Source organism: Apium graveolens, chromosome 4 (genome assembly GCF_009905375.1).
Source record: "Apium graveolens cultivar Ventura chromosome 4, ASM990537v1, whole genome shotgun sequence".
NCBI classification, from domain to species: Eukaryota; Viridiplantae; Streptophyta; class Magnoliopsida; order Apiales; family Apiaceae; genus Apium; species Apium graveolens.
This window is the reverse complement of record NC_133650.1, coordinates 15,270,120-15,342,208: the sequence shown is the minus strand read 5'-3', so window position 1 is coordinate 15,342,208 and position 72,089 is coordinate 15,270,120. Positions and strand designations below refer to the sequence as shown.

Sequence of the window (72,089 nt, the reverse complement as noted above, 5' to 3'; positions counted from 1 at the left end):
GCCAGTTCAAAAGATTGTCCTACCGATAGTCATGTTGGTTCAAACGATTGTCTTGCTAGCTCAAAAGGATAGTCTCACCGATTGTCATACAAGCTTAAAGGATTGTCATTCCAATTCAATTAATTCGGCTGTTGATAAATAGAAGCAGAAGTCATTCAACTCAAAAAATCTCAATCATACAGAACACATTCAAGAACAAAGAAAAGAAAGCAGCCGCCTTGAAACATTTTATTTTCTTCTCTGCTTACATCAAGATCAAAATTCTAGTTTGTTAATGTTAAATCCAAACCACTAGAATTATTTATCTTGTTCTTGTGTAACAATTTAGCGGATCAAAATCCCTAGAACTTAATCTCAAATTGCGTTTAGCATTTGATTCTAATTATTGCAAAAATAGAAAAAGTTCATGTCGAATTTATTCTAGATTTGTGATAATTGATTTGAGATTAATACCTTGTAATCGATACAGTTGTTGTAACACCTTTCAAGTTTAATAATATTTTTATTTAACTTGAATTTTGTTTCACATTTTTTATTCCGCATTTATTCGATTATTTGGTACTGTTTGTATTCAACCCCCCTTCTACAAACACATTGGGACCTAACACAAACACTATTGCTGCCAATTCCAAATCGTGCGTTGGATACTTTTGCTCGTGCGGTTTGAGTTGCCTTGACGCGTATGCTATCACCTTCCCGTGTTGCATTAACACGCATCCAAGTCCTTTATAGGAAGCATCACTGAATATCACAAATTCACCTTTATCATCTGGTAATACCAACACAGGGGCGGTTACCAATCTCTTCTTTAACTCTTGAAAACTTTCCTCACACTTTTCTGTCCAAACGAACTTCTCATTCTTTCTCGTCAATTTTTTCAATGGAACGGCAATCTTTGAAAAATCTTGCACAAATCTTCTATAGTATCCGGCTAATCCCAGAAAACTTCTGACTTCCGTCGGAGTCTTGGGTCTTTCCCAATTCATTACAGCTTCTATCTTAGCTGGGTCCACTTTAATTCCTTCTTTATTAACTACATGACCAAGAAATTGCACTTCTTTTAGCCAAAATTCACACTTTGAAAACTTTGCATACAGCTTCTCTTTTCGCAGAATTTCCAAGGAAATCCTCAATTGCTCCTTATGATCTTCCTCCGTTTTGGAATAAATAAGTATATCGTCAATAAACACAATCACGAACTTGTCCAAATACTGCTTGAACACTCTGTTCATAAGATCCATAAATGCAGCTGGCGCATTCGTCAAGCCAAATGCCATCACCAAAAATTCATAGTGTCCGTATCTTGTTCGGAACGCTGTCTTGGGTATATCTTCCGCTTTGATCTTTAGTTGATGATACCCAGATCTTAAATCAATCTTTGAGAAACACGAAGCTCCTTTCAATTGGTCAAACAAGTCATCGATCCGCGGTAGAGGGTACTTATTCTTGATCGTCAACTTATTCAGTTCACGGTAATCGATACATAATCGCATACTTCCATCCTTCTTCTTTACAAACAACACCGGTGCGCCCCACGGGGATACACTCGGTCGGATTACTCCTTTGTCCAACAATTCTTGCAACTGGGCTGCCAATTCCTTCATTTCAACCGGCGCCATGCGATAGGGAGCTTTCGACACTGGTTGCATACCAGGAGCCAATTCAATCGTAAACTCGATCTCTCTGTCTGGAGGTAGTCCAGGCAATTCATCAGGAAACACGTCCAGAAAATCTCTTACTACCGGAATATCGTCGATCCTTACAGATTCTTTCTCCACGTCCATGACATGAGCCAAATAAACTTCGCATCATTGACGCATTAATCTTCTCGCCTCAATAACCGTTAGAAGTTTCTTCTCTTGCCTCTTTCCTTTAAATATCACTTCCTCACCATCCTTGGTTTTTAACTTCACTTTCTTACTTTTACACTCTATTTGCGCCTCATGATTTGACAACCAATCCATTCCTAGAATAACCTCAAATTCTCCTAATTTAAAAGGAATTAAGTCAGCAGAAAAATGCCGACCTTCTATAGACACATCACAATCGGGACAAATCTTATTAACAACAACTTTCTCTTGATTTTCTACCTCTATAATCAAATTAGGCTCTAGAGGGTACGCAACACAATTTAACTTATCGAGAATGCTTTCAGAAATAAAAGATCTGGTTGCTCCAGAATCCATCAAAACTTTTACTTCTACTGAGTTTAAGACAAGCATACCTGCTACCACATCCACATCTTTCACTGCATCTTTCATTGACATGTTAAAGGTCCTAGCTCTGGGTTGAGCTGATGGTGCTGGGAGAGACGGCGGTCCGGCAATTCTGAGAACATTAGCCTTCTGCACAGGCTCCTTGCAATTCCTAGCCATATGGCCTACCTTACCACACTTGAAACAAGCCAAATCAGGCTTCCTTATTTCATTTAAACATTCCGAAGAATAATGCCCCTTCTGGTTGCACTTAAAACATGTTATATCCAGCTTATTACACCTCCCCGGGTGTTTCTTTCCACAGTTCCTGCATTCTTGCATCTGGGGCCTGCTATCCTTTCCCGGTTGTCCAGCTTTCTGGAAACGGTTCTTCTGAGCTCCATTCCCGGGTCTAAACTTCTGAAACTTTTTGTTCTGACCTCCACCATTCTTTCCAAACTTTCCTCTGAACTTGAAACTTCCTTGCTCTTGCTCAGAGCTTTCAAACTTCCTCTTTCTTCCTTCATTTTCTCTTCGAGCAGCTTCCCGCTCACCTTCCACTATCATTGCCTTTTGAACCAAGGCAGCATAGTTCTTGATCTCCAACATTGCTATTTGACTCCTAATCCACGGCTTAAGTCCCTGCTGGAACCTCTTAGCCTTCTTTGCTTCAGTATTCACGTACTCTGGCACGAACCTTGCCAACTCCGAAAACTTCACCTCATATTCTGCTACCGACATTTCCTCCTGTCTAAGATCCAAAAATTTCATCTCCAACTGATCTTGCATATAACTTGGCAAATATTTTTCCAAAAACATCTCAGTAAACTTCTCCCAAGATAAGTCTTTGCCTTTCAACAACACCTTAGAAGACTCCCACCAGAAACTTGCTTCATCCCTCAAATAATAACTTGCGTACTGAGCTTTCTTATCGTCCTTAACTTCGACTAGCTCAAAGGCTTTTTCCATCTCTCTCAACCACGACTGTGCTTTAATCGGATCTGGCAAACCTAAGAACTCTGGAGGGTGAACAGATTGAAAGTGCTTGAAATTTCCAACTTTTGGGGCCACAGGTTGTTGCAAAAGCTGAGCAAGTCTGCTCATCAAAGTGGTTTCTGGGTTTATTTCTGGGTCTTGGGTGGGAATTTCTTCTTCTTGGTGATCTGGTGAGTTGGCCATTTCTTACAAACCTGATTGAGCAATTATTTAGCAATACGATAGCATGGCATATATAACAACAATTTTTATGAAATCTCTTTTGTGGGTTTTAAGTTTTACCCAATTTGCACATGCAATCTTATTACTACATAATTCTCATATCGGTGTTGTTTTATCATGGCACGGAATAGGGTTTTACGATCTTTAGACATGGTTGTATTTAAAACATGGCATTGAGAACAGTTTATAAGATAAACAAGGTGCACAAAGGAAAGCAAGATAATAGATTTATTTAAATCAAGGGTTACATAGGAAATATTCTGGATTTTAAGGTTCTGAAACAAGGTACAATAAATAGCAGGGTTAAACAGAGGAAAAACTGGAAAACATCCCCCTATCTACCCCTAACTTCCAACTACTACTACTACTACACTGGTCTGAGATACAACAAGGTAAATGAAAAAGGGATCCCGACATCTGACCAAGTATCCCAAAGCCTACCGGCGCTGAAAACAACAACAACAATCTACGAGTTCAACCAAGAGTCCCGTCTAATCATCTAGGATCTCTCTCAACATAACCAACATCCAGCGAATGATCTTATGCAGCCTCCGGGCCTCAACATCAGCATCACTAGTGGATGGTCCCTCATCCAATCTCCTCCTGGCAACCTGCTCCACCATCTTCACTCGAACTCGCCACTCATCATCCATAACAGAAGCACTCTGCCTAGACTCCCTGGCTAGTCTATCCACCAAAGCTCCTAACTCAGGAATGCGGGAGTACACAAAGTCTCGGTCATGGGCTAACTTGCCACCAACACTGACAGGAACAGTCTTAGGCATCTCCGACTCTGGCTCAGGGGCAGGGGTCTCTGAATCAAGCCTCAAGGGTGAAATCTGCATGGGGATCTCACTACTCTCAGAAGGGTCCTCCTCTGGGTCTGAACTAACATATACAGGCTCCTCTGGAGAGGGTGGAATAGGGTCCACAGGGGTACCAGTCAAGCTAATCTCTGAGTCTGAATCACTACCACTACTAGGATCCTGAGAGAAAACATAAAACAGCAACCAAGAAACAATGTTAGGGTCAAATAAAGCTTCCAGCTAACTCACACCCTAACTCTAGTTTCTGCTTTACCAATCAAACACTTTCCTTAGACTATACCTAATAGTCTAACTCAACTCTACATGAGTCGAACTCTCTCGCGATAAAGATATATTCCCAAAATACCCCTTTTTAAAACCTAACTTGTCTCAGGGACTAGATCATGTAGCTCTGATACCAACTTGTGACGAGCTCAATCTCGGGGTTAGGAAATGAGGACTCACACACCTCTAATCTACTAATTAAATATGCATAAACCCCGATTAACTACTAACAGGATCAACAGGATAAAGTATGAGACAAGATTACAACTACCAATCACAGAATATAACTTACAAACCCAAAATATTATTAAATAATCAATATCGATTCCGGCTGGGAACCGATAGATAACCCATTGTATCTTTAAACACCTCTTTACTAGGCGCGAGCTCACTCATAACCTGTACTACCTGCTCTGACAACTGGAAGCCCTCAACACGGTAGGGACCACCGGGTACGCTCTTACGAGCAGTGCGCCTAAGCCTGACCATCTTCTTGCTTAACTGCCATGGTTAGATTAAGACAAAACAATGAGTATAAAACTCAGCAAGTAACTAAATAACAGTTCTACAATAACAATTCTCAATATGCTTTGAACAAACTAGGGCATTCTATTTTAGCTAAACTAGGTGGCAGATTTCCGTATATTCATTTTTTTTTTGCTTTCTTTGAGATAAGGAAAGGTATCCGAAGAATAGTTGGGCTTTCAAGAAATAAGGCTCGAAACAGGATGAATGCCGACATTCAACACAAATCATTATAGGATCAAAATAGATCTTTCGGTAGAGGAAAGCAACAGTATTTCAAGATATAGAATCATTCATATGATCAACAATTTCAGGAATCAGGGTTCTGAGCTCTAAGCTCCACAATAACATAATCAACTCTTTTCAAAACGGTATAAACCATTTTTATTTCCAAAAATCAATTTACTGAATAAAAGTTTCAGTTCCTTTTCTTAAATAATCATTTAGAACCCTTGATTGAATCACTTATCTTTCTATTTCATTATATACGGGTGATCAGCCCGTATCGACCTCCATTCCGGTCTTTAAGGTACCATTCGGCATAATTTCAGCCTTAAATTGGACTAGTCCCACTAGCCTCTTACCATGACTGGACTAGTCCCACTAGCCTCTTACGTCTCAATCTAATCCATCAGGAATTCATTTGGAAAACCTTGAGTTGGAAAAACAAATAGGTTTTCTAAAATTCATTTTATCATTACCAAGCCTTTGAAATCATTCGGACTCTTTCAAGTCAAAACTCATTCTTAATTCAGATTTTTAAAGAAACAAAGTTCAGGGAGTGAATCAAAGATACGCAAGGAACAATTCTCAAGAATTCTGTATCAAGGTTAATAAGGTACTAAATTTGAAGGATCAGAAATAACTTAGGGATCTTTAGGGTGATCAAGAGAAACAGGGTATCATTAAACAGAGTTAACCAAGATAATTAAAGGTTCAATATGATCATGGCATTATAGGAAACTTGAACAGAAAGGCAGATTATCAACGGGTGAAATCAATAGGATTATCAATAACAGGTTATCAAGAACAAAGGGTACTTCAAATCAATATCAGGGTTTCATAAAGCAAGGGTTTCATACTTTAACAGTTCAATACTCTACATGGTATGAACAACATTTCCTTTATAATCATTTACACAAGTAATCAGAGTTACTTGCCTGAAATTGCTTTCCTGAGGGTTGAACTACTGCCACCTAGTATACTTTTCTCTTTCCTAGCCCGAATGCCCTCACGCTCCAAATCTACAATAAAAACCAAAATCTTAATGAGATTCCCAACTCTCGTTCTCGGAACGATCACTCTATAGGATAACTCGATTATATTCTCGAACATACGAATATAGCTTATACAAATAAGCACACAGCACGTAGCACATAGCACAATTCTATCTCATAGCTTTCATATCCTTATATACCTAGCAATCAAAGCATACTCGCTTGACCTAGGATATTTCTCAAATCAAACTAACACGACTCTTTTACGAGTACTAGACCCATTTACAACCAAACATTTACGTGCATACTATCACTTATATCAATTGACTTCATTCCCTTTTTTTTTTAAATTCGAACCACATAATACAATCAACTAAACAATCCATAAATATTCACATATACGCATCCAATCATTTCATATTTGATTATCAAAAACCAAGTTTTGACCTTAAGTTCATATGGCCTATTCGGCCTAATTGCAAATACCACCATAAAATCAATCAAATACTCACTTTAATTCACATAAACACGTATCTCAATTAACAACCTTTAATGAACCACTCTCCTTTCTTTTAATCATAGAAATCCGAACCATAATTATACATATACAATCAAATTTCTCAAAAATCACACCATACAACTTTAGTTCTAGCATGATCCAACATTTAAACTAGCACCATTTTCTTTATTAACAAATTTCGAACATAAACACCACTCAATCATGGTCATGCAAGCAAGTTCTCATTAGTCACTAAGATTTTTAGCAAAAATCAACTCAATTCTCTTTTTAAGCCTAAGACCCATTCGGGTTTATCAAGAAAACACACATGCAAAGATCAATCTTGACATGCAAAGTCTTATATCACATTTTCGACTTGATTTAAACCTTAACTTAGTCATTTAACTCATTCTCATCAAGATTTCCGAAGCACAAAGCCAAACATCACCTAATGACTCAACTTTAATCAAATTATTCAATTATCATGCATGCATTCACTTAATCACAAATCAATCTCTTTTAAACCCATTTTCTATTCGGCAAAAATTCAAAATTCACAATCCAAGAACCAAACAAGGACATGCACATCTTGATCCTTTTTAAAACTAACATGCAATCACGTTTAAGCCACATAAACTTAGTATTCAACAAGATTAACCCGCAAAAACCGATTCCCTCTTCTTTATTAACAAAAGCCGAAGCAAAAGTCCACAAAACCCGAAGCAAAGATTCACATGCAACCTCAATTTTTGATTTTTCTAAGCACAATCATATGCACACATTCATTTACAATCAAAGGAATCATTTAATCAAACACCCACTCGATTTTTATCAAAGAAGCCAAAAACCCTTTTCCAAATTTTCAAGAAATCTTAACATGCATGCATCATTTCAAGTTTATAAATTTCAACCTTTTTATTAACAACTATCCACTATTGATTTCATGGTCAAAAATCAACTTGATCACTTTAAGAACATAAACCCATTCGGTTATATAGAAAAGCACCACATGCATCTACTAAAATTAAAGTGTATTTTGTGTGGAGTTCAGTTTTCACATCACAACTCACCACCGGTTCACCGGAGTTCATCACCGGTGGCGGTGGCTTCACGGTGGTGCCCTCATTCGAGGGTGTCCAACCATGAGCCCCCGATTTCTTAATCAAAACCAATGCAACACCACATGCAATCTAATTTCAGCACGTTAATCACAGAACATGAACTAATCAAGCAAGCCCTCAGTTCTTGGCTTGAAACCGAACCCAAAACACACACACTTCGGCATGCAAGCACCAATACACACATGCACATACTTCTACCTACACATATGTGTTTATCATGAAGAATTAAGGATAATTGATGAGTTTGATCAAGGAAAATGGAAGGATACCGAGAGAAATTGATGAGAGAGCCGAGAGAGAGTTGTTCGAGTGAGAGAGAGAGAGAGAGTGAAAGATAAAAAAGAGGAGAGAAAAGAGTGAGTGCACGGCAAGAAGAAGAAAATGGGGGAAGAAAGGAGTGTTTTATACTCCACCAAATAAGGGTAAAATAGTAATCTACTAACCCCCTTTCTAATTTGCATTTTTGTTTCTCTTTTTACTCAAATGTAACAAAATTCAAAATAAAAATATTTCTCTCTCGGAAAGTCGAGAATTATTGAAAATGACATTTTTAACGCGTAGGTCTCGAAATTAGCTTTTCATCCATTACTCATAATAAGAATTTGAGCGAGCGGTTGATTTTATATGAATTTCGCAAACTCGCTTTAATAAATACCTTTTCCACATAAAAATCAATTTAAAAATGCAAACACCCACAATTAAATTCACTTATCATTTTTAAAAAGTCTCTAAGACCTCTACGAAGATAACAGAACAAATCCCATGTTTTTATCTATCTCAGATGATTTTATAAAAATGCACGAAGGTTAAATAAACCCTTATGTAAATCACATAATTCCTTTAAAATTCACAGAAATTATCACAGAACATATAATCATGCACACAGTCTAGCAATCACACGCATATAGTCACAAAACGACTCAGGTCTGATCATAGAATCTATTCCTCTTTAATCTTTATTCCCTTTTTACGCGTACCGGGTCACGTTCAGCCTAACGGCCCGACGCTCAGCGTTTCGAATACGCTTCTCATTACCTTTGTCAATCAACACGTCTCTTAAGACGAAATACTTCATTCATTTACTTCACATATAATTCACATTTTATATTATTTAATTTCCATTTTAGGACGGGTTCCGTTCTACCTGACGGCCCGAAACCACAGCTTGACTTCTAAGCTGACTCTTTAAATTGGAACGTTTTTATCCACGCTCCTTAACTCTAGTATACATATAAAACAAATAATCACCACTTAATCACATAATCTCATCACATAACACATACTTTACTTTCTTAATTACGACGCAAAATTCTCGGTCGTTACACTTAACATATCAATCAACCACAATAATCCATCATAATCGAGTATACATAATCACTTTTTAACACTTAACTCTTAAAACAAATCATGCATCTCAACTTTACACGATTAACAACCAATAACTTAGCATAACAAATCAAAGCTACAATACAAGAATCAAATCCTTAGTTCTTTTAAAACTGAATACAAATCCTTGTGATCAGCTTAATGATAAACACACATCACTTTGCATGTAAATCGAAATCAACATATTCATCTTATATAACACAAAATCTCTTAGAACACTTAACATGCAATTTGGCTTCTTAAAATTATACAAACTACCATGCATATTTTATTAACGATCCAAAACATGTGTTAACCTTATCATTTTTAAAACCATTCTTATGCAATTTTCTTATAAAAATTCGAACAAAAAAGGTTCCCTAATTCGACCAAACTCACAATATTAACATACAAAAAGTTTCTAGCTTCTACACAATCTTTAATCACTCGCTACAAGACTTCTCAAGCATTAATCACCCTTGGTAATCATCTACTTACATTTTTTTATCAAAAATTCGAACCAAAAATATGATAAAACCGAATGAAACTTTAGAAAATCCAACATATATCCATTTGTAGTAACATGCATCAAGATTTAATGATATGCATTGACATTTATTCAATTAATCACATAATTAACTTCCAATAATCATTATATCCAAATTTTTAGGCATAAAACTTGATTTGGAAACCAAGAACTCAAGCAAACACCAAACAAGTAACATGCACTCTACATCACATCTTATTTACAATAAATGAATTCAAAAATCCCTTTTTACAAACCCACCGGCTCCCATTTGGTCATGGACGGTGGTGGTCGAACTCGAGGGTGCCTATGCACGGGTCTCCCTTCGAATTTTGGAAATCTAAACCATATAATCTATCTCAACTAATATACTATACACCCTTATGAACATACACCAAGAAATTGTACTTTTTTTGGATATAATCAAAGAGAGGATTTTGTAAAACTAAATCAAGAACTTACATGTAAGTGATGTAAAGATAGAGGATTGAAAAAGATTAAGATTGATGGTGAAATGTTTGAAAACCGAGTAGAACTTGAGGTTGCATGTAAGAGAGAGAGAGAGAGAGAGAGAGAGAGAGAGTGTGAGAGATGAGAAAAGAGAGAGAGTGAGCCGGGGGGAAGAAGGAGGAGGAGGAAGGAAGGAGGGAGTATATATAGTGGAGTAGAGGGGCAAAAGAGTAATTTCCAATTGTTTTCTCTTTTCTATTATAACAAATTACTATAACATGATTTAATAATATAAAAAAACAACTTTATAAAATCTGAAGTGCCACAAATATATTTTTAATATAAAGAATATGAAATCAGCTCTCTCCCCGTATTTTCAGAATAATTTTCAAGTGAACGGATTAATTTTTATGGATTTAACAAATAAATCACTAATAATAGAAATAAACTCTGGAAAATCATTTAAAAATATCAGGATATCAAAATAAATTCAACTACCACTTTTATAAAGTCCCTAGGACTATTCCAAAGGTAATAAAACAAATTTCGCACTTTGATCATTCTCTGATAATTTTATAAAAATATATATAAGGATCAAATAATCCTTAATAATACCAATTAAACTCTTTTAAAAATCTTTAAAATTCTTGAATCACAATCGCAAATATCCAGAACATATATTCACATAATATTCAAGATTTCCCTATCTAAATATAATCCACATATTATCTCATCTTTAATACTTTTCATTAAATCCATCTTGTGTATAACGGGTCCCATTCTACCTGACAGCCCGACAAAACCATAGCTTATGTCTTTTGCTGACTCATCAAACTGGAATGAGACATTTTACGTTCCCTTTTACTATTTCACATAAATTACAGATAAGCCACAAAATTATATAACTTTATATTTATACTCATAAATCCACATAATTCATATTTAGATCACATAATTATATTTTATTCATATAAATATATCATGAAAATCTCAATCGTTACAGTTGGGATGACACCGATGAAGATGATGAGAATATAGAATTTGGAAATTATGCACTTATAGATCTTGAGCAAGGGGAATCATTCTCATCAAAATCAGAGGTACCAACTCTAACTACCATTAATTTAAATACAAGCCAATATAAAGAAATTGTTGAAAAGATGAGTGTAGAGATGTTTCATATCCACACAAGCATGGTGGCAGCTACTGAGGATGTAAATCATAATGTAATGTAACATGTAATCGAGAAATTATAACTCAACATGAAACAGATAAAGAATATTAAATTGTGAAGCACATGAATCCTAAAGATGAAGACATGATATATACAAAGAATTAAAATATGCAAATAACTCTCTAAGTCCACAATCAAGTCATGGGAAGAAGTTCATTTACATGTTCAAGAATCCATGAAGAATGAGACAATAAAGGACTTCCAGTATCAATTACATGGTTTAATTTTGAAGTATTGAAAATCAGGGGTTCAATGGTTGAAGCTAGAAATAACCATCCAAGATGTATCAGCTTTGCAGTGCAAAAGGAATTGAGTTAAATCAACCCATGTTAGTTGTTTGTGAACTAGAACGGTGCACTAAACATCAATATTCCATAAAAGATTTAATTCAGTAACACAGAAGAAATGGTTCATTGAATACAGCTATTGGAGACAGAGAAAATTACTAAGGCAAAACTATATGGTCGCTGGTTAGTCATATGGTCGCAGGTTGGAGTTGTGAAGAAAATTGCTAATGCAAATCCAACTTTGCAGTCGTAGGTTAACTTTGTAGTCGCAGGTTAAGTCTTAGTCGCAGGTTAAGACTTAGTCGCAGGTTAGCAAACCAAAGTCTTAGTCACAGGTTAGCAAACCAAAGTCTTAGTCGCAGGTTAAGAGATGGTTGCAGGTTGTGATTATAGTTGTTGGTTGAGTTTCTCAGTCGCCAGTTAGCACTTGGAAGTTTATTCAGATTGATTTGAAGCAATTGATTTGGTTTTGTGTGGACAAAATTAAGCCACCTGTCCAATACATATTGAAGTCTACAAAAGCAGCAAATGAATGAAAATTCGGTTGGTTATCTTCTTCAGTTCAACAGAAAGTGTTTACGGGAGCTCTATTACAAAACCTCATTTATTAAGCTTGTAAACATAAAGTTGTGTTGCTGAATTTATTGTAGCTAATAAATTCATTGATTAGATTGTAGGAACCTCAAGGATTATATTAATAAAACATTATATTCTTCGAATTATTTTGTGTCTATTTTGATTCCGTACTTATAACGAAGAACTTGTAAACGAATCGAAAAGATTGTAGGTATCGTATTCAATCCCCCCTTCTAGATACTTTGGGACTAACAATTGGTATTAGAGGTTGTTGATTGACATACAAATCAAGATCCAGAGAAAGAAACAAGTTCTTGAAAAATTTCTTGAAATTTTTTAATTTTCAAAAATTCTCATTTCTTGAAATTTTTGAACTTCAAATAATTTTAAGTTCGCCAAGATGATGAATAACCAAAGAATTGGAAGTATCAAGATTCCCCCATCCGACAGAGATAATTACAATCTATGGAAGAAAAAGATGATGCTGTTTATGAAAGCTTCGAATCCACTTTACGTTGGGATATTACTGAACGACCCTTATGTCCAGGTGGAAGTAGTTGTTGATTCCACTACTGCAACTGGTGTAAGAATTCTTTCCTCATCTACTCCCAGACATCCATCTAAATATACGGAGACTAACAAGGAGTTCATAAATCTGGACACAAGCCTTCAACTCATAATTGTGGAATCGGCCGATAATGATATGAGTCATCAACTTCTAGGAAATAATAGTGCAAATGATATGTGGGATACCATTGAGCTTTTGATGGAAGGTACAGAAGAAGTCAAATAGAACGGGATGGATATTCTGACTAATCAGTATGAGGCATTCAGACTTCAACCCGAAGAAACACTGTCTTCACTCTTTGAGATATATACAAGACTGTTAAGTGAATTAAAGCTACAAGGGAAAGTTTATCCTATACGAGAGTCTAACAGAAATTTCATGCTGACTCTCCGAGTTCACCTGCAATAAAAGAACACATCAATCAGGGAAAGAGATGATTTTATTACCATGTCTCCGGATGTGATTTATTGAAAGCTAGGAACCCATGAACTGGAGCAAGAGCGGAGAGCTATTATATATGGACCTGGTTCTATTAATAGTAAGAGTACGACACTTGCAAAAACCACTGCACTTGTAGTTCGTGAACCTGAAACCCAAGAAGTCAAGGTTGCACCCTCCTCAACAATCAAGGAAATTGTTGTAGCTGAAATTGCTCATGGTGAGCCAGAGGATGAAAGTGAGTTTTACACTCAGGAAGAACTTGAACAGTTGGAGGACAAATCTTTGGTATATATGGCTGCAAAATTTAATCATGTTAGATTCAGAAGGAAACCCAACTACAAACCAAGGGGTTCATCAGGGAGATTTCAGAAAGAAAGCTACTCATCAGGGTCAAGCTCCATAGGAGGTTACAAGTCAAGTTGGCTAAACAAGAGCAAAACAAGAATTTATAACTACAATGAGTTGGGGCACTTTGAATCTGATTGCAGAAAGCCCAAGGCAGCAAAAGGACAAGATTCCTATGAAAAGAAGGAAACTTATGAAGATCCGAAGAGGTAGAATGAGAAGCTGAATGGTTATGTGGTTAAGGAAAAGGGAAGAGCATATATTGCTGAGGGAAAATGCTGGGATAATACTGATTCGGATGAAGAGCAAGAGTATGTGAATCTAGCTCTTATGGCAGACTCTGCAGAGGAATCACCACAATCATCTCAGGTTCCTGAACTTACCACTATTGATATGTCTGTGTTTGAATACAAATCTACTATGCATGAACTAACTTTAGAATTGTATAATGTTTATACAAGGAGGCTTACATATAAACTTGAAAATGATAAGTTAGTTCTTAAAACAGAGAGTTTAACCTCTAGAAATGAAGAACTAGAATTGCTTGTAGTTGGATTAGAAGACCTTAAATAAAAGAATGAACATCTAGAGAATAAGGTTAAGTGCAACGCAAACATACAAGTCATTCTTAGAACCCAAATTGCTGATTTAGAAAAAAAGTTATAGGCTTTTAAGAATGCAGCTTTAACTCAGAAGAAGATAATAAATAGTTAAAAATTTAAATCTAAGACTTCAATAGGACTTGACTATTCTAAGCTGAACAGTAAGAAGCATAATGGTGTATCTGAGATAAACATGTTTGTCCCAGGAAAGGTACCATATGTTATTTAGGATGCTATATCTCCTTTGTTCACTGAGTCTGTTTCAGAACCTTTGGATGAAGTAAGTTTGCTAATCAATGAGGAATTGATTACTAAAGACAAAGAGAAAGAGAAGGTAGATGAATCCCCCAAGACTCCTAATGCTCCAGCTAGTAAAGTTAAATCCAAAGCTGACCTAGGTAACAAGGTAAATAGGAACGAACCTGACACACTTAAGAAATCAGACCCAATAGATAACTCTAAGAATGGTGAGAGTGCTAAGGTTAAGGCTAAGAAGAATAGAATTGGCAAGGTAGGTGTAAATAAGAAAACTGATTTTGCATCTTCTTCATCTGCCTCTAGAAAGTTATGTAATAATTGCAATTCTGCTGCACACCTTACACATGTATGCATAAAAGTTAAAGTAGAGTATGTTGCAACTTCTAGTGTGCCTGCCATGCCTAACATGCCTAGCTTTCATGAGCCCTGTGGCGTAGTTGGTTGTATGCCATGTGCATTTGTTACCTTGTCAGAATATTTCAAAGCTTTTCATGCAACTGCGTGCACTTGCACTAACACTAAGACAAGCATGAGTAATGAGCACTCACAGGCTAAAACTGTAGTACCTCCTATCTCTAAGTCTGACAACTCTATTGAAACTAGCACTGAGAAGGAGTCAGTAAAAGTGAAAGCTAAGCCTGTTAAGGTTTCATTTATTGATTCTGTTCATACTCCTAAACCTTCAGGACCCAAGAAAACTTGGGTACCAAAGTCTTCTTAATCAATCTGTGTTTGCAGGGTAAGGTACGAAAGAAAAAGATCATGTAGATTCTGGACAGTGGCTGTTCTAGGTACATGACAGGAGAAAAGTACCTGCTCATAGGTGTGGTTGAGAAAGCTGGCCCTATAGTTACCTTTGGAGATGACAACAAAAGATTTACTAAGGGATACGGCAATTTGGAAATTGCGAATGTCATCATTGAAAACATATCTCTTGTGGAAGGATTGAAGCATAATCTTCTGAGCATTAGTCAGTTTTGTGACAAAGAATACAATATTGATTTTAGACCGGAAAGATGTTTGATCACTCACAGGAAAGATGAGAAGCTTGCTTTACAAGGAGTAAGGAAAGGTAATCTGTTCATAGCTGACTTGAAGTCTACCTGTGATGGAGTAATGAGATGTTTCTATAGCAAAGCTTCATCAGAACAAAATTGGTTATGGCACAAGAAGCTCTCGCACTTGAACTTCGAGACAATGAACTCTCTGGTCAAGAGAGAATTGGTGAGAGGACTACCACAGATGGAATTCTGTCAAGAAGGACTCTGTGAAGCATGTGAAAAAGGGAATTCAAAGAAAGCATCACACAGAAGCAAGGAAATGACAAGCATAACTGAAACTCTTCAGTTAATCCGCATGGATTTATTTGGTCCAATGAATGTGATGTCACTATCAAGGAAAATATATGCTTTAGTGATAGTCGATGATTACTCCAAGTACACATGGGTGTTGTTCTTGCAATCTAAGGATGAAGCACCATAACTGATAGTGGATCATATAAAGAAGATTGAGATGGAAGTGAAATTAGCTGTCAGAAAGATCAGACCAGACAATGGGATAGAATTCAAGAATGCATTTCTAAATGAATTCTGTATAGATAAAGGTAGTTCGAGACAGTACTTAGCCCCAAGAACTCCACAACAAAATGGAATCGAACCTTGGTTGAACCAGCAAGGACTATGCTAAGTGAATCAAGACTTACTACCTACTTCTGGGCTGAAGCTGTCAACACATCGTGTTACTCTCAAAATCGTACCCTGATTAATAAAGATCACGATAAGACTCCTTATGAGATTATGGCTGACTAGAAACCAACATTGAAATACTTTCATGTGTTTGGAGCTAAATATTATGTGTTGAAGGAAGGAAATGAGCATCTAGGTAACTTTAATGCTAAGGCGAAAGAAGGCATATTTCTTGGCTATTCTATGGAATCTAAAGCTTACAGGGTTTATATGATTATTGATCAGAAGGTGATTGAAAGCCTTAATGTAACATTCAACGACACCAAATTGGAAAGCCTGTAAAGAGAAAAGGATTCTGAATCTCTGGAATTTGAAAATCTGTCAGATGATCCTTTGGATGTAGAAGAACCTAAGATTGTAATTGTTATACCTATAGTACATGGCAATGCTGATTCTGGATCAAGTGGTGGTAATGGTGGAAACAATGATTATGATAATCATACAGGAACACCTTCAAGAACTACTACTCAAAGATCAGAATCATCAAGTCATGGTGGCAGTAACTCAGGGGGAGCAGGAAGTGAAGGGTTTTTAGCATATAAACACAGCGAAAACGTAAATTCAATCTAAAAAAAACCGAAACCATGCAAAGGATCCATGCAAAAAAATAATATTTAATTCGTAGTTCAGTATGTTTACCTTAAGAAACTTTACGTTAATGGAAAGATGGAGTTCTTTAATAGCGATCCAAGAACGATGAACGGAGATCCTTAGCAGCTGCTTCTCAAGTGTGAAGCACTCCACCGGTATCCACCAAGAAAATGATGTAATGAAGGAGGAGGAGATGGAGAGAATTAGGGTTTTATAAATCTTTTTGGTTGAGGCAAAAATAGGGTTTATAATAGTATATTTATAGGCAAAATTTTCAGCAGAAAATTTTCCCATAAAATATTATTATTATTATTAACCCTTTATTATTCTCATTAATAATTAAAACACCTTTTAATTATTAATCCTTTTTCTAAACTCTTTAGAAATAATTCTCTCACTTGATTTAATTTCCAAAAATTAAATTCTTAATTAATAATATTAAGAACCTTTTCTTAATTAATTTATAATCAATTAAATCTCATTTAATCAATTATTAAATTTGCCAATTAATTATTTATTTCATAAATAAATAATTATCAGCCATTATTAATTAATTCCTCCACCATTAAATCATTCTCTTTTATGGTGTGACCCTGTAGGTCAATATTAAGCCGGTAGTAGAAATAAATAATAATAAAATTATTTTATCATTATTTATATAAATTCTTTAATTCATTAAATATGATTAATTAATTAATCATATTTATTCTACATCGTGAGGGATACTTCTCAGCATATCGCGACTATCCGGATAATACGAATTCACTGCTTAGAATACCAAGAACCTATTCAGTGAGTAGTTACCATATAATTAATTCTTTATACCCTGCAATGTCATGATTAAATACAAGGCATGTAACTTGTGTCAAGCCTATCTTATTTAATCACTTGTTTTCCCATTTACTATGCTTATTTCTATTTAATGTAAATTAGAAACTCCTTTCTAATTTCATTCACTCTGGCCAGAGATTTCTGAACTAACATAAGTGGATCAGCATTGAACATTCTCTTCCTACACTGGAAGGGGTAGATCCTTTATTGATCATACACTATCTTCGTGTACAAATTCCTATACCCAGTAGAGCCCTTATAATTGTCCCTTGAGACTAAGAACTAAACCAAAGTATAGTTCAGTGTACACAAGATGACTATGATGACCTCAAGTCTAAGGATACTTGTACAACTATCACTATGTGAACAACTGCTGACACGTGAGTGAACTCCGTCAGTTGTTCAGCTGTGTGAGTTATGTTCAGTGAACTTATTCTATAATAAGCACCTACATACTCGCTATAGTTTCACCACATAAATGTCTATGAGAACAGACATCCTTCATAATGAAGCAAGCATAGTATGTACCGATCTTTGCGGATTATTAATTACCAGTTAGTAATCCTACGAGCAGGAACTATTTAAGTTTAGAGTTATCATCTTTTAGGTCTCATTATTATGATCTCATCACAATCCATAAAAAGTTTTACTCTAAGCTGTGGTATATCTTATTTAAACATTTAAATAGATAAAGCCCACAATAAAAACAAAACAAGCCTTTTATTAATATCAATGAAATCAAAACATATTACATAAAAGTTATTCCTAAATTCTCATACATGATTGGACTTAGGACATATCTCTTTCAATCTCCCACTTGTACTAAAGCCAATCACTCTGGTATCTAATACCCATCTTGTCTTTATGACGATCAAAGTGACTCTGAGAAAGTGGCTTTGTGAGTGGGCCTGCTACGTTGTTATGTGTGTCAACTCTCTCGACGTTGTCATCTCATCTTTCAACAATCTGAATTGCACCACCATTCAGAGTAAACACGTACCCTGACATGGATTTGCTATCACTTTCTGATTGAAAACTAGAGTCAGTATAACCCTCTATTTTCAACTCAGATTCACCACCAAAAACAAGAAAAATGTCCTGAGTCCTTCACAAGTACTTAAGGATGTTTTTCACTGCTTTCTAGTGGTCTTCACCTGGATTGGACTGATATCTGCTCGTCACACTAATTGAATAAGAAACATCAGGCCTTGTACACAACATCGCGTACATGATAGATCCTATTGTTGAAGCATAAGGAATCTTACTCATACGCTCTCTTTCCTCAGGTGTCTTAGGAGACATTTTTTCGAAAAGGGACACTCCATGGCTCATCGGTATGAGACCTCTTTTGGAGTTTTCCATGCTAAACCTTTTAAGCACTTTCTGGATATATGTACCCTGGGAAAGACCTATCATTCTTCTAGATCTATCTCTATAGATCTTCATACCGAGAATGTAGGATGCTTCTCCCAAGTCCTTCATGGTGAAGTTCTTTGATAGCCATACTTTGACTGATTGTAGCATCGGTATATCATTTCCTATAAGAAGTATATCATCCACATACAATACAAGAAATGTTACCGCGCTCCCACTAACCTTCTTGTAGATACATGGTTCATCTATGTTTTTGATAAAACCAAACTCTTTGATTGTCTCATCAAAACGGATGTTCCATCTACGAGAAGCTTGCCTTAAACCATATATGGTTCGCAGCAGCTTACACACTAGGTGTTCATTTCCCTTGGAAAGAAAACTCTCTGGCTGTGTCATATACATTTCCTCTTCAAGTTCCCCATTGAGGAAGGTCGTTTTCACGTCCATTTGCCAGATCTCATAGTCGTAGTAAGCAGCAATCGCATGCAAAATCCGAATTGATTTTAACAGGGATACAGGCGAAAAAGTTTCATCAAAGTCAATCCCTTGCCTTTGTTTGAATCCTTTTTCCACGAGCCTGGCCTTATAGGTCTCCACCTGGCCATCTGCTCCAATCTTTCTTTTGTATACCCACTTGCACCCAATAGGCTTAACACCTTCAGGCGCCTCAACCAGAGTCCATACTTGGTTAGTATACATAGATTCCATTTCGGATTTCATGGCACTATGTCATTTCTCTGAGTCAACACTACTCATAGCCTCATTATAGGTCACAGGGTCGTCATCATCAAATAACTCATTGTCATTCTCAATGACAAGGCCATAATACCTCTCAGGTTGGCGAGACACTCTCCCTGTCCTACGAATGGGCTGTTCCACAGAAGGTTGTTTAGTCTGAACAGGTGTTTCCACTTGATCCATAGTAGTTTGTGCTTCTTGAATTTCATCAAGTTCAATTTTACTCCCACTGTTTCCTTCAAGGATAAACTCCTTTTCCAAGAAGGTAGCATGTCTGGAGACAAACACCTGATGATCGGTGTAAAAGTAATACCCCAAAGTCTCTTTAGGATATCCTACAAAATTATATTTTACGGATCGAGATTCCATCTTATCTGGGTCAACTTTCTTGACATAAGCTGGACATCCCCAAATCTTAACGTGTTTAAGACTCAATTTCCTTTCTTTTCATATCTCATATGGTGTTTGAGGAACAGATTTGGAAGGCACCTTATTCAGTAAATATGCTGAGGTTTCCAATGCATAACCCCATAGGAATACTGGAAGATTCGCATAGCTCATCATGGATCGAACCATGTCTAACAAAGTTCGATTTCTCCTTTCAGATACCCCATTTAACTGTGAAGTATATGGAGGAGTTCACTGGGAGACTATACCATTTTCTTTGAGATAATCTAGAAACTCTCCATTCAAGTATTCACCACCTCGATCTGATCGAAGAGTTATAATATTGTGTTTGGTTTGTTTCTCCACTTCATGTTTAAATTCTTTGAACTTTTCAAAGGCTTCGGACTTGGGTTTCATCAAATACACATATCTGAATCTAGATCTATCATCTATGAAAGTAATGAAGTACGAAAATCCACCCATGGCTTGCGTAGACATTGGTCCACATACATCTGTGTGTACCAATCCTAGCAAATCTGCAGCCCTCTCTCCATGTCCACTAAATGGAGATTTGGTCATTTTACCCAATAGACAAGACTCACATGTAGGATATGATTTAAAATCAAAGGGGCCAAGTAACCCTTCCTTATGCAATATCCGCAGTCTATTTTCACTAATATGACCTAACCTACAGTGCCATAAATAGGTCAGATTTTTATCATCTCGTTTTCTTTTATTAGTTTGTTCAATCTGAAGTAAATCATGCTCTACGTCACATACATACAGACCATTATTTAAAATGCCACGTCCAAAAAGAACATTATCTCTAAGGATAGAACATTCATTATTCTTAATAATAAATGAAAAATCATCCCATCCAACATAGGAATAGAAACAATATTCCTCACAATAGAGGGAACGTATTAACAATTATTCAAAATAATAGTCTTGCCCGTAGGCATATGTAAACTAAATGATCCTACAGATATGGCCGCAACCCTTGCTCCATTGCCCATACGTAGAATCACCTCATATTTTTCAAGAGTCCTACTCCCCTTTAGTCCTTGCAACGAATTGCAAATATGAGAACCACAGGCGGTATCTAATACCCAAGTAGAAATTTGACCTAGTGACATATTAACTTCGATCATGAACATGCCTGAATCAGAAGCAGTAGTCTTACTACCCTTCTTCTTCTTCAATTCTGCAAGGTAAACCTTGCGGTTCCTCTTCCAGTGCCCCAACTTGTTACAGTGAAAACAAACAGCTAAATTAGGACCAATCAACTTGTGAGCATCTAGTATGCTTCAGAGTGATAGTGCAGAAGACATGGCAAATATAGTAAATCTGTAAATGATAAACACATAACAACACTTAGCAAATATTCAATTTCATTTCAAAACACTATATGAATCGGGTCTTTATTCATAAGTGTCTCCCACTAGTTTATCTAATTTTTTTCAACCCTCTAAGTGAAAATTAAGCATTCATAATGCTAGTGAGAATAGGGATCCTACATTCCATCACACAACCTCGGCTGTGGCACGAAATGTCATGTGATGTTCAATAGGCAGACAACTCTTGTCAATTACATCTTATGTTATTCCCTAATATAAGTTTAGCCTCTTGAATAATTGAGTCACGGCTGTGGCACGACAAACTCAATATTCTAAGTCAAGTCTAACCCAACATTTCGTACAATTGAATCAGTCTCCAACGGCCCACAGCTGTAGCACGTACCGACCTTTAGATTTTAATTCAATGTACACATCCCTATGGAAAGATGGAGGTCTTTAATAGCGATCCAAGAACGATGAACGGAGATCCTTAGCAGTTGCTCCTCAAGTGTGAAGCACTCCACCGGTATCCACCAAGAAAACGATGTAATGAAGAAGGAGGAGATGGAGAGAATTAGGGTTTTGTAAATCTTTTTGGTTGAGGCAAAAATAGGTTTATAATAGTTTATTTATAGGCAAAATTTTCAGCTGAAAATTTTCCCATAAAATATTATTATTATTAACCCTTTATTATTCTCACTAATAATTAAAACACCTTTTAATTATTAATCCTTTTTCGAAACTCTTTAGAAATAATTCTATCACTTGATTTAATTTTCAAAAATTAAATTCTTAATTAATAATATTAAGAATCTTTTTTTAATTAATTTATAATCAATTAAATCTCATTTAATCAATTATTAAATTTGCCAATTAATTATTTATTTCATAAATAAATAATTATCAGCCATTATTAATTAATTCCTCCACCATTAAATCATTCTCTTTTATTGTGTGACCCTGTAGGTTCAATATTAAGCCGGTAGTAGAAATAAATAATAATAAAACTATTTTATCATTATTTATATAAATTCTCTAATTCATTAAATATGATTAATTAATTAATAATATTTATTCTACATCGTGAGGGATACTTCTCAGCATATCGCGACTATCCGGATAATACGAATTCAGTGCTTAGAATATCAAGAACCTATTCTGTGAGTAGTTACCGTACAATTAATTCCTTCTATCCTGCAATATCACGATTAAATACAAGGCATGGAATTTGTGTCAAGCCTATCTTATTTAATCACTTGCTTTCCCATTCACTATGCTTAGTTCTATTTAATGTAAATTAGAAACTCCTTTCTAATTTCATTCACTCTGGCCAGAGATTTCCGAACTAACATAAGTGGATAGTGGATCAGCATTGAACAGTCTCTTCCTACACTGGAAGGGGTAGATCCTTTATTGATCATACACTATCTTCGTGTACAAATTCCTATACCCAGTAGAGCCCTCATAATTGTCCCTTGAGACTAAGAACTAAACCAAAGCATAGTTCAGTGTACACAAGATGACTATGACGACCTTAAGTCTAAGGATACTTGTACAACTATCACTATGTGAACAACTGCTGACACGTGAGTGAACTCCATCAGTTGTTCAGCTGTGTGAGTCATGTTCAGTGAACTTATTCTATAATAAGCACCTACATACTAGCTATAGTGTCACCATACAAATGTCTATGAGAACAGACATCCTTCATAATGAAGCAAGCATAATATGTACCGATCTTTGCGGATTATTAGTTACCAGTTAGTAATCCTACGACCAGGAACTATTTAAGTTTAGAGTTATCATCTTTTAGGTCTCATTATTATGATCTCATCACAATCCATAAAAAAGTTTTACTCTAAACTGTGGTATATCTTATTTAAACATTTAAATAGATAGAGCCCGCAATAAAAACAAAACAAGCCTTTTATTAATATCAATAAAAATCAAAACAGATTACATAAAAGTTATTCCTAAATTCTCATACATGATTGGACTTAGGACATATCTCTTTCAGGAAGTGGATCTACAGTTCAAACTCAATAGCATGCTAAACAAAGGGAAACATCAAGATCTTATCTGCCTCGTCAAAGAGTTTGGAACAGAGACCATCCCTTTAAATTGATCATTGGTGATCCTGACACAAGAGTGAGAACTAGACATGCCACTCAGAATGAATGTCACTTTTCAGGGTTTCTCTCAGAAATGGAACCTAAGAAAGTGGATGAGGTACTTGAAGATCCAGATTGGGTTGTTGCTATGCAAGAGGAACTCAGTCAGTTTGAGAAGCAAAAGATATGGAAGCTGGTACCCCGTCTAGGGATGGCAACGGGTCGGATCAGGTCGGGTTTCTGAAGATCCAGACCGATCCATTATATTCGGGTTCGGGTCCGAATATCTAAAATGAAGATCCAGATCCGATCCGTCGGGTTTTTTGGGTTTCGGTTCGGGTTCGGATCTAATTCGGATACTTAAAAAATAAAAAATTAAATAAAAACAAAAAATTATCTCCCTATCAAAAACATGAATATTGATTTTTTTTAAAATTTAGGAATGGAAAATGGCTTCACATTACACTACATAATTTTTTGAATGTAAACTATAATTCTTATTAGATAAGTCATATCCTCTCCTTTTATCAAATTTTATTTTTTATTACCTTTAACTTTTAAGTGAACCAAATGTTAGTTTATACAATTATATAGTTGTAATGTAAATTTTATAGTTAGACAAACATGCACGCAAGCATACACACTCATATATAAATCAATTATGTTGTAATTGTTATGATATATATATATATATTATAAAATTAAATAATTTTTACACTTTTTTTATTTGTTTTTAAAAAATCATAATTTCATTTAATTCAGTTTGACTTGTGTGCTTATCGGGTCAAAAGTATTCGGTTTAATCCAGAAATACTTAGAATGAGTAATCAGATCAAAAAAATCAAATATATTGAAAAGTTAATTTTAAAAAGTAATTCATTAGGCCATCTCCAAGTGCCATTTTAATGGTCGTGAAATCACGATTTTGACTTTTTATGTTGAAAAAATATAAAAATGTCATACTTACACAATTTTTATTATAAATAATTAGAATTGGTGCATCCAGTAGGAATCGAACCCCCATACCTCCTACTTAAAAATTTCATGTCAGTATCATTATGCTACATAACGTTTTTAGTGCAAATAAAATTCTTACTAGATAAGCAACATCCTCTCCTTTTATAAATTCTATTTTTATTATTTTAACTTTTGAGTGAATAAAATATTGGTTTATATTATTTATGTGAGTAAGCTTTTTAAGTTTTTGTCGTTTTATTCTAACATTTCATAAATGTCATCACTTTGTTATTTAAGGGAAAAATATATTGAAATTGTGTTGGTATTGAGAATCGAACTTGTGACTGAATTTTATCTTGGAACCATGGTGCTATAATAAATTTTGATTTTATTTTAAAAGTATTGTTTAAAAAAATTAAATTTTGTTCCTTTTTTAATTTTAACTTTTGAGTAAATAAAATGATAGTTTATACAATTAAAAAATTATAATTTAAATTTTGTAGCTAGACACACACACATATATATATCAATTATGTTTAAAAGTATATTTTATAAAATTAACCATTTTTATACTTTTTTTGGAATTGTTTTCAAAAAATCATAATTCTGTTTTATTCAGTTTGACTTGTGTGCTTGTAGATTTAAAAGTATTCGGTTTAATCCAAAAGTACTTGGAATGAGTCCTCAAATCAAAAAAAATAAATATATTAAAATTTTGAACTTTAAAATTAATTCATTAGGTCATCTCCGAACATTCCTTTATTTTAAAATAACTTTATCTTCGAATTTCACCTTTTTTTACTTATATTACTATTTCATCTCCAATCATTACCTCAAATTTTACTCTAAATCTACTTAATCACTGTGTGCAGTAATTAAATAATTTTAAAATGCACAGAGAGTTGGACCTACATGATATAGAAATATGTGAGAGGGTTTATTATAAAATTAATATCTTCATATCCACAGTGTAACTCCAAATTTGGAGTTGCACGGTGTTTTCCTTTGTTCATAAAGATATGACAATTCATCGTTGGAACCCCGTAACTTCATATATATAGCAAGAAATGAAGTAATATAGTATATAAAGATGTGATTGGAGATACCTTGATATGAATATGTATCATATAAAAAATTATATATTGTTTTTAAAGATGAAACCAGTCGAAACAATATGCATTACTCTTATTCTTATCATTATTATATACATACTCCTAGATAACAGAAAAATATTAATTATAATTCATTACGGAGGTAAAAATGTTAATTTTGTACAAAATTGGGCATATATAAATTACACAACGAGATGAGTAAGTAAATTTTATAAGACTCTTAAATAATTAGGTAATTGTATTGGTTCAATATTTTTTACCTTCTATTTATTTTAGACTTCTTAATATTTAATCCGAGTGGATACAAGTTTGACCCGAGCTAGGCTCAAAATCGGGTTTTATTCGACTAAAGAAAAATCAGCTCGTGAATAAGTTCAATTATGTGTACTCGGTCGATATCTTGGCTAAAACGTTCGAGTTTTAGAACATTGAATTGGATTAGTCGAGCAGTGACACAGAAAAGTAAAATATTGATATTTGATTTAATATAAATAATAGATTAAATGTAGTGCATTTTATTACTTGTTATTAGGTACATTTTTAAAATAAGAAAATTAGTGTTGAAAGTTTAATTAAATTAGACAATATTCATTTTTACACCCTCATTTTGGAAAATTAATTTTTTATTATGACATTTTTCTTAGTGTACTTTATTCGTTATTATCTTCTAAGAGAGAATGTTAGTTTTTTATTAGTTCTAAAATATTTTACACTCTTATTAATTTACCCGGTCAACCCATGTGTTAATAATTGAGAACTAATACGAATTAGTAACGACTATGCTCTCTTTTTTTCGCTCTTCATTTTTTTAATCTCAACGAAATAAATAGGGATGTGAATTAACGTCATCCGGCCTGACCCTGATCGATCCCAGCCTGCTCGGGTCAGGGATTTCGAGAAGTTCACGAGGGCGGACCTATCAACGAGGAAGGTTTTATAAAATTTCGGGGTTCAAGCGGAGTCTAGGATTAGTGTCTCCCCGCCCCATTTTCCCGACCCCGATTATATGTATATATTTTATACATAATAACATATTTATATATTACATTAAATTAATTATTGATAAAATATTATTTTATTCTTAAAATAATCTAAAATTTTGTTGATCTTGTTTTAACATTATAATTTAAAATATTTGTCTGATTTTTAATTGATCATTTTTTATATTGTAAATCAATTTTAATATGAATTGATTTTAAAAATATGAGATATTACTGATGTTTTTGTATAATACGAATTAGTAGATTATTTTTTTAAAACAAAATAAAATACATGATTATTATTTTTAGTTATATCCAGAATTCCTGCAGAATTCCCCATTCGGGTGAGGATTGGAAAGGAATAGAATCTTCGTTCGGGGTGCATGGTAGGTTCGGGGATCAGATAGCACTTACTGATCTCGAAGTGACTCGATGCATATCCCTACAAACAAACTACAATTATTTTTGTTATAATTGTATAGTTTTAATTTTTTTAGTAATTAGAGGTTTATCTACCTTAAACTAAGTATCTAATATCAAAATTATCGGGGGTGAGCGAGAATCGAACTTTATGATAAAAATAAGTTTTCACCACTTAAGTTGTGTATATGTTCGAAAAGGAAAAAAAATAAGAAAATACAGTGATGACCTTTATGTAATCTCATTTTTATTGCATATTTATTTAAATTTTTATGAAATGTAATCAAATTTATAAAAATATATTATTCATTATTACGTAATTGATGTATAAATATAAACTTTAATAATCATTTAACGAATTCAAAAATTAATTTCTTATAGATGCAAGTTCGTTCAAGATAACATTTTAATATAAATACAGGTTCGTGCCTTGCACGGGTTTTTACGCTAGTTAAACTCTCTATTCTCCGACATATGAGCTCACAAAATATTCAAACACCTCCCAAAAGCCGTTTCAAACTTCGTACATTTCACAATTTAAGAAATTAAACTGTTAAAAGTATACTAGCTTAAAACGAAAGAATGCCCAAAATACACCACTTTCCACCTTCAACTGCCAAAAATGCCCAGATACGCGCGAACCGCCCAAAATACCCACGAATTACGCATTTCAGGGATGCGTATTCAACCTTTTAAATTATAACAAATAATACGCATGTTGAACATGCGTATTCACTTTTGATTTTACAAAGAATACGCATGTTCAACATGCGTATTCACAAAAAAACAAAAAATGAATACGTATGTTGAACATGCGTAGTCTTTGTTAAAATTTTAAAAACTGAATCCGCATCCCCCACATGCGTATTCAGTGGGTAAAAAAGGCGGAACATCCCGCCAATAGGTATTTTGGGCAAATTTTCCCAAATGGTGGGCATTTTGTTTTTTCACCCGCTTAAAACCGCACAGATCACACATCTTTTTTAATATGATATAATTTTTTTTAAAATTATTTTAAGTTAAATACATAAATGTGTTCATTTTAATTTTAGATGATATGATTTCATGATAATTATCTTAATACATCTGTATATTCATAGTTTTTTAGAACATTTAAACCTATTGAACGTAATAACTTCGGTACCAAAAAAAAGTTATTTTTATTATTTTATTTAGAGTAAAAATATAATGTCTCCTGGGACCTTAAAAAAATTATTTAAGTGTGTTATTACGTAATAGATTAATTATAAGAGCTATTTGAAAAATACAATATTACTAATTGAACGATAAAGTTTTATTAATAATTTTATGTGACTCTTTGTGTTTTAAAAAAATAGTAATTACGTTTTAATTAAAAGTTAATCTTTAATTCATATCTATATGATACGGAGTATGCTTAGTCTGATATTAATTTGATTTATCCTGAATTAGTAATTTATATTATATTTTAATTTTAATTTTGTGTGTGTATTGATCAATTGTATAATATAATTTTTCCTGGAAAAATAATATATATTATTTTGTTTATCCTAATTCAATAGTATAATTTTATAGTCAGATTAGCAGTATTTATTATTTTATCTTAACCTGAGGCCCATTATATCAAATAAAGCCAACTCATTATATTTAGTTTGTTTAAATTAATTTTAGCTAGAAATATCAATTAAAATAATATAGAACTCAGTATAAAATAGAATTTAGATTCATAGAAGAAATTAATTTAAATTGGTAGAAGAAGTTGACTTTAATATCAATTATAGTGATATAAAATTCGATATAAAATAGAATTCAAATTGGTAGAGGAAACTGACTTTAATATCAAATAAAATTAAAATTAACTAACCAACGTCAATTAGAATTAGAATAAATAAATAAGGATAGATAAGTATTTTTCAGCAAGTACCGAACAACCAACTACCAAATTTTTAATGTTTGTCTATTATAATATGTATAGATATGGTAGTCGATCCATTCTTCCACGTTTTTACATTTTGGACGGGTTAAGTACTTGTTTTGAGTAATAAATTATAATTCTCTAGATTTTGGTACATTTTTTATAATAAAATAGAATGTGTAAAATTTAATTTAAAAATAAAAAAATAAAAAAAATTATAAAATTATAATTTATAATAATATTAAAATGTGTGTTGAGATTTAATTTTTAAATAAATGAATATTGAGAAATATCTTTTAAAAATTGAGTATTGGTACGGAGCGACTATTGTTTTGTATTACTATTCATTACAATGTTCAAGTACGGTATTATAAGCTTTAATATTATACTAGCCTATAAATTGTACGATAATTATAACATAATATTACTATTTATATAATAATTTTTGTAAAAATATAAAATATAAAAGATAATTAAATACAATATAATAATTATATATTATTAAAATTAGTGCTATATATATTTTTCATATTATACTTTTGACGAATTCAAATTTGGATATTTAAAATATTAAGATTTAGAATATTATTCATATTGGATACAATGATTCTCATATATTTATTTTAAAATTTAATAATTTCATCACATATCAATACTATATTATTAAAATTGAAAGATATTAAAAATATGACATGACTACTCATATTTTAATACTTACACCATAAATTCTTTATTTTATAACTACAATTTTAGTGTATAAACCCTAAATTCAATTTTTTTTTTACTTCGAAAACATATATTTTTTAGTTATCGGTGTTTCTTATACATATGGAATCCTATTTCAATATAACAAATTCATGTTATCATACGTAAGACCTTAAGAGAATGCATGTTTTGTGTTTTTTTTTCAATTTCATGTATTTTTAATTTAATTTTTAAATATAGTATTTGTGTTCATCTGATGTGTATTAACTATTAAGGATTAATTGATTATGAGATTATTTGGTCTCCGACTTAGGGAAAATTATAATTAATTTTAGAAGAGTCAAAGATACACGTTTTTTCTTATTTTTAATATTAATAATGTTTTTGAAACTCGTGTTAATTATTTTTTAAGAAGGTATTAACCAAAAAATAAAAGAGGTAAGAAAGCAGTTGCGTGTAGTTAATTATTAAGTTTAATAATAATTCATAGAGTTTGTAGTTATATTAGATACTTGATTTTTTAAAAAAATTATATTTGTTTAAACTATACTTTGAATAATGTTTTTGAAAGTCGTGTTGACTATTTTTTAGGAAGATATTAACCAACAAACGAAAGAGAGAAGAAATAAGTTGAGTGCAATTATATATTAAGTTGGATATTAATTCATAGGATTTGTAGTTATATTGGATACTTGATTTATTTTTTTAATAAAATTATACTTGTTTAAACTTTATTTTAGAATGTGTTAACATACTTTTTAGGAAGATTTTAACCAAACGATCAAACGAAATTATGTTTCGCTTATAACAGTATAGTATAGATTGGATAGGGTCGTGTAATTCGTCTAAGCGAAACAAATTTTAAGATGAACGTAATTCGAGCCGAATTTAATTGAGTTGAGCTGAGTCGGCTCGTTTAACTAATCAAGTTTAAATTTTTGTTCGGACTTGATTCGTTTAACGAGTCAATTTTAACGAATCGGGTGAGCCAACTCGTTTAATCTAAAACTCAATTGAACCTAAAACTCTACCTAAACTCGATTCGTTTTAATTTAACGAATCAAATTGAACCGACTCGTTTTATTAAACAAGTCAGAAGCTTTGCCTGAATTCGGCTAATAAACGAGCCAAGTTAAGATTACCTAAACGAGTTCGAGTTGGATGGCTCGAAGTCGAGCGAGCTAGCGAACCGCACCCCTCGAATTACATCCTAGTATGGGATAACATCACAATTCAAAATTAATACTTCCTGGGGATTTTTTTATATACTTTTTTCTTATATTTGACACGTATTTTAATGTTATTATAAAATATAATTCTATAATTTATATTTAAAATTTTATTTTTCTGTATAAAAGTTTAAATATTTTATTTTTATTTAAAAAAATATTTAAAATTATTTAAAAAATTATATTTTACGAAAATATTAAAATATATCTCGATCCTCCGTCCTCCGGTATTAAGAATTCGGTGGTATAGATGGAGTAACAAACAGACATTTTACGTCAATTTGTGAAAATTTGTGCCCAGAACTCGCTACTCAGGACAAAATGCATAACTCAATTAGCCAACGGCATATATATTGTCGAAAAAGAAAAGTGAGCCGGATGCATAACTATAATTTAGGTTTAGAAAGCATGGCATTACAGAAATTGTTTGTTCTTTTTTTCCCCGAAACGTGTAATTCGCTTTTTGGAATATATTGCGGACAATTATTTAGTATTTAATTTATTTGTATAAATAAAAATATTTCATTTGGATATTAAGCGATTTGAGATCGATTTTTAGTATTTAGACAAAATTCAGATCTTTTAATATTCAAAAAAATTAAATAAAATTTAGGGTTTTTTTGAAAAATATCCAAGACTAAAACATTTTTGCAAAAATACTGTCACTTTTTCAAAAAAAATTGCAAAAATAATTTTTAATTTGCAAAAATACGGTTTTTTGACAATCAGAATCAACTGCATGTAACCTTTAACCTTTGATGAGTTTCTGCAAGTACACGGAAACTCAAATCAATCAAAAATTTTTTATTCAACTAGTTACATATTTGGTTGATTTTGGTTGATTCCGTATTTTTGCAAAAAAAATCAGAAGATAGTAAAATTGCAAAAACACTTAGAAAAATTGATATTTTTGGTAAATTCTCTAAAATTTATTGTGGGGTCAATTTTTAGCGATTTCAAATATTTTAATATCCAAAATAGCTGAACGATTTTTTTAATACCGATGTCGTTAAAGATTTGTTAGATACCAAATATTATAAAGATTTAAAGTTCACCGAAGATACTTCTAAAATTAAATAAAAGACAAATCTTTCAATTGCCAGCAATTTATTATTATCATTCTTTGTCTTTTGTATTAAACATGGGTATTATGAGTAGAATATTACTCCCTCTGTCCCTCCCATTTGTTTACACTTTCCTTTTTGGGATGTCCCATCCAATTGTTTACATTTCAAAACTTTCCAAAAATAGTAAAGTTTTTATAGTTTTTAAATTAACTACATCCACTATTCTCCTCCACTATAACCACTTTATACATATAATATTAATCGGTCCCACTACTTTACTCATTTTTTCAACTTTTCTCCACTACTTTATCATTTTTCTTAAACTCCGCGCCCCACCCAAATGTAAACATTTGGGAGGGACGGAGGGAGTATTAATTGGCTGAAAAAGAAGACAATATTAGGTGAGCAGTACGCGCAGGTACGTAAAAGAAGTAGAGGGAGGAGACGGGAGATAAAAGGGACACATACATCTTATATATCTTCTGACAATCAGATTTGGACTTGTCACTAATTTCAGATTTTAGAATTTTCCAACAAGATCTCTCTCTCTCTCTCTCTGTCTCGCTCGCTCCCTCCCTCCCTCCCCCTCTCTCTCTCTCATGATGGTGACATGGGCATGGTCCGCATGGAGTTTGTTATTGTTATTAGTCTCGGCTATTTTATGGCACTTGTTTGATGATACCGAATACATTCATACTCTGATGAAACTTATGAGAAGAGGGTGGAGAAAAATGATTATATACCACAGTGAATCTAAGCAGAAGAAAAATGATGAAACAAGTAGTTGTACTACTAGCGGTAAAATTCCAAGAGGAACCTCAGGCTGGCCTGTTATCGGAGAAACACTGGAGTTTATTGCTTCTGGATATTCCTCTCGTCCTGTTGCTTTCATGGAAAAACGCAAAGCTATGTACGTTCTCTTTCTTCCTTCCTTCAATTATATTTCTGTTCTTTCTGGGAATCGTTTTTATTGTCGAAATTTGTATACATATTAGCTCCTGCATTTTTAGAATGTCACAGAACTTTACATTTTAAATAAAGAAAAGTGATATACACATGACTGTGTCGTAAATATTATTTACTTATTCGGCATAGTATAAAAAGAAGGAGAATATTATACTCCCTCTTGTTCTTTTTATTTGCCGTTAACATAATTTTCAAAATTTTTATTTTTCTAAATAGTAGCATATAACCAAACTTTAATATTAAAAATAACAATTTAACCATGCTGTGAAAAAAGAAATAAAGAAAGTAGTACCGGTGTCCTAGAGGTGATTATACATATAAAGTATTTATTATATAATAAAGAAATAAATATTTTTGCATTGTTTCAAAGTGCATAACAATTGTTCAAAATGCCTATTTTTGTAATTTTTTTATATAATAAAAAAGTGCGGAACAATGGTTCTGGAATGAGTTATCGTTCGAACACCATCAGTTTATAAAACCAGATAGATTTGATTTGCATGATCCATGATGCATGCATATGAAGTACTGGTGATGAGTGATGAATAATGCAAACTACATTATTTATGCAGAATATTTATAAATGTGGTCCTATTATATACTATTAACAATACTACTAATATTTTCCACTCATATTAAAGTATTGGTTGCGGCACACTACCTAACACATTTTGTAATCCTATAGTATTATTAATAATAGCCTGAGAGATGATCAGTAGCAGTAGAATGAAAGGCACTGTATGAATAACAGATCTGATTACATCATTTACTATTGTTTGCTATACTATAACTTTTGGGTTTGTCTGGGCATGCAAGTAACATGAAGTATAATTATGGCCGTGTGTGGAACTAAATAGTGTAAGTTGTAGTAGTAGGGTCGGTGTATTATTATTTATTAGTTAAGATGATGAACAGATCATGCACTGTTTCCTCCCAAGATTTTATTCTTCCTTAACCGATAGATGTTTACTATTTTAAGGATCCCACATACACCTCTAAATATATATAGCTTGGCCTTGAAGCCAAATCAATTTTAATGATCATCTAAAGTCGAGAGTCCGAGTTTCAGTTTCATTTCGTTTAACCGTTCCCGGGTAATATTTTATTAGTAAGTTGTTAAGCGGCTCTGTACATAATATAAATGAATAATATATATCATAAATTTTAGCTCGATTCCAGGTGGATGCTCGTAAGAGGCAGGGGGTAGCGGTATGTTGTGAGTTGTGATAGTCATCTTCATGACCAGTCGAGATAGTCAACACACCTTATTATAAAATAAAGATCTAATTTGAATCTAATCGAATCAAGCAAACAAAATCCCAACCATTACTTAGAGAAATGGATGCTGCTAGTAAAGATGTGAGTATCTGTTAGACGTGTGTATTTGTGCAGAAGTGACACACAGGCGTACGTAGCATATAGGATAGCATAGGGAAGGCAAAGCAGAAAATGAACAGAATGAGCAAAGGGTATATAAAAGCTGACATTGAGTAAAGTGGTAGCTATATAGTACTAGTATAGCTTTTACAGGCAGTACAATGACGAGACAGCCTAGAGCCTAGCCTAGCTCAGCTATGTTCTTAATTAGGAGCTTTGGAATTCGGAACATGAATATTTAATTAGGTTTCTCTGAATATTTTATCTTTATTTTTTTATATCGTAACAGATTGTTACATGCAGGTATGGAAAAGTGTTCAGAACCCATATACTGGGAAAACCCATAATCGTATCAACGGATCCTGACGTTAACAAAATTGTTATGCAAAATCATGGCAATGTTTTTATACCTAGTTATCCTAAATCTGTTACGGAGTTGCTTGGAAAATCATCAATCCTTCAAACAAATGGACCTCTTCAGAAAAGATTACATTCGCTCATCGGAGGGTACTTCCGATCACCTCAATTCAAATCTCGCGTTGCTCGTGAGATTGAGGATTCTGTCAAACTCACCCTGTCTACTTGGGAGCATAAAAATCTGCCTATTCTCGTACAGGATGAAACTAAACAGGTATTTTCCTGACTTGCATCATCTATATTTCGCAAGAACTTATCTTAAGTGTGGAAATTGTTTTTTTCGAGCTTAAACGCTTATATAACACAATTCAAAATTTTACTCTATATATAACTAGAATTTGTGCATTCATCGTGTTGATCATTTGTAATTTTTGAGACACTTTTTAAATGCGTATATTTTATGTTCGTTTCTCGTTTTGAATATTTGCATCTCTTCGAAGCATATTGTATAGATGTGTAGTAAAAATTCCAAACCAAGTACATGAAAAGTGTGTTATCCCCCTTACTGCGCGGTTCTTTTTCTCATACACATTTCTTTTGTACTTATTTCAAGTAATGTTTTCGATTGTAGTATCACAATAGCTACATTATATCATATTGTACCATTTTCGATTGTATCATATTGTGGTATTTATGTTGTTTTCTTAAACTCAGCTAAGAAAGAAATAAGTGATATACGTTAATATTTTATTCTGGATTCTACCAGATAACGTTTGAAGTTCTGGTTAGAGTACTGATGAGTGTTGGTCCGGGCGAAGATATGGAGTTTCTCAAGAGAGAGTTCCAAGAATTCATCAAGGGCATAATATGTATACCTATTAAATTCCCTGGAACAAGACTTTATAAATCATTGCAGGTAAGCCACATACACTTAAACAAGATCTACATACAATGGCAAGTGCTTGTACATGTAATTGTTTTGTACAGTATATTACTGTTCAGGTTTTTTCTGATTTTCACATGAAAACAGGCCAAAAAGAAATTGTTTAAGATGGTAAAAAACATTGTGGAAGAGAGAAAATTGGGTATGGAGCAAACAGGAGAGAAAAGTTCAGCTACACCAATTGATGTCATTGATGTGCTGCTAAGTGATACAAAGGAATCATCAGACAATACACAGCAATTGCCAAGATTGCCTTCAGATATAACTGAGAATATCATAGAAATGATGATTGCTGGAGAGGACTCTGTCCCCATGGCGATGACCCTAGCTGTAAAATACCTCAACGACAACCCTGTTGCTCTATCTCGTGTCGTGGTATATTCTTTTCTTTCATACTACATTACTTTGTACTGACTTTTAGAATTGCATACATGATAACTCTCTTACTATTAACAAAACTTGAATAAGACATCAAACAAAATCTGGGTACGAAAACTCTTCCATGATAGGTAGTAGGAGGAAGTTTTAATCGTTAAAGAGTAGCAAGATATAAAGAATATTTTACCTTTAGTTGACTGTTACAGATATATTGTCCAAGTATCTCCTTAACTATTAATCCTTAATGTTTTAGAAGAGTTAATAATGTACCCGGTATGAATAACGTAGCTTAAGTTTATGACAGTGGTAACTAAACATGTATGCTTCAATCTAAACCTTTCTACACACACCTTACGATTTTAAGATAGTTTGTAAATTAACATCAAATTAATTTGCATTGTCCATATATATATTTCAAACTATTGAATACAATAAAAGATTATATGAAATTCTATCCATCTTTCAAGTTCTCCAACCTTCAATAATAGGGATAGAATGTGACTAAAGTAGGGATGTGAAAGAGGTGTTGACTTTATAAAAAGTCATAGTAGTAGAGAGTACAAAATAATGGAAGAATGAATGAATGGTGCAGCCTTCTTGTAAATTTAATTATTCAGGAAGCATGCGGTCCACCTAGACCTAGAGGAGGGTGAGGAGTGAAAGGGCCATCTGATCTCTGACAGACTGTGACCACTAGTGTCACCCCCACCCTATTATTATAGTTATCAAACCCTAACACTTGCTAGTTCTGTTTTATGCTCTTCCTTAAATAATGTAAATATCTTACTTAATTGTGCACCTTAATTAGGCTTCTAATTTCTCTTTTATAATGTATATACATAATATTATGTACTGAGCTCCTACAGCAAAATCACGGATGGTGCCCTCCAGAGCTAAGAAGCAGGGATTCTTCGGTCACCCAACGAATCCCCGTATCCTCACGCACCCCCGTATTGGATACTCGGATTCTTGGGGATACTCCGATGTTCATAATTCTCAAAAATTCTCATCTAAAATACATATTTTTTAATATTTATACTACATATATAAGTAATTTTAGTTTAAATTCATGTGTTAGAGATGCTTATATCATGTATTTGATACAATTTGCATAAAATTATTTGTTTTGTTAATAGCTTTCTTCATTCATAACATCAAATATATATTTATAATAAATATATGTGTCGTATTCCCTGCGCCCGAATCCCCGTATTATTTTATTTACCGAATCCATGTATCCCCGCACTACGCACCCGCATCCCCGCACCCGTATCCTTGCTTCTTAGCTCCAGAGTGATCAATATATAATTTGCGGTGATTTGACAACCTCAGTCATCGCCTTTGGGAATGTTTTGAGTATCATTCATAATAATACATTACCTAATAGTAGTTTAAATGAATGGCTTAATTCCTTGGACAAAGTATTATCGTATTCTTTTAAGATAATTAGTTCTAAAATCTACATACAAGAATGATCATTTTTCCTGATCTCTTTATGAGGATCATAATTTGTGAAACATGGAAAAAAGTCATGCGGGTAAAATAATTTTCTTTACAATGATGTTTGAACCTTACTAGTTCATGTTAGCCAACTCTCAATGTACATGAGATGGGAGGTGCAAAATATTACTTAAGCTAGCGACACGACTTGATGCTTAGGCCTCCAAGCTTTTATGTACGGCCTGGCAGATAGTGATGGGAAGTTCACGACACAAGATGTACCAAAGCTAAAACAATTTAGAGAGTAGTCTTTCTACAGATTAACGAAGAAATAATTTTACTATCACTTATTTCTTACTCTATTGTTGACCTTGTAGATCATTAAAAAAGTTTGCATATCACTGCCAAGAACACGCAAATTTGCGTTTTTTACTATGCTTCTGTTTTTACTGGCGGTGATCTTTGTGTTAATGGATAATAATGTGACTTCAGGAAGAAAACATGGCTCTAAAGAGGAAGAAGGCTGAATCCTGTGATGGATATGCTTGGACCGATTACATGTCCTTGCAATTTACTCAAAATGTGAGTTTACCTATGATTTGATTGCTATCTTAAGTTGTGCCATTTCTATTAAGTGAATATATTGGAAATAATTAAAGGAAAAGAGCAGATGTTTTATATCTAACGCAAAGTAACTTGGTAATTTTTTTTGTCATAGGTGATTACTGAAACTCTTAGAATGGCAAATATCATCAATGCTGTTTGGAGAAAAGCTCTAAAAGATGTAGAAATCAAAGGTCAGCAAGATTGTTTCATTGACAGAAGGCATCTCTTATTTCCGCATATATTAATAGAACAATATATTCACAAAAGCTTCAATGGCATGTTAAAGTACAAACATAAAATGCTGAAAAACAGTGATGGTTAGAAACTGATATGTTTCCTGGCTTGTCAATGATATGTGGCAGGTTTCTTGATACCAAAAGATTGGTGTGTCATGACATCGTTTACTTCTGTTCACATGGATGACAAAAATTATGAAAATCCTTATCAGTTCGACCCCTGGAGATGGGAGGTATGTACACATATAAATATGTAGAATTTCTAGGTAAATTCTATATTTACCCCTTAAGCAGCTTCTGAAGTAAATATATTTTTTCCCTTGTTTTTCAATCTGTGTCGGCAGAAGACAAGAGGTGTGGTAAACAACAGCATTACTTTTACACCATTTGGTGGTGGCCAGAGACTTTGTCCTGGTTTAGAACTTGCAAAGCTTGAAGTATCCATTTTCCTTCATCATTTTGTCACCAAGTACAGGTATAATTCCTACTAACTGCAAGTAATTTGAGTTACTTCATGCATAGAAGATGAAAAATATATGTACTAAAATATCGACATCGATAACCTATTCCTGCAACGCAAAATGAATGTTTATATCTAGAACCATTCCTGCAATGCAAAATGAATGTTTGTATCTTAGAAGTTGTAAAACGGATTTTTGGTAACTTCTGTATTAGGTGATTTTGGAAAATTAATACTTCCACCAAGCAAAGTTATAATGATACAAATTCACAATTAGGACAATTAGCATATTATGATATGAATATGATACATGGTACAATATGTACATGGGCAATCTCGCTAAGGATGTAATTCACTGATTACCCCACATAAGAGGACATCCGCAATTGTAATGGAAGAGGATTTAAAATCAGGGTTCATGCCATGCAAATATTTTTTAGTTGAACATGAGATTTTTACCAGCTACTGAGGTTGCTGAATTTAATTAACTTTATTGCATATGTTACTTTTTACACTTTTGATACAACAAGTATGAGATAATTTTAGATCGAAAAATATATGATAACTGAAGTGTTTCATTGGTTTTCATCTATGGATAGAACCTCCCCTTAAGTCATTACCTCATAGGAGTGAACATTTATTTAGATAGCTTTTTGTCATTTGTGAACATTAATACATTACATTGGACCGAAACAGAACTGATGTCGATTTTCACCTAACTAAGCAGATGGGTAGCGGAGGATGACAATATAGTTACTTTTCCAACGGTGAAGATGAAGAGGAAGTTGCCTATCACTATCAAGCCAATGGTGCAACAACATTATTGATCTTGCCCTACTACAACACTATGCAAGTTCGATAGGCAACCTATCAAGTGGGTCTTTTAGATCAACATCATATCACGATCAGATCGTACACCCTGAACTGTCCCTTTTAACCCCCACCCCCGATCGGTTTTTTCTAGCTGTGAAATATTCTACAGAACAGGAACTATATGCTTTCACAGATAAACATTATGTAAAGATGACGAGGAGTATTATGGAGTTGGTTCTGTTGTCCTTGTCCTTTTTGATAGAAAGATTGTGGGGTTGATGGGGATCCAAACTTTGTTTAATAAATTGTCACTATCTATCTATCTTCTCAGAAAAAAATAGTTCACTGATTATATTTGTGAAATTTAACATGTGTTATGGTTCTAAATTATGTCGTGCACATGCGCCTCTACCCCATCAAGATATTCTTCATATTCTGTATTTAGTTTAGTTGTTTTTGCAATCAGATTGTTTATACAGGGAGTTTTAGGTAGTTGCCATGCGTGGGACTCGTGATTGTGGGACGGAGATTCTTTGGAAATTCTGTTGCGCAGTCGTGATCAGGAGGACATCATAAATTCATGATTCCTCTAATTTCAGTAAATGGAGGTTATGATTATACACTTCATAGATAGATGATCTTCCTCTGATTTTGTCATGTCGACCATAATAGAATATACAAAATTAGGCGGAATTAAAGCCCGCATTAATCCCTAACAAGATAATTGAATAGGAGAAGAGCATCACAAGTGGATGATCAAGACCACTTATCAGGACTTGGAAGTAGAAGGAGCCATCAGATCACCATCTACTAAAGAGTGTGCCCATAAAACGGCATCACACTCTCTCCCAACATTTTAGTTTCTTATCAAATGAAGTAGGAGGGATAATCGCGGGTCAAAACACACAAATAGTTAATCACAATACTTTCTGATTTATGAGCCGGGTAAAAAATTAGTATACTTTCTGATTTGACCAGGGTATTAGGATAGAAATGGAGATGAAAAATATTGTTAAGAAATATGAACTATTAGAGCTCATCCCAGAGTTAATTTGTCCCTCTCCTCAAAAATAAAATAAAATATTAACTCTTAATACTTGTCATCTCCAACAATGAATCTATTTAGCCTCTTAAATTATTTGCTAGCATTTTTTAATTAGTTAATAGTTAATATACCCATGTTATCTAAATAAAGAAAAAGTGATGTAATGAAAAAGTTGAAAGAAAGTTATTTATATTAGTAAAGAATAGAAAGAGGAGAGGAGAGAGACTCATAATATCAAGGAGCATAAAAGAGCTTCTAACAATTTGAAAAAAAGTCAGAAGTCTTTTGGAGCTTGATTTTCATGATTTTTCCTCAAAATTTAGGTTAGGAGCTTAGTAGAGATGCTCTCGGAGTTACTCTTATAAGTTTTAACTATGTAATGACCAAGCCAAACTTTTGGGCTTTTACTTGACAGAATAAAACTCATAAATTGGGCCAATACCTGCAGTAGCTAAAAATGGAGAGGTACGTTAAGAATCACCTTCGCAATCTTTACACTGTCCAACACCAGCAGTCTAACACTTTTGACATCTCCATGCATCACAGGTCTCCCTCTGAATACATTGAATTACAGAAAAAAAAAACCAAAAACAGGAAGATAGAGTAATAGATAGAACCATTGTACAGAGGCAGAAACAATCTCTACCACCATTTATATAGAAAAAAATCGATCAAGTTTTGGATTATATAGATATTGGTGTCGTGGTGATATAACATAAAAGTTTAAGGCTCGCTACATAAATTACAGTTGGTATGTTCATGCAGAAACAAATAGTTGACGCACAAGTCAAGTCATATGCTAGTTCATCAAAAACTCAACATTTGTAGATCTTGTTTGATCATAAAAGTATATTCCAGCTTCATTAAATAGAAGGAGCAGTTTTAGCAACTCTGTGTTGGGTAGTTTTGAAGGCCTCTTATCATCGAATCCACCTAATTTTAGTACTTCCATAATTTTGTCCTTGAAATCACTGATCCCAGTATCTAAGCCAGACAACTGATCACGATCTTCCTCATCACTCACCTCTTCTTTCACTTCTTCATCTTCATCATCGCAGCAATCATAACTGCAGTCATCACCAGACTTCTCTTCATTTGAGTTTCTCCCATTAAACAACTTGTATAACTCCATAACCTTCTTCTTCTGCTTTAAAGTTGCACCTAATGTCTTGTTTTTCTTCGTAAAACATGTTTTTGTAAAAGCACCCCATTCATCTAGATCCTTGTAAGGAACATCATCTTTCGGATAAATATTCACCACAGACGAGTCAACTTTAGGGCAAGGTACAAAATCTCTCTTGCTCACATCCATAACAAACTTAACATCAGCTACAAACTTCACATTCACAGCCAGACGATTATAATCAGAGTCACCAGGATTAGCCAACAGCCGCCTTGCAAACTCCTTCTGTAGCAAAAGAGTCGCGCTACGAAACGTACTAGCCCCAAATAACAACTTAGCCAGTAAAGGCGACGAAATGTTATAAGGTATATTGGCCACAACAAGATCAAACCCCGAAAACTCAGTCTTCAATGCATCCTTATTAATAACCTACAGCATTGCCAAATTCTCAATTACACCAAAATAACGAAGAAAAACTTAAAAACTCTTTGAGACATTTTATCAAACATGTAATACGCAACACTATCTTACAGTGATCTTATGCTCTAACCCGCTTTCCGCGACACGTTTATTCAAAATCTCGATCATACGCATGTCAATCTCAACAGCAATGACGTGTTTAGCAACTTGAAGAAGCTTAAGAGTGAGATTTCCAGTTCCGGGTCCGATTTCGAGAACGGTGTCAGTAGGTTTAACATCAGATTTTTGAACAATGGAGTCAAGAACTCGTTGATTAGTTAAAAGGTGTTGTCCTCTGCTTTTGTATAGTTGTAAATAATCTTCCTGGTTTTCTTTTTTCGTTTTATATTTGTCGTTATCGTCATCTTCGTATTTATTTTTGTAAGCGTGGCTATATTTCTCGCAAATTTGAAGAAAGTGTTGGCGAACAACGAATCTGGGAATGCATGCAGAGAGAGATTTGGGAGATTTAAACATTTTTTAGTGTGTGAAATGTTGTAGTAGGAGTGTTTAATTATGTATTTATGGGCGGTTTGTGATGCTTTTGGTTTGAAATTTGGCAGGAAACTTAACCGTTGCTATTTCAAAAATTATTTGAGGCAACGACTGACTGACGAGAAACTTAAAAAATGTATATTTGTCTTTGGAAAAAATGTATTTTAGGGTGAGAAGCAGAGATGCACAAAAGGTCCACCGGGTCTTAAAAAGCCCGGATTTTGACCGGACCGAATTTTTCAGACTTTGATTTTGACCGGGCCGGGTCGGGCTTTCCGAAAATGACAGAGCCTGTTTGGGCCCTCGAGGCGGGCCTAGCTGGGCTTTTTTTCGGATCGAATCGGGCCGAGTTTTTTCTAATTTAAATCGGATCGAGTTAAATTAGAGATTCCGAATACTACATATGTTAGCAACTAGATCAACATAAAAATATATTAGTTTACAGAGAATATTTTATGAAAATATTACTTCATTGAAAACATTTAAGTTCGGCAAAAAATAAACGTGTTTATAGAATAATATGTTTTATCATTGTTATCCAAACATATATAGTGTATTTACAATATATTCTTTCATTATTTATGCAATAAAGTATATAAACAATATAATTAATCACAAATATGTAAATATATATATGTGTTTAAAGTACTATTTATATTTATAGTAAATGTGAATTCATAAATATATTAGAATAATCAGATTTTAACCGGGCTTTTTCGGGCTTTTAATTGTGCCGGGCCGGGCCGAAACCCGGGCCAGGCTTTGCCTAAAAATATAAGGCCCGTCGAGGCCCTAAGCCCAGGCCGGGCTTGACCGGATCGGGCCGGACCAGATTTTCGGGCCCGGGTTTTTTGTGCATCTCCAGTGAGAAGTCTTGAGACGTTCATAATTAATAATGTCAGAGATATTATGTTGGTATCCAAAATAATTTTCAAATACAATTTATCAGTTACAAATTAATTAAGTGGACTCAAGTGATTGTTCCAAATTTCTATCATAATAAAAACATCCATCTTCGATATAAGTCTTGTCATTTGACATGATCAATTAGTCACATTATCTTTATTTGAATTTCATCCTTTTTTTTAATAAATCATTTCATGGCGTCTATAAATAAAATAATCGAAACACTTAATAACATTACATTGGAGGACGAGTAGGAGGCTGAAATAACATTAATATAGGGGAAAAGTGTGACACCCTCAATCTCGGGGTTAGGAAATGGGGACTCACACACCTCTAATCTAGTAATTAAATATGCATAAACCCCGATTAACTACTAACATGATCAACAGGATAAAGTATGAGACAAGATCACAACTACAAATCATAAAATATAACTTACAAACCCAAAATATCATTAAATAAACAATATCGATTACGGCTGGGAACCGACAGATAACCCATTGTATCTTTAAACATTTCCATCTAGGCGCGAGCTCACTCTTATTTACCACTACCTGCTCTGGCAACCGGAAGCCCTCAACACGGTAGTGACCACCAGGTACGCTCTTACGAGCAGTGCGCCTAAGCCTGACCATCTTCTTACTTAAATGCCATGGTTAGATTAAAACAAAACAAATGAGTATAAAACTCAGCAAGTAACTATATAGCAGTTCTACAATATCAATTCACAATATGCTTTACCAAACTCAGGGCATTCTACTTTATTTGATCTAGGTGGCAGATTTCCATCTTTTGGGTTAAGGAAAGGTTTTTGAAGGATAATGTGGGGCTTTCAAGAAACAAGGCTCAAAGCAGGACGAAAACCGACATTCATCACAAATCAATAAAGGATCAGAATAGATCTTTCAATAGAGGAAAGCAACATTATTTCAATATATGGAATCAATCATATGATCAACAATTCAAGAATCAGGGTTCTCGAGCTTTAAGCTTCACATTGACATAATCAACTCTTTTCAAAACAATATAAACCATTTCCATTTTCAAGAATCAATTTACTGAACAGAAAGTTTCAGTTCCCTTTTTAAATAATCACTTAGAACCCTTGATTGGATCACTTTATCTTTCCTTTTCATTATATACGGGTGATCAGCCCGTATCGACCTCCATTCCGGTCTTTAAGGTACCAATCGGCATAATTTCAGCCTTAAGTTGGACTAGCCCCGCTAGCCTCTCACCATGACTAGACTAGTCTCACTAGCCTCTTACGTCCCAATCCAATCCATCAGGAATTCATTTGGAAAACCTTGAGTTGGAAAAACAAATAGGTTTTCTAAAATTCATTTTATCATTACCAAGCATTTGAAATCCTTCGGACTCTTTCAAGTCGAAACTCATTCTTAATTCAGATTTTAAGGAAACAAAGTTCAGGGAGTGATTCAAAGATAAACAAGGAACAATTCATAAGGATTCTGTATCAAGGATAACAAGGCACTAAATTAGAAGGATCAGCATCTGTGTAGGGATCAATAGGGTGATCCGGAAAATAGGGTATCATTAAACAGGGTTAACAAGGATAATCAGAGGGTTCAATATAATCCATGGCTTAATAGATAACTTGAACAGAAAGGACATATTATCAAAGGGTTGAATCATTAATCTTATCAATAACAGTTTATCAAGAACAAAGGCAGGGTATGTCAAATCAATATCAGGGTTTCATAATTAAACAGTTCAATACTCTACATGGTATGAACAACATTCTCTTTATAACCATTTACACAAGTAATCAGAGTTACTTGCCTGAATTTGCTTTCCTGAAGGTTGTTCTACTGCCACCTAGTAAATCATTTCCTTTCCTAGCCTGAATGCCCTCACGCTCCGAATCTACAATAAAACCAAACCTTAATCAGATTCTCAACTCGCGTTCCCGGAACGATCACTCAATACGATAACTCGATTACATCCTTGACTCGAGTATACGATTATAGCTTATACACATAAGCACATAGCACATAGCATATAACATATCCCTTCCTCGTAACTTTTATATCTTTATATATACTTAACCATCGAATGTTCTTGCTTAACCTTAGCTATTTCTCAAATCACACTAATATAATTCTTACGAGTACATGGTTTATTCTCAACTAAACCTTTATGACCATAATTATCACTTATGGTTATCAAAATTAATCAATCTCCACCTTAGCTCACATAAACATATAACACAATCCAAAATCATTAAAAATAATCATTCTCTTCTCTTTTATCATCAAAATTTGAATCCAAATAAACATATAAATCACATAATCTCTAAAATTACTCATGCATTGACTTAACATCAAATCAATTCCTTTTTATTCCTACATTCCATTCAGGTATATCCACAAAACACAATTCAAAGGTCGAACATTGACATGCAAGCATTAGATTTGCTTAAAACTTGAAATTAGTCCAACACTCATCCTTTTTAGCTTATTTTCAACTTGACATTTACATGCAAGGCTATACTTTAACATGCATAACTAATTCCTTTTGTAAATCAACATGCAAATCTCGAGACTAGCTAATTAACCAGGAATCAAGTTATTAAATTTTAATTCCCTTTTCATTAGTACAAAACTCGACCAAAGCTCAACATGCAATAACAATTTCACTTCTTTTAATCCATTAACCATCCTAATAACAATCCATAATTACTTTATTCAACAAGAAAATCAAATCAATTATTCCAAGGATCAAAACCATTCGGGTTTTCAAGAAAACAACACATGCAAGTGATTTCTCTTAATCCTTTAATCACAAATCAACCCATAATCAAATCGATAACTTATTTCTAATAATCACTTATCAATTTAACTTTTAGAATCAAAACCTTTTTAAAATTTAAACGATCCAAGCATGCAAACACCGAAATCAACTTTTATGGTATTAGAGTTCAGTTTTTAACATCACAACTCACCACCGGTTCACCGGAGTTCATCACCGGTGGCGGTGGTTTCTCGGTGGTGCCCCAATTCGGGGTTTCCAACCTTGAAACCTCTGATTTATGTACACACAAGGGACATGCAAGACTCACTTGGCTTTGAAAATCATTTTTCAATTATAAAATCATCTCCTTAAGCACATATTAGACCATATACACACACGTACACACGCATCAAGCTTGAACACACACACACACACACATCGAGCTTGCATGCAAAAAGATATTCACACATGCACATTCTAATAACCATTTTTGTATGATTAACAAGAGATTTTGAGAAGGATTGGTGATAATTATCAAAGAAACAAGTGGTTTACCAAGAGAAAAGAAGAAGATCCGAGAGAGAGAAGGAGAGAGAGAGTAGCCGAGAGAGAGTGTGAGAAAGAAAGAGAGAAGAGAGAGTGATGGTGTTCGGGAAAAAGAAGGAAAAGGGGGAAGAGGTTGAGTTTTATACTCAATCAAAATCAAGGGCATTTTAGTACATTACTAATTCCCTTTTTATTCTTATTTGTTCCTTCCTTTTTACTAAAATGTAACAAGGATTAAATATAAAATATATCTCTCTCGAAAAGTCGAGAATTATTGAAAATGACAATTTTAATAAGTAGGCCTCAAAATTAGCTTTTTAACCATTACTCATTATAAGATTTTGAGCGGACGGTTGATTTTATATGAATTTCGCAATCTCGCCTTAATAATATCACTTTCCACATAAAATCAATTTAAAAATGCAAAGAACACCAAATTAATTCACTCATCATTTTTAAAAAGTCTCTAGGACCACTATGAAGATAACAGAACAAATATCATGTTTTTATCTTACTCGAATGATTTTATAAAAATGCGCGAAGGTTAATTAAACCTTTATTTAAGTCACATAATCCCTTAATAATAATCACGTAACGACTCAGGTCTGATTATAAAATTTATCCTTCTTTAATCTTTATCCTATTCTACGCGTACCGGGTCACGTTCAGCTTGACGGCCCGACGCTCAGCGTTTCGATTACGCTTCTCATTATCATTATCAATCAACACGTCACTTAGGACGAAATACTTTATTTACACATTCATTTCATTCAATCACACATAATTCACATTTTATATTCTTTAACTCCTTATTAGGACGGGGTCCGTTCTACCTGACGGCCCGACACCACAACTTAACTTCTAAGCTGACTCTTTAAATTGTAACGTTTTTATCTACGCTCCTATATTCTAATATACAAAAAAGATAATTATTCAGCACTTAGTCACATAATTATAATCACATCACATAACACATACTTTATTGACTTAATTACGTCGCAAAATTCTCAGTCGTCACAATCTACCCTCCTTAAAAGGATTCTGTCCCCAGAATATAATCTAAGCAAATAGATGGGGATACTTTTCTTTCATTTCACTTTCTAATTCCCAAGTCGATTCTTCGACTAATGGATTTCTCCATAACACTCTAACTAGAGGTATAACTTTATTTCTAACCGTCCTTTCTTTTCGATCCAAAATTCGCACTGGTTGTTCCATATAGGACGAATCTGGTTGGATTTCCACTGGTTCCAACTCGATCACATGGCTCGCATCAGCATTATACTTCTTCAGAAGAGATACATGAAACACATTGTGCAGATGTTGCATTTTCGGAGGTAGCGCCAATTCATACGCCACTTTCCCAACTCGTCGTAATACTTCAAATGGTCCAATGTACCTAGGACTCAACTTCCCTTTCTCTCCGAATCGGGTTAAACCTTTCCAAAGAGATATCTTTAACAAGATTTTGTCTCCAGATTCAAATTGCACATCTTTCCGTTCTTGATTTGCGTACTTTTCTTGGCAATCTTGAGCTGCAGTTAATCTCTTTCGAATCATTTCAACCTTTTCCTTCATTTGCTGAACTAGCTCTGGGCCAATTAACTTGCACTCACCAACTTCGTCCCAATAAGTAGGGGATCTACACTTTCTTCCATACAACGCTTCATAAGGCGGCATGCCAATATTTGCGTGATAACTGTTGTTGTAGGAAAACTCAATTAAGGACAAATGATCGTCCCAATTTCTTTTGAAATCTATTGCACAGGTTCGCAACATATCTTCAATTGTCTGAATTGTCCTCTCACTTTGTCCGTCTGTCTGCGGATGATATGCCGTACTCATTTTCAACTTAGTTCCCAAATGTTCATGGAATTGTTTCCAAAATCTCGAGTTAAACCTTGGATCTCTATCAGACACGATAGATACATGAACTCCATGACGCATCACGATCTCATCCAGATATAATTTGACCAACTTTTCCAACGAAAACCTTTCATTTAGCGGCAAAAAATGTGCTGACTTCGTCAACCGATCGATTACCACCCAAATCACATCATGATTTGACTTGGTTTTAGGTAATCCTACCACAAAATCCATCGCTATATGTTCCCATTTCCATTCGGGTATGTCCAGTGGCTGAAGCAATCCGCTAGGCCTTTGATGTTCCGCTTTGACTCTTTGGCACGTGTAACATTTACTTATCCATTCCGCAATTTCCTTTTTCATGTTGGGCCACCAATAACTTTCTTTTAAATCCTGGTACATTTTCGTACTCCCAGGGTGAATTGAAAATCTCGAGTTATGCGCTTCTTGCAAAATCTCATGCTTTAGTTCGACAACATTAGGTATCCAAATACATGAGTTAACACAGTATATCCCTTTTCCATCCTTTTGAGCTTTAATTTCTTCTCCTGTCAACTTATCCTTTTCACGATTCATCACTTGCTCTTGACAGGATCGAATCTTTTCCAGAATCTCGGGTTGAAACAACATTGCATATATAGCTTCACCTCCACATTCTGGAGTCTGCACCTCTATTTCCATCTTTTCAAAATCCTTGATCAATACTTCTGATGACGTTAACATATTCAACCTTTCTTTTCAACTTAAAGCATCAATACCACATTTGCCTTTCCAGGATGGTAGTTTATCGCACAATCATAATCTTTGATCAATTCCAACCACCTTCTTTGTCGCATATTCAATTCTTTCTGAGTAAAGATATACTTTAAACTTTTATGATCCGTATAAATCTCGCACTTTTCCCCGTATAAATAATGCCTCCAAATCTTAAGGGCAAACACAATTGCTGCCAATTCCAAATCATGCGTTGGATACTTTTGCTCGTGCGGCTTGAGTTGCCTCGACGCATATGCTATTACCTTCCCGTGTTGCATTAACATGCATCCAAGTCCTTTATATGAAGCATCACTGAATATCACAAATTCTCCTTTATCATCTGGTAATACCAACACTGGGGCGGTTACCAATCTCTTCTTTAACTCTTGAAAACTTTCCTCGCACTTTTCTGTCCAAAAAAACTTCTCGTTCTTTCTCGTCAATTTTGTCAACGGAATGGCAATCTTAGAGAAATCTTGCACAAATCTTCTATAATATCCGGCTAATCCCAGAAAACTTCTTACCTCCGTTGGAGTCTTGGGTCTTTCCCAATTCATTACAGCTTCTATCTTGGTTGGGTCCACTTTAATTCCTTCTTTATTAACTACATGACCAAGAAATTGCACTTCCTTTAGCCAGAATTCGCACTTTGAAAACTTAGGATACAGTTTCTCTTTTCACAGAATTTCCAAGGAAATCCTCAAATGCTCCTTATGATCTTCTTTCGTTTTGGAGTAAATCAGTATATCGTCGATAAACACAGTCACGAACTTATCCAGATACTGCTTGAACACTCTGTTCATAAGATCCATAAATGCAGCTGGCGCATTCGTCAAGCCAAATGCCATTACCAAAAACTCATAATGTCCGTATCTCGTTCGGAACGCTGTCTTGGGTATATCTTCCGCTTTGATCTTTAACTGATGATACCCAGATCTTAAATCAATCTTTGAGAAACACGAAGCTCCTTTTAACTGGTCAAACAAGTCATCGATCCACGGTAGAGGGTACTTATTCTTGATCGTCAACTTATTCAGTTCACGGTAATCAATGCACAACCTCATACTTCCATCCTTTTTCTTTACAAATAACACTGGTGCGCCCCACGGGGATACACTCGGTCGGATCACTCCTTTGTCCAACAATTCTTGCAACTGAGCTACCAATTCCTTCATCTCGATCGATGCCATGCGATAGGGAGCTTTTGACACTGGTTCCGTACCAGGAGCCAAATCAATCGTAAACTCGATCTCTCTGTCTGGAGGTAGTCCAGGCAATTCATCAGGAAACACATCCGGGAAATCTCTTACTACCGGAATATCCTCGATCTTCACAGATTCTTTCTCCACGTCCACGACATGAGCCAAATAAACTTCGCATCCTTGACGTATTAATCTTCTTGCCTCAATAGCCGTTAGAAATTTCTTCTCTTGCCGTTTTCCTTTAAATATCACTTCTTCACCATCCTTGGTTCTTAACTTCACCTTTTTACTTTTACATTCTATTTGCGCTTCATGGTTTGACAACCAATCCATTCCTAGTATGACCTCAAAATCTCCTAACTTAAAAGGAATTAAGTCAGCAGAAAAGTGCCGACCTTCAATAGTCACATCACAATCAGGACAAATCTTACTAGCAATAACTTTTTCTTGATTTGCTACCTCTATAATCAAATTAGGCTCTAGAGGGTACGCAACACAATTTAACTTATCAAGAATACTTTCAGAGATAAAAGATCTAGTTGCTCCAGAATCCATCAAAACTTTTACTTCTACTGAGTTTATAACAAGCATACCTGCTACCACGTCCACATCTTGCACCGCATCTTTCATCGTCATGTTAAAAGTTCTAGCTCTGGGTTGAGCTGATGGTGCTGGGAGAGACGGCGGTCCAGCAATTCTGAGAACATTAGCCTTCTGAACAGGCTCCTTGTAATTCCTGACCATATGGCCCACTTTACCACTCTTGAAATAAGCCAAATCAGACTTCCTTGCTCCACTTGGGCATTCTGAAGAATAATGCCCCTTCTGGTTGCACTTAAAACACGTTATATCCAGCTTATTATACAGCTCCGGGTGTCTCTTTCCACAATTCCTGAATTCTTGAATTTGGGGTCTGCTATCCTTCCCCGGTTGTCCAGCTTTCTGGAAAAGGTTCTTCTGAGCTCCGTTACAGGGTCTAAACTTCTGGAACTTTTGGTTTTGGCCTCCCCATTCTTTCCAAACTTCCCTCTGAACTTTGAGCTTCCTTGCTCTTGCTCAGAGCTTTCAAACTTCCTTTTTCTTCCTTCGTTTTCTCTTCTGGCAGCTTCCCGCTCACCTTCCACTATCATTGCTTTTTGAACCAAAGCAGCATAATTCTTGATCTCCAACATTGCTATTTGACTCCTAATCCACGGCTTAAGTCCCTGTTGGAACCTCTTAGCCTTCTTCGCTTCTGTATTCACATACTCAGGTACGAATCTAGACAATTCTGAAAACTTCACTTCATATTCCGCTACTGACATTTCCTCCTGTCTAAGATCCAGAAATTTCATCTCCAACTGATCTTGCATACTGAGCTTTCTTATCGTCTTTAACTTCTGCTAACTCAAAAGTTTTTCCATTTCTCTCAACCACGACTGCGCTTTAATCGGGTCTGGCAAACCTAAGAACTCTGGGGGATGAACAGATTGAAAGTGCTTAAAGTTTCCAACTTTAGGGGCCACATGTTGTTGCAAAAGCTGAGCAAGTCTGCTCATCATAGTGGTTTCTGGGTTTATTTCTGGGTCTTGGGTGGGAATTTCTTCTTCTTGGTGATCTGGTGAGTTGGCCATTTCTTACAAATCTGATTGAGCAATTATTTAGCAATACGATGGCATGGCATATATATATAACAACAGTTTCCATGAAATTTCTTTTGTGGGTTTTAAGTTTTACCCAATTTGCACATGCAATCCTATTACTACATAATTCTCATATCAGTGTTGTTTTATCATGGCACAGAACAGGGTTTTATGATCTTTAAACATGGTTATACAAAAACATGGTTGTATTAAAATAGGGTATTGAGAACAGTTTATGAGATAATTAGGGTGCACAATGGAAAGCAAGACAATGGATTTATTTAAACAAGGGTACATAAAGATAGTTCTGGATATCACAGGTTCTAAAATAAAGTACAATAAATAGCAGGGTTAAACAGAGGAAATACTGGAAAACATCCCCCTATCTACCCCTAACTTCCAACAACTACGACTACGACACAGATCTGAAATACAACAAGATAAATGAAAAGGGATCCCAGCATCTGACCAAGTATCCCAAAGCCTACTGGCGCTGAAAAACAACAATCTACGGGCTCAACCAACAGTCCTGTCTAATCATCTAGAATCTCTCTCAACACAACCAACATCCAGCGAATGATCTTATGCAGCCTCCGGGCCTCAGCATCAGCAACACTAGTGGATGGTCCCTCATCCAATCTCCTCCTGGCAACCTGCTCCACCATCTTCACCCGAACTTGCCACTCATCATCCATAACAGAAACACTCTGCCTAGACTCTCTGGCTAATCTATCCACCAAAGCTCCCAACTCAGGAATGCGGGCGTACACAAAGTCTCGATCCTGGGCTAACTTGCCACCAACACTGACAGGAACAGTCTTAGGCATCTCGGACTCTGGCTTAGGGGCAGGGGTCTCTGAATCTGGCCTCAAGGGTGAAATCTGCATAGGGATCTCACCACTCTCAGAAGGGTCCTCCTCTGGGTCTGAACTAACATACACAGGCTCCTCTGGAGAGGGTGGAACGGGGTCCACAGGGGTACCAGTCAAACTAATCTCTGAGTCTGAGTCACTACCACTACTAGGATCTTGAGAGAAAATATAAAACAACAACCAAGAAACAATGTTAGGGTTAAATAAAGCTTCTAGCTAACTCATACCATAACTCTAGTTTCTACTTCACCAATAAACACTTTCCTTAGACTATACCTAATAGTTTAACTCAACTCTATATGAGTCGAACTCTCTCGCGATATAGATATATTCCCAAAATACCCCTTTTAAATCCTAACTTGTCTCAGGGACTAGATCCTGTAGCTCTGATACCAACTTGTGACGCCTCAATCTCGGGGTTAGCAAAATGAGGACTCACACACCTCTAATCTAGTAATTAAATATGCATAAACCCCGATTAACTATTAACAAGATGAACAGGATAAAGTATGAGACAAGATCACAACTACCAATCATATAATATAACTTACAAACCCAAAATATCATTAAATAAACAATATCGATTCCGGCTCGGAACCGACAGATAACCCATTGTATCTTTAAACATTTCCATCTAGGCGCGAGCTCACTCTTATTTACCACTACCTGCTCTGGAAACCGGAAGCCCTCAACACGGTAGGGACCACCAGGTACGCTCTTACGAGCAGTGCGCCTAAGCCTGACCATCTTCTTGCTTAACTGTCATGGTTAGATTAAAACAAAACAAATGAGTATAAAACTCAACAAGTAACAATATAGCAGTTCTACAATATCAATTCACAATATGCTTTACCAAACTCAGGGCATTCTACTTTATTTGATCTAGGTGGCAGATTTCCATCTTTTGGGTTAAGGAAAGGTTTTTGAAGGATAATGTGGGGCTTTCAAGGAACAAGGCTCAAAGCAGGACGAAAGCCGACATTCTTCACAAATCAATAAAGGATCAGAATAGATCTTTCAATAGAGGAAAGCAACAGTATTTCAATATATGGAATCAATCATATGATCAACAATTCAAGAATCAGGGTTCTCGAGCTTTAAGCTTCACATTGACATAACCAACTCTTTTCAAAACAATATAAACCATTTCCATTTTCAAGAATCAATTTACTGAACAGAAAGTTTCAGTTCCCTTTTTAAATAATCACTTAGAACCATTGATTGGATCACTTTATCTTTACATTTCATTATATACGGGTGATCAGCCCGTATCGACCTCCATTCCGATCTTTAAGGTACCAATCGGCATAATTTCAGCCTTAAGTTGGACTAGCCCCGCTAGCCTCTTACCATGAATGGACTAGTCCCACTAGCCTCTTACGTCCCAATCCAATCCATCAGGAATTCATTTGGAAAACCTTGAGTTGGAAAAACAAATAGGTTTTCTAAAATTCATTTTATCATTACCAAGCATTTGAAATCATTCGGACTCTTTCAAGTCGAAACTCATTCTTAATTCAGATTTTAAGGAAACAAAGTTCAGGGAGTGATTCAAAGATAAACAAGGAACAATTCATAAGGATTCTGTATCAAGGATAATAAGGCACTAAATTAGAAGGATCAGCATCTGTGTAGGGATCAATAGGGTGATCGGGAAAACAAGGTATCATTAAACAGGGTTAACAAGGATAATCAGAGGGTTCAATATAATCCACAGCTTAATAGATAACTTGAACAGAAAGGACAAATTATCAAAGGGTTGAATCATTAATCTTATCAATAATAGTTTATCAAGAACAAAGGCAGGGTATCTCAAATCAATATCAGGGTTTCATAATTAAATAGTTCAATACTCTACATGGTATGAACAAAATTCTCTTTATAACCATTTACACAAGTAATCAGAGTTACTTGCCTGAATTTACTTTCCTGAAGGTTGAACTACTGCCACCTAGTAAATCCTTTCCTTTCCTAGCCTGAATGCCCTCACGCTCCGAATCTACAATAAAACCAAACCTTAATCAAATTCTCAACTCTCGTTCCCAGAACGATCACACAATACGATAACTCGATTACATACTTGACTCGAGTATACGATTATAGCTTATACACATAAGCACATAGCACATAGCATATAGCATATCCCTTTCTCGTAACTTTTATATCTTTATATATACTTAACCATCGAAGGTTCTTGCTTAACCTTAGCTATTTCTCAAATCACACTAATATAATTCTTACGAGTACATGGTTTATTCTCAACTAAACCTTTACGACCATAATTATCACTTATGGTTATCAAAATTAATCAATCTCCACCTTAGCTCACATAAACATATAACACAATCCAAAATCTTTAAAAAGAATCATTCTCTTCTCTTTTATCATCAAAATTCGAATCCAAATAAACATATAAATCACATAATCTCTAAAATTACTCATGCATTAACTTAACATCAAATCAATTCCTTTTTATTCCTACATTCCATTCGGCTATATCCACAAAACACAATTCAAAGATCGAACATTGACATGCAAGCATTAGATTTGCTTAAAACTTGAAATTAGTCCAACACTCATCCTTTTTAGCTTATTTTCCACTTGACATTTACATGCAAGGCTATACTTTAACATGCATCACTAATTCCTTTTGTAAATCTACATGCAAATCTTGAGACTAGCTAATTAACCAAGAATCAAGTTATTAAATTTTGATTCCCTTTTCATTAGTACAAAACTCGACCAAAGCTCAATATGCAATAACAATTTCACTTCTTTTAATCCATTAACCATCCTAATAACAATCCATAATTACTTTATTCAACAAGAAAATCAAATCAATTATTCCAAGGATCAAAACCATTCGGGTTTTCAAGAAAACAACACATGCAAGTGATTTCTCTTAATCCTTTAATCACAAATCAACCCATAATCAAATTGACAACTTATTTCTAATAATCACTTATCAATTTAACTTTTAGAATCAAAACCTTTTTAAAATTTAAACGATCCAAGCATGCAAACACCGAAATCAACTTTTATGGTATTAGAGTTCAGTTTTTAACATCACAACTCACCACCGGTTCACCGGAGTTCATCACCGGTGGCGGTGGTTTCTCGGTGGTGCCCCAATTCGGGGTTTCCAACCTTGAAACCTCCGATTTATGTACACACAAGGCACATACAAGAATCACTTGGCTTTGAAAATCATTTTTCAATTATAAAATCATCTCATTAAGCACATACTAGACCATATACACACACGTACACACGCATCAAGCATGAACATACACACACACATCGAGCTTGCATGCAACAAGATATTCACACATGCACATTCCAATAACCACTTTTGTATGATTAACAAGAGATTTTGAGAAGGATTGGTGATAATTATCAAAGAAACAAGTGGTTTACCAAGAGAAATGAAGAAGATCCGAGAGAGAGAAAGAGAGAGAGTAGCCGAGAGAGAGTGTGAGAAAGAAAGAGAGAAGAGAGTGATGGTGTTCGGGAAAAAGAAGGAAAAGGGGGAAGAGGTTGAGTTTTATACTCAATCAAAACCAAGGGCATTTTATTACATTTCTAATTCCCTTTTTATTCTTATTTGTTCCTTCCTTTTTACTAAAATATAACAAGGATTAAATATAAAATATATCTCTCTCGAAAAGTCGAGAATTATTGAAAATGATAATTTTAATACGTAGGCCTCAAAATTAGCTTTTTAACCATTACTCATTATAAGATTTTGAGCGGACGGTTGATTTTATATGAATTTCGCAATCTCGCCTTAATAATATCACTTTCCACATAAAATCAATTTAAAAATGCAAAGAACACCAAATTAATTCACTCATCATTTTTAAAAAGTCTCTAGGACCACTATGAAGATAACAGAACAAATATCATGTTTTTATCTTACTCGAATGATTTTATAAAAATGCGCGAAGGTTAATTAAACCTTTATTTAAGTCACATAATCCCTTTAAAATTCATAAAATTGTCACAAAACACATAGTCATGCACACAGACAACAATCTCACATATATAATCACGTAACGACTCAGGTCTGATTATAAAATTTATCCTTCTTTAATCTTTATCCTATTCTACGCGTACCGGGTCACGTTCAGCTTGACGGCCCGACGCTCAGCGTTTCGATTACGCTTCTCATTATCATTATCAATCAACACGTCACTTAGGACGAAATACTTTATTTACACATTCATTTCATTCAATCACACATAATTCACATTTTATATTCTTTAACTCCTTATTAGGACGGGGTCCGTTCTACCTGACGGCCCGACACCACAACTTAACTTCTAAGCTGACTCTTTAAATTGGAACGTTTTTATCTACGCTCCTATATTCTAATATACAAAAAAGACAATTATTCAGCACTTAGTCACATAATTATAATCACATCACATAACACATACTTTATTGACTTAATTACGTCGCAAAATTCTCAGTCGTCACAATCTACCCTCCTTAAAAGGATTCTGTCCCCAGAATATAATCTAAGCAAATAGATGGGGATACTTTTCTTTCATTTCACTTTCTAATTCCCAAGTCGATTCTTCGACTAATGGATTTCTCCATAACACTCTAACTAGAGGTACAACTTTATTTCTAACTGTCCTTTCTTTTCGATCAATATGGAGTTGATAGGTTACCCATATACATGGGAGCGATGTCCCTGAACAGATGGATGGGTTGAAATTCGTTTGAAAAGGGCATTAGTAAGCACAAGTTTCATGAGGTTCTTTCAAGAAGCAAATTTAACAAACATGGGGATTATTACATCAGATCATTATTTTCTTTATCTGGAACATGTCAAAAATGAAAAAATTAATTACGTCAAATGTTTCAAATTCGAGAATGCTTGGCTTCGGGAACCCATGTGTTGTCAAATTATATTAAGTTGTATCAGGAGGAGTTAAAACGCTTATATGAAGTTTACAGAAAATAATAGATATTCTGGAAACAAAGGTCTAAACAATTGTGGCTAAGGGATAGGGATCAAAACACTAAGTATTTCCATGCTAGAACAAAAAATAGAAGAGAAAAAAATCAAATCTTGTCCCTCAAAGATGAAGACGGTCAGCATGTGGGGTGGGATTCGGGCCTTCAAAAAATAATGATTAAATATTTTATTGATATTTTTTAAGCGCTAAACACTGATTGGAGGGAATTGACAGATTGTGTCGAGAAAAAAAAATCGAGAGCTCGTAATGAGGAGTTGTTAGCCCATATAGAAGGAGAGGAAGTGAAGTGCGCATTATTTCATATGCATCCCGGTAAGTCCCTGGGACCCGACGGGATGAGTCCATGCTTCTTTCAGAAATACTAGAAGATTGTCGGCAGTGATATAATTTAGTTGACTAGCACATTCGTTGAAAACGGTGTGTTTCCTGAATATCGAACAACCACAAACATTATGTTTATTCTGAAAAAGAAAAATAAATCTTATGTCAATGCTTAACCTTAAACCGATAGCTCTATGTAACGTGGTATACAAAATCATATCAAAGGTTCTTGCCAATAGAATCAAGAATGTGTTTGATCGAGTGATTTCAGAAACTTAAAGGGTATTTATCCGAGGAAGACTGATTACAAACTATGTGGCACCCCAAAATTCGGGGTCATGGATCCAGGAGGCCATGCCTGTTAGGTCACACACACTGTAGAAGGGGGTTGAATACAGTGTTTACTACAATCAAATCGAATATAAGAACTCAAGTAATAGAAAACAGATTTTATTCAACACAATAAACTCTGTTACAAAGAACTGTCCTCTCTCAGTGATGAACAAATTATCACGAGAGCTGCTAGGGTTACAATAATTAATAAACTCGATTATGATAACACATATAGTGTAAACCCTATGCCTGTGTTTATATACTACACAGTTACAATATAATCTTCTAATTGATATCGAATACAATTCTGGTTCCTAATATATATCAATCAATTATCTTTTCTTCCAAGTATTCTATTTCTTATAGAATTCTTTTCCATGCATATTTCTTCTTATGTTTGTCTTGATCTTCTTTTCTTTCAATCAGGCGCCTTCCTTATCTGAACGTTTCTTTAAGTCCTGACATTATCTCCTGATAAATATCTCCTGATAACTTAAGTTCTGACAACTTAAGTTCTGATATCTTAAGTCCTGACTTCAGTATAAGTACAGATTTCCAGTTAAGTACTGATTTGTCCTATTAAGTAAGATCTGAAAACTAAACACAAATCATATTAGACATGACATCACAAATATATCTAAGAATCTCCCCCAACTTGTAAATTATAATAATATACAAGTTTAACAGATATTTGATGATGTCAAAAATATTAAGTACAAATGCATGATAATTTGACTAAATAACTACAACTTATAATTCTTATAGCTTTACCATCCTTAAGGTCTGATAACAGCTTCAGTCTGTATACACTTTAGAATTTAAGCAATTGTAGATCTTTGACTTGGCTTCAATTTCTGATCTCTTTGATGTCAGGAGTTGTCCTGAGACAGTTCTTCAACAAACATCTCTCAGCATATTCAAGTTCATTGACCATCCTCCTTTTAGCATTCTTCAATTCAACTGTATCTTCACCAGTTTTGAAAGATAGCAGCCCTGAGATCATTTATTTTAGCATTCCTTATATCCTGATCTAGTCTGATTATGTAGGCTTTGTCAGACTCAAGATTGAATTCAAGTCCCTTAATACCAAAAAATGTAGTGATGATTTTAGCAGTATTAGGCTTCATTTCAACAATTTCTCCACTATGAGATCTGTACTTGGGACAGTATGGGCTGTCAGACTTTACAGAGTAAAGCTTCTTCTGTCTTTGAATATTTGATCTTAAATAATCTGCAGCACCATCTGTTGATCTGTTTTTCACTTGAAGTAGAAATAGAACATGTTCCAGTTCTTCAAAATACTTCAGTGGAATAGCATTCTTCCTGATCTAGAATACCCTCCCATCTGTCATAAAATATAACATGATATATTCTTTCAAAATAGAATGGTAAACCATTTGTACAGATTCAAGTTGATTCAATCTCTCAGGGGTTGCTCCTACACCTGGTTCACTTATGGAAATTGGATCATTGGTAGTATTGCTTACTCTCTTCTCTTTTGAACTACCCAATCCAGATTTGTCTCTTGCTTCCTTTCATGCAACAACTCTTGCTTCAAAACCACTTGATATAGTCTTTAAAGGTTGAGTTTGTTGAGTTTTGGTGAATCCTGGTAGTAGTATCTTTGAAGGTTTAACATGAGCAATATCAGAGATTTTATTTTCCTTATCTTCTGATATCAAGCCAACTTGAGCTATGTCAGAGGTTGCTTGTTTCACTGTCATATCAGAACTTACCACATCTTGACTCTGAACAACTTGAGCCATGTCAGAGGTTGTTTGAGAAATCTTCTTTTTCATCAGAGTAAGACTAGCATCTTCTTCATCAATTATTTCTTCATCCATGACTGGCACATATACCTTTACAGGTTCATCAACTTTTTCTTTGCCCTTGGATCTTGGATCTACCTCCACTTGTGATTTGGCTTTGGTTGCCTCAGAATTTGTCATTTCCTTAATCACAATACCCTTAAGTTTTGGAAGTTTCTTTTCAACAACAGAAGCTTTAGATTTTGAGTTGACTTTTTCTACTTTAAGTCTAGCTTCCTCTTCCTTTAGACTTTCAAAGTCCATTCCAAAATTTTCTTTAAGAAATAATCTCCTTGAAATTTCTTCATCAAGTTCCAGATGTTCAGTAGAACTTACCATTTTACCAGTATCAGAACTTATTCTTCTCCCAGTATCAGAACTTGTTCTTTGTGTAGAAATTTCAGTTGTCTTTGATGAAGAACCTTTGCCTTGACAATGACCTCTACCCGTTCCAGAGTTTCCCTGGTCATCATTTCCATCATCCTTTCCTTTCAGTGATTGAGTAGATTTGTATTTGAACTTAATTACTTTCTCCCCCTTTTTGGCATCAGCAGGTAAAAGAAGAGAGACAAGCAATTCCATTGAGGATTGGATCTCATTGAGTTGAGTTTGATGAGAAGCTTGATTATTTATAATTTCATCAATTTGAGCTTGTTGCTTCTCCTGAGTTTTTTCAATATACCCAATTTTGTCAAAGGCTGGCTTGAAAAATCTGTTCTTTTCCAATTTTATATTCATATCTTGTTGGATCAAAGATTCTTGAATTTTATTCACCTTGTCATGAGTTATTGAGTGTTGACCTTGAAGGTGCCTAGTACTCATTGCAGTAACTCTCAGTTGTACCTTAAAATCATCATTTATCAGCATTTCATCAGCTTTGGCAAGGTGCTCAGCAAGAATTTTTTCAGTAGGAACAAAACTAACTGAGTTCCATTCCTTAGTCTACTCATTTCCTCTAGGAGTTTCACTCCAAGGTACTGGTGCATCCTCTCTAACAAACTTCTTGATTAAATCAGCTTTGTTTGGAGCTTGTTGAGGTGCATGTCCTGATGGACCAGCTGCATCAGCATCTACATTGGCAGCAGCTTCACCAGTAAGTTTAGCATTATCAGCATCAGAACTTACAGAGCATGCAGCATCAGCATCCTCTGATAAAAGAACAGTATGTGAGGCTATAGAGGCTTCAACATCATCCTCTAAGTTCTGATCTGCAGCTAAATTCTGATCAACAGCCAAATCTTGATGCCTAAAATCTGATTTTCATCATCCAGATTCAAAATTGGTGTGGTTGGAATATCTTCATTGAAATCAGCATCTAGAAGTGGTGTTGTTAGTGGAGTGAGTTGAGTTGGTGGAGCTTCCAAGTACAAAACCTCGGGCACAATCAAGTTATGAATATCAATTTCAGCACTTGTAACTGGGTCTTCAGTATGTACTGGATCAATTATAGGAGATTCAGGAGGTGTAGGCACTTTCTCTGGAATATCCTTTTATTCTTGAATAGGTGACTTTTGAGCCGATTCAGCAGTAGGAAGTAATTCAATTACTATAGGTTCTGTTGGGATCAGAGATTCCTGACCCCCTTCATGAGCTGCTTCTTCCAGAGTTGCTTCAGAGTGTGATGATACACTTACAGTCCTCTTGGCTATTTGCTTTTTAAGTCTCTTTGCAGAATTAGAACCTTTGGGAGCTTCATCATCAGAATTTAGCTTTCTAAGCCTTTTGAGGGGCCCAGAACTCCCAGTTTCAGTGTCTTTCTGAGAAGAAATCTTCTCAGCTTCTACAACAACAGATTCTGATATGGGAACATGTTCCTCATTGTCTGACTCATCTCTCAGAACAATTCTCCTTCTCTTCTGTTGAGATTGAGGTACTATCTTAGTCCTTTTGGGTTTTGAAGATGAAGGGATTTGAAATGATACAAATTCCTCTTCATTCTGTTGTCTTCACAGGATGTGCTGAAGGTTGAGGTTGAGATGACTGTGATGGTTTGAAATATGTCCTGATGGAGGGTTGAGTAGGTTGAGGTTGAGAAGTTTGAGGTGGTTGTGTAGTTGTGGTATGTTCTGATGGCTGTAGAGTTGGCTGTGATGTGTTGGTGGGTTGAACATCAGGGTAAACAGATATGTATATTTGTGGATGAGCATTTACCAGAATATGTTTTACTAACTGATGAATCTGTAAGGGTCTCTGTACTTGTTTCTTAATGTCAGCATTTAACAAATCATTAAAAGCCCTCTTTGCAAGCTTAAAGGGTGGAATTAAATCACTGGTAGGTTGGGGTTCATCAGCACAACAAAATGTATATATAAGCTGACAGAATCTAGCAAAGTATACTACATTCTTATCCTCTGTCATCCTATCCCCTATGAAACCTAGCACAGCACTTGCAAAATCAAAATGAGTTTGATGAATAAGGGCATACCCGATTTGTTGACTCATGATGGGAATAACATCAAAGTTGGAGTACTTATTGGAGAATGCCTTAGTGATACAATCAAAGGAAAAGCTCCATTCCTTTCTGATATTTGCTCTTTTCAGTTGACCCAGCTTTCCCAAACTTTTCTCATAGCCCAAACTGGCCATGAGCTGCTGTAAGACAGGATCCTCTACTGTTGAGAATGTGCAACCTTCAGGTAAGTGGAGAGCTTTACGAACTGCTCCAGGAGTAACCACATGCTCGACATCTCCTGATGTGAAAATGATGCTTGGAGTACCAGTAGCACCACCATCATTAAAAAGCCCAGTTCTCCAAAATGTCAGCACTTGTTGGCTGTAAATAGTTTGAGGTTGGGTCAAAGCATACCCAATCTCACTATGAGCTAATAAATCTTGCACAAAGTGCAAATCTGATGGAGCTTTAGCCTTGGTCAGGATTGCAGCATAATTATTTGGGACAAACTTGGCTCCATCAACAATTAAATTCTTGGGCGCCATTAGAAATAAGTGAGAAGTTAGAGTGCCTGTAAGGTGTTTGAGAAAATGTCTGTAAAGAAAACCGTCAGAAAATGTGAGAGAGAATAAGAAAAGAGAGAGAGTAGAATAAAAATGAAAATAAAAGATTTGAAAATCTTTTATCTCTTTTACTTAAACACCCCACGTGACAGCAGTTAATAAGAAGTGGAACAGACCTTTACACCTGTCAGACATGCAGCAGTTAAGGCAAAAGTTAATGGGCACGGTAAATAAGTAATAATTACATTGCACATTCAGTTTTTTTAAACTGTTCTCACTAAACAAATGATTATTACTGTTTTATTTCACATAAACCAATATTCTGTAAAAATATGACCGTTCAAGTAATGACCAAAAATAAACCAAGTAAATAAATACTGCCACGTCAGCATCAGAACTTGATTCTTATCAGGATTTAAAAGTCATCAGAATATGGCTCCTTTACTCGAAAAGTGAATGTTTATTCATGTTATTCTTCACACAAATACTGATATGAGTACATCAGAACTTAATCATCAGAACTTGTCCTCAGAATTTATGTAACTGACACTTAAACTGTTCATCTAAAACAACATTTATCACCACGGTAATTTTCATCATTCATATGGAGTGTATGTGTGTGCATTAAGCTAAATATCAAACAAAGAGTAAAGTCTGATTTACTTCAGTACATCTTAGAAATAAGGCATAACTAAGAACTTTGTTTAAAAATTTTCATTATTCTGAAGTCTACTATATAATGAGTTCATTAGTCCACTTCAACTGTTTTGTGCTCATTTTATGCATCTTTTGAAATTCCTTTTTACAGTGGCTTCTCAGTGTAAGTGAGTCACAACTGATTATCAAAATTTATGTTATTATCACAGTATTTCTCCAGTAATCAGAGTATGTGAAAAGTCACAAAGAAAATTTTATTTTGCTTTTCTAATACATATTACTTAACACCAGCAATGCACTTGGGTCTTCCCTTCCACATATACTTTTCTCTAGATCTCAAATGAGTACCTGATATTATTATTTTTGATAAGTGAGGCTTATCAGCATTTAGTACATCCATCAGATTTACTAACATCAGAACTTAACAAATAAGAAGCACTATTCTAGTTTTTGACTTAGTAATAAGATACACAAAGTAAACTTTAACCAAGCTCAATATCAGAATTTGCTTGTGTTAAAAGATTTCCACATAAACAGTTACTTTAAACATGGGATTATTAGTTTATTAAAGACTACTTGGTCAGCATCTAGCACAGTGATCCTCATTGGATTGAATAGTCACAGAAACATTCATATCACTATCAGAGTTTAGAAATGCACATCAGACAACAATCAACACTTAGAAAATTTCAATTTAAGCACAGATTATACAAAGATAGTAATATCTATAAATACTGATCATAAAGTCTGATGTATCAGAACATAAACTTAAGCAGATTTAGAGAAAGAACCTGAAACCATTCCAAGTTCATTTACCAATCTTGTAAAAGTAGCTTCACACAGTGGTTTTGTGAAGATATCTACTAGTTGTGATCTGTTGGGAAAAAATACAATTTCACTATACCTTCATCCACATGTTCCCTTATGATGTGGTACTTAATGCTGATGTGCTTTGTCATTGAGTGTTGAACTGGATTACCTGTCATAGCAATAGCACTTTGAGTATCACAGTAAATAGGGATTTTAGAATATGTTAACCCATAATCCAGTAACTGATTCTTCATCCAAAGAATTTGTGCACAACAGCTTCCTGCAATAAATGTATTCTGCTTCTGCAGTTGATGTGAAAATTGACTTTTATTTCTTGCTAAACCAAGAAATTAATCTGCCTCCAAGAAATTGGCAGCTTCCACTTGTGCTTTTCCTGTCAATTTTGCATCCTGCAAAATATGCATCTGAGTAACCTATTAGCTTAAAGTCTGATTCTCTAGGATACCACAATCCCAGATCATCTGTACCATTAAGGTACTTGAAAATTCTTTTCACAGCTGTTAAGTGAGGTTCTCTTGGATCTGCTTGAAAACTTGCACAAAGACAGGTAGCATACATGATATCAGGTCTACTTGCAGTTAGTTAGAGTAGTGAGCCAATCATGCCTCTGTAATCAGTAATATCTACTGATGTACCAGTATCTTTATCCAATTTTGTTGTAGTGGCCATAAGAGTGGATGCACTTGAACAATCTTGCATTCCAAATTTCTTCAACAAATTTCTGGTGTACTTAGATTGACAAATAAAAGTTCCTTCTTCATTCTGCTTGACTTGATGGCCCCGAAAATAGCTAAGTTCTCCCATCATACTCATTTCATATCTTAACTGCATTAGCTTGGAAAACCTTTTACAAAGTCTGTCATTTGTAGAACCAAAAATGATATCATCAACATAGATTTGTACCAAAAGTAAGTCCTTTCCATGGTTGAGATAAAACAATGTTTTGTCAATATTCCCTCTGTTAAATCCACTTTCCAGAAGAAACTGAGCTAATGTCTCATACCATGCTCTTGGAGCTTGCTTAAGGCCATAAAGTGCTTTCACAAGATCTTTCTTGACTAGTTCATTTATATTGTTGAAATTTAAATGAGAGAGTTTCTTGTGCCAATTCCAGCTTTCTTCAATTGATGCTCTACTTAACAGACAGATTGCAGAACCATCAGTACTTGTTCAAAGCTTGGCTTCATAAATGTTACCATGCCTGTATCCTTTCAGAACAACTTTTCCTGTAGATTTGCTAACAACTTCACAGTGTTCTTCAAAGAAATCTACATGATAACCTCTGTCACAGAATTGACTAACACTCAGCAAATTGTGTTTAAGTCCTGAGATTTCCGAAGATTGATATTGCCATATCCCAGAGTTTTTCCCATGTTGCTATCTCCATAAGAAACACCTGGGCCAGCTTTCTCCACAAAGTCTGATAGCAGGGCTTTATTTCCAGTCATATGTCCTGAACATCCACTGTCCAGAACTAGGATGTTTTTCCTGTTACCCTGCAATCACAAAGACCACTAATGATTAGTTTTAAGGACCCAGACTTGCTTGGATCCTTTGGCCTTATTAAGTTTGTTAACATTTGCAGCGGATTTAGCATCAGAATTTATGTTAACAGTTTTTTATCAGAATTTGCAATATCAGACTTTGCATCAGAACTTACACTAGAAGGAATAATGCTAACTTTCTTTAAAGAAGGTTTTATTTGATAATAATCATAGTACAAACTATGATATTCCTTACAAGTATAAATGGAATTCCATAAACTACCACAATGAAAACAAGGATTTTGTGGCCTATATCTAACAGAGTGACTCTTAACTCCTGATTTTGAAGGTAAGGAGTTTATGTTCTTATTCTTCCTGCAAAAAGAAGCCAGCTGGTTAGAATTTCCACAGTTATTACATTTCTTTCTAGGAGCATTAGGAACAGGCTTATAATCATTACTTTTATTCACACCTACTTTTCCATTCCTATTTTTCCTAGGTGGCTTTACCTTGTTTACATTCTTAACATCTTTCAGCTTATGCTTAAGCTGCTTCTTTGTCATTAAGCCTATGTTTACTTCAGTTGGCTTATCCTGTTTTGGTTTGTCAGAAGTTAATTTCTCTTTAATTCTGATTTATCAATATCAGACTTTACAGCTACAAACTTAACATGATTTACCTTTGGCTTTTATTTAACAACTATAGGCTCAATTTCTACAGTTCCTTTATCATTCTTAACATCTTCATAACCTAAGCCCTCTTTCCAGTTTCCACTACTTAACAAATTCTGAGTTGTTCTTCCAGAGTTAGTCCAGGTCCTGATAATCTCTCTTTCCTTTTCTAACTCAGTTTTTAGAGATTCATTCATTTTAAGCACTTCATCTCTAACATAGAAAGCATCATCTCTATCATTCTGAGTTTGATGGAACATAACTAACTCTTTTTCTAAATAATCATTCCTCTTTTTATAAGCAAGATTTTCAGAAGTTAATCTTTCACATGTTAAAGTTTGATCTCTATAACTAATGAACGTGGTTTTAAGATATCTTCTCAACTTAGTAATATTATCAGTATGAAAAGCATAGGTTGTCTGAGGTACCTTTAACTCAACAACTTCAGAACTGCTATCAACATTTTCCATCAAGGCATAGTTCACCTCACTTTCAGAATCTGAAGTGTTTGTCCATCTTTTCTACTTTGTGACAAGAGCCTTGCCTTTGTCACTCATCACTTTCTTGCAGTCAGGAGATATGTGGCCTTTCTCACCACAGTTGTAGCATTTGGCATTTGAGTAATCTCCTCTGTCAGAATTTCCTCCTTTGCCTTCAGATTTTATGAAACTTTTCTTATCAGAACTTGCACATTTCCTGGAAAACTTCTTTCCCCTTCTGAATTTCTTATATACAATCTTTTTGATTCCTTTCACCATAAGAGCACATAGCTTCATCATCTCTTCATCAGGGTCCATCTCAGATAGACTTTCAGTTTCTGAATCCTCATCACTATCAGGACTTGATGACTCAGTATCAGACTTTGTGATGAGTGCCTTTCCTTTGCCTTTCTTCGAGACAGCCACTTTAGGGGATTCCTCCTCAGCCTTAAGAGCAACTGTCCTTGACTTTCTCTCATGCCTCTTGCTTCTTTGATCCATCTCAAGTTCATGAGTCTTGAGCATACCATAAATTTCATCAAGAGTAGTTTCATCAAGAGCATAGTTGTCTCTTATAGTTGTGGCCTTCAAATCCCAACTTTCAGGAAGAGCTAAAAGGAATTTGAGATTAGTATCTTCAAGATCATATTCCTTATCCACCAGTAACAGATCATTCAAGAGTTTGACAAATCTATCGTATAAACCAGTCAATGACTCATCAGGTTTTGAGTCAAAGTGCTCATACTCTTGAGTGAGTATAGTCCTCATGTTCTTCTTAATTGAATCAGTTCTCTGGCATCTTGTCTCCAAGGCATCCCATATCTCTTTTGCAGTCTTGCAGTTAATTACCCTGTTTGACATGACATTAGCAATGGCACTGTGCAACAAATATCTTACCTTTGCATCCTTTGCAATAGATGAGATATCTTCAGCTGTATATTCAATTTTCTTCTTTGGTACAGTCTGTGTTGGCTGATCTGCAACTATAACAGAGAGCTTGGTTGGCTTGTGTGGTCCTTCATTAATTCTGTCAAGGTATTCAGGATCTGTAGCTTCCAGAAACATAGACATCCTCACCTTCCATATGAGATACTCAGAATGTTTCAGTATGGGAACCTTAATTGTCTGATATCGATTATGGATTTGAGTCTTTGGAGTTTCTTCAGTTTTGGTGGGCTTGGTTGGAGTTTGTACTTCTTCAGACATGATTGTTTTTGGATATTTACTGTATGTATGTTAACAGATTGCTCTGATACCACTTTTTAGGTCACACACATTGTGGAAGGGGGTTGAATACAGTATTTACTACAATCAAATCGAATATAAGAACTCAAGTAAGAGAAAATAGATTTTATTCAACACAATAAACTCTGTTACAAAGAATTGTCCTCTCTCAGTGATGAACAAATTATCACGAGAGCTTCTAGGGTTACAATAATTAATAAACTCGATTATGATAACACATATAGTGTAAACCATATGCCTGTGTTTATATACTACACAGTTACAAGATAATCTTCTAATTGATATCGAATACAATTATGCTTTCTAATATATATCAATCAGTTATCTTTTCTTCCAAGTATTCTATTCCTTATAGAATTCTTCTCCATGCATATTTCTTCTTATGTTTGTCTTGATCTTCTTTCCTTTCAATCAGCCGCCTTCCTTATCTGACCGTCTCCTTAAGTCCTGATATTATCTCCTGATAAATATCTCATGATAACTTAAGTTCTGAAAACTTAAGTTCTGATATCTTAAGTCCTGACTTCAGTATAAGTACTGATTTCCAGTTAAGTACTGATTTGTCCTGTTAAGTAAGATCTGAAAACTAAACATAAATCATATTAGACATGACATCACAAATATATCTAACAATGCCATCTTGAATCTTGTATAACATTTATCTCATATAATAATATATGAATACTCACACCTTCATGACACCACACTTATCAACACACACACACACACACTTAAAGGTTATTGTCTTGGAAACGAACAAATCATTACTAGAGTGTATCAATCCATAAATGATTATTATTACAGTCCCAAAAGTTATTAAGTCTGACCACAGGTGTAACCTTTATTTAAGGTTATACCGATGGCCAAATATACGTTCTTCATTATTATCTTACATAAGTCATACTTGTAAATAAGCCAGACTAAAAACAACTGAAAACCAATCCAGCTTATTCGATCTACCTGCGGTACTGCACCAAACATCCTACGGAACAGCTGGTCATTTCCTACCCGTTTCCTAGCCTTGAGTTTTATGATAGACATCTTGATTCACTGTTGTGTTGTGTCAATTTAAGAAAACGAGTGTGAGCTATAATGCTCAACATAATAATGTACAGTATGAAAAGACTGTATGAGAAATTTATGATTGATTCCATATACCATAAATAATTTGTTTAGAAATTGTTCTTCTTGGTGATACACACCTTCTTTCAAAATAATTATTTTATTGACTTATTAGTCTGCAAATACTCTAATGGTAAACCCAACACCTAGACTCGGGTTACGGTATTGCATCTCAATTCCAATTGGAAGAATTTGAGGACATTCACTAGAGCCACCGCATACGATGATCAGTCATAATACGGAAATCTGTAATCTTTTCTACTAGTAGAAGGACGACACATTTGTATCCTGGTTATCACCCTTGCCGCATTCGGGCTATGTGTCCCATTTGGGGTATGCACACACTTCACAAGTTTTTAAGTACACAGAGTATCTTCGCCTGCGGTACCTTTTGTAGTCTCCCTAGTACTCTTCGTACTAGAGTCTACCCCTCCAAGTCCTTTGAAGAATTCTATCATATTTCGAGAACTCGAACCACATCGAAGTTCCCCAAGTGTTTTGCTTGTTGATAGAAACAATCCATCTCATATGTGTTTATATATGTACTTCCGAGAATTTTTGGAGGAAGTACTAAGATAATGTAAGTTGACCGTTGTCAACAGATAATTAGATAGGGGGAGTTTCTTTTGAAAGTATATTCAAAATATTTAACATACGTCGAAATAATATTTTCGACGATCCGAAATAATTATAGTGATATTCTGAAATTTAGAAAATATTTAAATTCAAGTCGTACTATTTTTAAATAATATTACATCATTTAATAAATATTTAATAATTAAATAATTATTATTAAATAATTAAACCTCAAATAATTATATCTTAAAATAATATTTGAAATAATATTCCTCAACTAATTTATGTTTAAATAATTAAAGTAATCTTTAATAGATATAAGTAATCGAATTTGAAATAAATAATTGTTGGAGTATATTTATCATATTTAAATGAATATCCAGAATAATATTTATTGTTCGTGTGATTAAATATAGTTGAGGGACTACGATATTTGAAAATCGTTTTAAATAAATTTGAGGTATTAAATACTTCGCAAGTGGACATCGAGTCCCTTAGAATAAAATAAACACGGATTTTGATCGTCCAAAACATCACTGATACATCACGCTTATGGTAGCGCTATAATATTCTACGATATATACATCGTAACACAATCGCTATTGATGCGTAAAACTCAAAATGCTATTATCATGGCAAACATGACATTTGTACGAAAGACAGTAAAACAACTTTTCACAACATAACAGTATATTGAGTTGGGTTCGTAAACTTGCCTGGTTACTTTGAAGTGGAGGGTGCTCTAAGGTCCTCCCGGAAATCTATAATATTAATAAACGATTTGCTACAAAAGGATAAACAATTTCGGTTCGTTAGATCCCTTTCGTATTTATGGCTACTTGTACATACGCGATACTTATTAATCGTCCACACAACTCACTTTACTCTTATTATTCCAATAAGTACAAGTACTCGTCATATTCACTTTCTTTTCTAAATCTCTTATATCCGTTAATGCCTTTTACGTTTCGATCCTCGGTTCCACTCGCGATTCCTAAGGGTTTCTATTCGCGCGGTCTCGGCTCTGACATTTTTATAAAATTGAGAAATCCATGTTTTCACTTAAATTTTTTATGGAAGTAAATAGAATCTATTTCTTACTCTTCGTAAAAATTTCATGATTTTTTAATATTCTTAAGTCGATCATTTCTATTTTCAAAATTCCTAATTCGTAACAGTTTTTATCGCATAAATCACTTTTACTAAAACGGTCATAACTTTTAATCCGTAAATCGAAATTAAACGATTCAAGTGCCTAAACGATCCTCATAAAATTTTATATCATAATCAAGTCTTATTTTCCAAGAATATAAAGTTTATACTTTCTGTAACTCTGCATAAAACTAATAGTTGTGTTTCGTTCGTTTTAACCACGTTACGACTACGATCCGAGTTTCGTTT

General features: G+C 34.5%; 2 protein-coding genes across 2 annotated transcripts; one reads left to right on the top strand and one right to left on the bottom strand.

Annotated features, from left to right (window-relative positions):
• Positions 1-32,397: 32,397 nt before the first annotated feature.
• On the top strand, positions 32,398-39,935 carry LOC141717802 (3-epi-6-deoxocathasterone 23-monooxygenase CYP90C1-like). The gene is made up of 9 exons (XM_074520000.1): positions 32,398-32,906; positions 34,643-34,970; positions 35,463-35,612; positions 35,727-36,014; positions 37,950-38,039; positions 38,176-38,254; positions 38,426-38,532; positions 38,644-38,774; positions 39,487-39,935. Exons 1-9 carry the CDS (start codon positions 32,596-32,598, stop codon positions 39,584-39,586), a joined length of 1,584 nt encoding a protein of 527 aa, XP_074376101.1. The 5' UTR covers positions 32,398-32,595; the 3' UTR covers positions 39,587-39,935.
• Positions 39,936-41,065: 1,130 nt separating this feature from the next.
• LOC141716677 (ribosomal RNA small subunit methyltransferase, mitochondrial) lies at positions 41,066-42,797 on the bottom strand. The gene is made up of 2 exons (XM_074518872.1): positions 42,272-42,797; positions 41,066-42,169 (listed from the first exon to the last, which is right to left on the bottom strand). The coding sequence occupies exons 1-2, from the start codon at positions 42,674-42,676 to the stop codon at positions 41,417-41,419; spliced, it is 1,158 nt and encodes a 385-aa protein (XP_074374973.1). The 5' UTR covers positions 42,677-42,797; the 3' UTR covers positions 41,066-41,416.
• Between the last annotated feature and the right edge of the window lie 29,292 nt (positions 42,798-72,089).

Coding starts and splice junctions, on each gene's coding strand:
- LOC141717802 (XM_074520000.1), top strand. CDS start 32,596: ATGATGGTGACATGGGCATGGTCCGCATGGAGTTTGTTATTGTTATTA. Junction 36,015..37,949: donor TTGCTCTATCTCGTGTCGTG/GTATATTCTTTT, acceptor ATGTGACTTCAG/GAAGAAAACATGGCTCTAAA. Junction 38,775..39,486: donor CATTTTGTCACCAAGTACAG/GTATAATTCCTA, acceptor CTAACTAAGCAG/ATGGGTAGCGGAGGATGACA.
- LOC141716677 (XM_074518872.1), bottom strand. CDS start 42,676: ATGTTTAAATCTCCCAAATCTCTCTCTGCATGCATTCCCAGATTCGTT. Junction 42,170..42,271: donor GGTTAGAGCATAAGATCACT/GTAAGATAGTGT, acceptor GCAATGCTGTAG/GTTATTAATAAGGATGCATT.